At 43.7% G+C, this 71,284-nt stretch overlaps 3 protein-coding genes and 1 long non-coding RNA gene across 5 annotated transcripts in view; 1 reads left to right on the plus strand and 3 right to left on the minus strand.

Moving 5' to 3' along the window:
- Positions 1–12,929, minus strand: part of ARHGAP10 (Rho GTPase activating protein 10) — a 136,152-nt gene extending 123,223 nt beyond the window's left edge. The window contains exon 1 of one of the 2 annotated variants that reach the window (XR_004417981.1): positions 12,705–12,929. Coding sequence is in view for 1 of the 2 variants with exons in the window: in XM_033060516.2 (XP_032916407.1) it covers positions 12,705–12,858 (154 nt within the window). In the remaining variant the exon portion in view is untranslated. The remainder of the gene's footprint in view (positions 1–12,704) is intronic. The other variant, XM_033060516.2, reaches the window with a different exon arrangement.
- A 551-nt stretch (positions 12,930–13,480) lies between these two features.
- On the minus strand, positions 13,481–19,301 carry LOC116996642. Its single transcript, XR_004417982.1, has 3 exons — positions 19,097–19,301; positions 17,242–17,322; positions 13,481–14,904 (listed from the first exon to the last, which is right to left on the minus strand). It is a non-coding gene; the product is annotated as an uncharacterized LOC116996642 (long non-coding RNA).
- A 102-nt stretch (positions 19,302–19,403) lies between these two features.
- On the plus strand, positions 19,404–36,101 carry PRMT9 (protein arginine methyltransferase 9). Its single transcript, XM_033060899.1, has 14 exons — positions 19,404–19,523; positions 19,750–19,843; positions 20,423–20,635; positions 21,042–21,190; positions 22,069–22,305; positions 22,823–22,990; positions 24,058–24,160; positions 25,175–25,281; positions 27,193–27,385; positions 32,211–32,394; positions 33,520–34,231; positions 34,926–35,079; positions 35,454–35,576; positions 35,766–36,101. The coding sequence occupies exons 3-14, from the start codon at positions 20,450–20,452 to the stop codon at positions 35,979–35,981; spliced, it is 2,532 nt and encodes an 843-aa protein (XP_032916790.1). The 5' UTR covers positions 19,404–19,523; positions 19,750–19,843; positions 20,423–20,449; the 3' UTR covers positions 35,982–36,101.
- A 2,297-nt stretch (positions 36,102–38,398) lies between these two features.
- TMEM184C (transmembrane protein 184C) lies at positions 38,399–48,180 on the minus strand. Its single transcript, XM_033060845.1, has 10 exons — positions 47,857–48,180; positions 45,989–46,119; positions 45,855–45,891; positions 44,896–45,101; positions 43,923–43,997; positions 43,071–43,164; positions 42,028–42,140; positions 41,253–41,352; positions 40,623–40,794; positions 38,399–40,195 (listed from the first exon to the last, which is right to left on the minus strand). Exons 1-10 carry the CDS (start codon positions 47,971–47,973, stop codon positions 39,903–39,905), a joined length of 1,338 nt encoding a protein of 445 aa, XP_032916736.1. The 5' UTR covers positions 47,974–48,180; the 3' UTR covers positions 38,399–39,902.
- Between the last annotated feature and the right edge of the window lie 23,104 nt (positions 48,181–71,284).

The following is a 71,284-nucleotide window of genomic DNA, read 5'->3' on the forward strand; positions in this document are numbered from 1 at the left end:
ATCCAGCAATTGTTCTGTCCTACAGTTCTATACTAAAATCTCTTAGGAACCATGAGCATGGTAGCATGTGCTAAAACCCATGCCTATTAGACCTTTGCTGCTCAACCCTAATACTCAAACTCAACATTCACCTGAGTTTGCTCTATAAATGTTCACCAGAAAGGCAGGTAAAGATATCAAATGAGGTGAAGACGGCAGAAATTTCTTCTGACGATGGCAGGAATCATCTGAAAAGTTACATTGTTCAGACCTGTCAGAGAGGACACAGAGAGAGAAGAGACAGAATCACCAACCACTGAGCTCATGTCAACTATTTTCCAATCAAAATTCCTTCCTCACATCCCCCAGTGCCTCTGCTTATCACTGGGAATGCCACCCCAACACACCCATCCCGGCACTCAGAACAAAACTCAGCAGCTGCTCATATCTCTCTCAGCTACCACACTAATAATAGTGTCCAGGAAGCAATGTTCCAATAAGGCTATTCAATAATGTCCTCATGATACGTGAGATCACCTCCAGACCTCTAAAAAATATTCTCTATTTAAAATAGAAACTGAAAGAAAGGGTTTCAGGAAAAGAAGTGAAAATGAAAAGCAGCATCCTTAGTCAAAAGATAAGACTCTTTAAAGATAAATTCTCTTAACAAGGCTTTACTATCAAACCTGACACATCAAAAGCATACAATCCCTTTCATCTGCTCACAAGTCTCCAAGATCCTAAAAGCAAGCAAACCATAGCTATCACTACAGGACAGAGAGCACATACAGAAAGCTTTATTTATAGAAGGACTGAAATTGAAATAAATGTTGATAGAATTATTTGGGGGATATTTGACATTTCTGTGGTATCAGAAGCTTTTGTTTCAGGAGGGGCTTTGATTACTTGTTTTGGTTACATGCTGCTTACAAACACAGTTAAGTTCCACTAAAAGAAACCTTTCTCTGTACTGGAAAAAAGCAGTGGAGGAAGCACTATCAGATAATTGCCCACGTGGTCCAGTTGCTTCCTCCATCCAAAAACACTTGCTGCTTTTCCTGCCTGACATCTTAGTTCCCAATTGCATTTTTAAATGCAGTGATGGTAATTATGCCAAGCTAATTTCCAAGGAGGTATTAAAGCCAGCTTCCTTCTAAACACTTTCATTTCAAGAACAACAAAAGCAGAAAAAAATCCCTCCTCAATGAAGCAAGTCTTGCAATAACTTTACCAACCTGAAGTAGACTTCAGTACATTCATGAAGCCTTATAGCAAAGTTGGCATACCTGTTTTTCTTCACATCTGCATGCTTTTTGTAAAAAACCATGAATGACGAAATGCTATAAACCTTAGAAAAGCGAAACTGCTGACAGAAATTTCCACTGGAATAGTCTGCATGGCAAGGGCAGAACAGCTGCTTTCTGAGCTCATACTGCCATGCCCTCCATCCCAAGATGTCCACCACATGACTGCAGGAGAATATCCTCCTCTCAGATTCTATATTAAGCTAATTTACTTGAAGAAGATAAAATCAGTTTTTAACTATTGCTCAATTCAAATAATGACTACAGAAAAAGAGCAGTGAGTGCAGCCTCCCCTAATGCAGAAAGGATTCATACACAACACTTTTTTGTGACATTTCAATAGTCATGAAATGCTTAACAGATAAATAACCCTACATCTGAAGCAATAGATTAAATAGTGATGGAAAGAAAGATATAAACAGATGAAGGGTTTGCCCAAAGCTGCTCACAAATTCATTTCTCTAGACACAGCTTGGTTTTTCATATACAAAGAAGAAAAATTAAAAGAGAACTAACTTTGCAGACATGAACCATGTCCACTATAGAAAGATCCTCAAGAATGACAGCAACCTATTTGTATACACACAGTAAAATTTTTTGTTAGGCTGTGCGTGACTGACCTTTTTCACAGATCTTCAATCTGCTTGTTTTCTGGTCTCAGTCCTCTAGAAGGGCATTTCTAGTCATAAATACCCTCAACTGTTTGCACTGCTTGGTTCACTAGGTTCCAATCTCCTTCAGTTTTGCTATAGGTCCTCAGCAAAGTCCATCTAAATAGAGTGCCAGGTTCTACACATTCAAGAATGCAACACAAACACTTCCTTAGCTCATTACACTAACCACACAAAAACTTGAGGTGTGTGTTTGGAGCTCAGAACTATTCCTTCACAAAACATTGCAAAAAACTGGAGTGAGAAGAGAAACACAGGTGGCAACAATAAATTTCCATGCTTGACTAGCTAGTTCCCTATCCCTCAGGATGGCAGCCTTCCCCCTCAGGTACAACCCTACCCTCGTGGGACAAGCAGTAATGGTGTTGGAAGACACATAGATGTGTTTTGTGAAACAAAAAAAAAATAAACATGGGAAAGGGGATCTTTTCAGCAAAACATCCTCCTACTTCTTGTGTTGGTTTTGGCTGAGACAGAGTAAATGTTCTTCGTAGTGGCTGATATGGGGCTGAGTTCTGGATTTGTGCTGAACACAGTGACAATAACAGGGATATTTTTGTTATTGCTGAGCAGGGCTTACACAGAGCCAAAGCCTTTTCAAGTTTTTGCACAGCCATGCTGGTGAGGAGACTGGGGGTGCATGGGAGGTTAGGATGAGACCCAGCAGGGACAGGTGACCCCAACTGACTAAAGGGATATTAGAGAGAATATGAGGAGTTGGAATGGACCCACAAAGATCACTGAGTCCAACTCCTGGCCCTGGACAGCACTGTCCCCAGGAGTCACATCGCATGCCCAACAGCATTGTCCAAACACTTCTTGAACTCTGTCAATTGGTGCTGTGACCACTGCCCTGACGAGTCCATTCCAGTGCCCAAACATCCTCTGTGGAAAGAACTTTTTCCTGATATTCAAGCTAAACCTCCCTTGACATAATTTCAGGCCACTCCCTCACATCCTGTCACTCAGCACCACGCAGAAGAGATCAGTGTCTGCCCCTCCTCTTCCCCTCATGAGGAAGTCATAACTGCAATGAGGTCTCTGCTCGGTCTCTTCTTCTCCAGGCTGAACAGACCAAGTGACCTCAGCCACTTCTCATCAGGCTTCCCCTCAAGACCCTTCATCATCTTTTGTGCCCTCCTTTGGATGCTCTCCAATAGTTTCATATGTTGGTCATACTGTGGTACCCAAGACCACCCCCAGCACTGGAGGTGAGGCTGCCCCAGTGCAGAGCAGAGGGGACAATCCCTCGCTGGCCATGCTGTCCCTGATGTCCCCAGGACAGGGCTGTTCCTGGCTGCCAGGACACTGCTGACTCACATTCACCTTTCCATGGAGCAGGACCCCAGGTCCCTTTGCACAGCGCTGCCCTCCAGCCTCTCATTCCCCAGTCTGTCTGTATATTCAGGGCTGCCCCATCCCAGATGCAGAATCCAGCACTTTAGCTGGCTGAACTTCACATGGTTGGTGATTGCCCGGCCTCTGGTCTGTCAAGGTCTCTCTGCAGGGCCTCCCTGCCTTCAAGGAGTCAACAGCTCCTCCCAGTTTTGTGTGATCTGCAGAGTTGTTGAGTATCCCTTGTAGTCCTACATCCAAGTTGTTAATGAAGATGTTGAAGAGCACAGGGCTTAAGATGGAGCCCTAAGGAACCCCCGCTAGTGACAGGTCTCCAGTCCACCCCCTTCACTACAACCCTTTGTGCCTGACCCTGAGCCAGCTGCTCACCCATTGCTCTGGCTGTTTATATAGCCTGTGCAGAAGGATCTTGGGAGAGACAGTATCCAAAGCTTTACTAAAATCCAAAACGTTTGTATCAGCTGGCTTCCCTTCATCAGCTAGGTGTGCTACCTTGTCATAAAAGGAAATCAGGTTTGATAAGCAGAAATTTCTATACCTATGGTGTCACGCTCCATATATAAAGAGGGGCAGTATTTGGAATAAGGGAATATTTGGAGTAACAGTATTTGTCTTTCCAAGTTACCCTAATATATGATTGGGCCCTGCTCTCCTGGAATTGACTGAACACCTGCTTGGCCATGGGAAGCAGTAAATAATTCCTTGGTTTACTTCATTTATGTACTTTATGGCTTTTGCTTTCCCTGTTGAACTGTCTTGATCTCAACCCAGGAGTTTTCTAGCTTTTACCCTTCTAATTTTCTCCCTAATCCCACTAGCTGGGAGAGTGAGCGAATGGCTATGCAATTTTCAGTTGTCAGCTAGGGTTAAGCCATGACACTTCTAAAACTAAAAAAATTAAATAAATATGGGGCAATAATTCCAGGTAGTTTGATTTATTTTAGCAAAGATGCTGAATCTGCTGGAACAAGGGAACAGCTAGGAAGAGGCACTACAGAAATTTGAAACTCTGCATTTAGAAATGACTGAAAGCATAAAATGAAGCACAATAAAAGAACAGTAATATTACCATAGAGCAAGTGTTTGAGAGCAGACTGGATAAAGTCAGCTTTGTTCCTGAAAAGCTTGCAGGCTGAGGAGTAGAACAGACAAAAGCTTTGGAGAAACTGTCCTTTGGCTCGTGACTGAGTTTGTCAGTCAGTCCAGGCTTCTCCAACAGAGAGAGCTTACAACCTGGGATTTTAAGAGGAAAAAGGGATGGACAAGTTACACTTCTTTGCTCTCAGAGCGCTGATGTGTTCCAAAGGCTGACACCATGCAGCACTCACAGTCTCTTAATCCACATAAGCTGCAAGCTCAGCCCCACAACAGATTTCTAAGAACTGGGACCCACTGTCAAATGATATTTTGACAAGTTTTTGTCAGGTCCTCCATGACCTGGCAGCATGCTCACTTCACCTGTTTGCCAGACAGCGGTTATTTCTTTTGAAGAAGCACATTCTAAGCAATTATATTTTTATGCAAAACTGCTACAAGTTTCTGTATTTTCTTCTGTTCCAACAGACCTACATTCAAACATTGTTAATATTTTTCAAAGTAAGCAACTGTAATGACTGCCAAAATCACAGATTAAACCAAACAAACAAAAATACGATGCTCTCTCTCTGCTTGGAAAAGCATCCCAGTTTTTGAGATTTGATACATTACAATCTGATTTTTCTTAAGGCTTAAACACTTGATGCATGACAGACTTCATGCACCTCAACATTTATTCATTCATTATTTCTAAGCCTCCATGCACCAGCCTAATGGAAGAAATGGACACATTTCAAAGCTAAAAACCATTCACCAGCAACAAAGCAGCTGAGAACTTATTCCTGGACACCACACACACTACAATGTCCTTCAAGTCTCAGCTCTGGTACAAAGCCCTGCTCAGTTTCATCCTGGATACTAAATTTTCCCTGCCAAATTAAACAAAGCATTGTTTTTCCTCTTCAAGGACATGCAGTCCCAACCAGCCAGGTGCACATACAAAAGCTGACAAGGACCCAGGGAAGCTGTAACAACCACATCTACTGAGAGACAAAGCCCCTCTCTGACCTACCTACTGAGCTAATAACCTTCACCTGCCCAGTCCTCTCATTTAAAGAGGCAACAACAGGAGGTTTATTCAAAGGTCTAGGCTGTAGTAAAACCACAATCTGTTTAATAACACTGTGATTTTCCATCCCTGTAGATTATTTTTCCCCTCATGCTGTTCTTTTCCCACAAAGGACAAGCCTAGCATGAATGATTTACAGGAACTTCTGATTTGGCCTTGGCCTGTGATGGCCACATAGCTTCTGAGGGCCTGGATATTTTCTCTCTATTTTTATCCTGAAAGATGAGCAAACACACAGGATGGAAAAGAACAACAAAGGGAGGAAACAAAAACAGAGCAGAAGGAATAAAAGACAAAGAAAGTGGTATCTTCAAGAAGCTCCACATAAGCAGGTATGGAAAAGTAACATGACATTGATGTTGTCTGTCAAAATTTGCCAAAAATATCTGTTTAGAAAAAGAATTAGAGGATAGTGTAAACCAGGCCACAGACTTCCCTTTCCATCATCTTATGTCCCAGTGAGATACCAAAATATGTGCTTTGGACAGGAGGCACACATTTATCCCAGATGTATAATATAGGGCTTCATAAATTACTGCCCTCAGTCCATCAAAGTCACACCCAGAGGAAAACAACCTCCACAGGAACTGCTGGGATGAAGCACAAGTGCCTGCTTCAACTCATTGCAAAACTGATGGCCGAGTTTAAATTTGGCAAGGAAGATGGGTTTGACTTAGCAACAAGGCAGATTTTGGGTGCTGATTAAGATTGACAACTACAGTGGGTGGCAGCAACCACCAGTAGAGAGATGTTACATTCCCTGAACAGTAGTTCCTTAAACTATTCTGCCAATATGTGCCCAAGTTTATTTGATCATATATTTTATATTCAATAGATATTCCAGAAAGCAACTGCACCAAGTGTCTTAATTAGACAACTCAGAAACTTGAAGACTTTTAAAAGAGAACCAAAACACTGAGCATATTCTAACATCTTAAGGGCAATACTGTCATAGAACAGTAAATATGGTATTGAAACTCAAAAAAGTGGCATTAGACACAAAAGGAAGCCTATCAGACATGAGAAAATCATAAAAATTATCTCAAGAAGCCACAACCCACACTATCAAAACATTAAGCATATTGCCAAGATTCACAAGCTGTGAACTCTCTCTCTAAAACAGCCAAGCCCCTGGTTTTAGGTTAATGTGCTAAGCTTTGCAGTAGTGACTGAAGCTGGCATTGTAAAACAAAAGAACTACTGTCAATGTAAACTTCATACATTAATTATGTAATGTTACAAAACACCTGGGAAGGAGGAGACAAGTACTGGGATGCAGTTCTTCAGTGTCATTCCAAACATGTTTCCACGTGCTCCCTGTCTAAACCAAGGGCAGAGCACCCAGCCTGTTTGCTACTTCCCAAAACAATAAAATCACCATAGCACTCTCCTTCCTGCCCCCTTGGAAAAAACATCTGTGCCAGGCAGAAAAAGATGTTCTGCCTCAATAAAACTTACCAAGTTATTTCAGACTGGACCTAAGAAGTGTTATCACTGTCATAAGGCCAGCTTGCTAAAATTTGCAACATTTTTGCAATTCAGAGCAGGCAAGCACAGGATAATTTTAGGAACAGCATACACCTACAGCCTTAGCAGTGGGCCGATTTTTCTTTAGCTGCAAGCAGGTGTTGGCACTTTACAGCCTGTAGAGCAAATCCACTCTCTTTTATAACTCATTAAGAAAGACTGAAATTCCATAGAATTCTAAAACTAACTTTCTAAAAGTCATGCTATTTAAAAGAAAAAATCAAGGAAAAAACCTTCTCAACATGATCTACCAAAGAACTTCTCTAAAAATTAGAAACTTATTTCTGTTGATTTTGTCCTGAAGACTGGCAATTACACCGATCAGTGATGATCTGTAATGACCACTCACACGTTTTATCTCAAGCTGAAAACTGATAACTTTTCCCCAAATGATTAAAAGAAAAAAAAAATCATTTAATGGCATTTTTCACATCACTCAACTATATAAATTATATGGTAATTTATCCATATAAATTCATGAAATTTCATATTTTCTGATATCACAGATGTTCAGTAGTACAATGCTCTGCTTTTGATACAGGGAAAAAATGAACAGTGGAACATCTACAGGACAAAGACAGTAATGGAGCTAGCTAGTAATTCAAGCTGAAGAGACGAGATTCAAGCTGACAAACTGGCATCCTCCACAGAATGAGCCTGACACTTTTTATAGCTACTGACACAGTAACGAGTGCTCTACTTGGGGTGGAGCGAAACAAAATGTTCTTTAGAGTACTTTCTTAAATATAAGCATTTCCCTGGTCCTTGTACTGAAGCAAATTTATCTACCAGCAGAAAAGAAAGGAAAAAAAAATAAAGTGTTGTCATAGTTAATTAGGCCCCAGCTGTGGCAATTATCTTGAAGGGAAGGGAAAAGAAACGTTTTATTATGTTATTATCAGCAGCTCTTTCTTAGGGAAATCTCTATTAGATGGGCCCCAAAGTACCTATTTGCCTTAGTTTTCTAATGAGCTCAATAATGGAAATGCCTACAATAGAAAGTTGGGTGTTTTTAAAGGTACACACAGCTCAGTAGCCTTTGCAATACTGACCCTGAAGTAATTTCTATCTAACAAGACCCTAGCACAATATATTTCAAATTTAAATCTCAGAGCATTCACATACAACATTGATTTTCTTATGGTTATCACACCTAAAGCATGCCTTACAATAGAAATAAAGCCTGGGTTTGAGTTACTAATTGAAAAATAAAATAGCTTTCTAAAATGCTAAATGCAAAGATTTATTAATTCAGAAGTCTTACTGAATTCAAGGCAAAATAATCACATATAGAGTCTTAACTAACCATGGCTGACTTAGGAAACTCTGCACACAAGTTCGGCTAAGACCCTCTTGTAATATTCTCCCCTTCCCCATTAAGTAAGAATGGCATTAAGTTTCTACTCAATCTTTGAATTCTATCTAAATCTTTAGTAAACATCAATTTCTTGTCTAGAAGTTATTACAAGCCCTGTCTTAGTGGTTGTATCTAACTTCTTTGACATGCACTGGAATATCAGTAGAACATTTTTGTTGCAAAGAAAAATTCCTAAGACTTTGAAAGCTGGCACACATTACACATGGTTTCATAACTGCAGATTATATTAAGGAAAGCTTTAAAGAATAGACAATTAGTGCTTAGGAAAAAAATGCATCACAGCTCAAGTGGTGTGAGAGGTTTTTATGTGGAGTTATTACGTGGATTACCACAGCTTTTATATTTACATAATAATATATACACCAGGTCAGGGCAAAATCTAACCTAGACCAGTGTCTGGAAGATCAACTACCACCACACACCAAGAGAACTTGCCAAGAAAAAGAATATGGGTTTGGACAACTCAGATATCAAACAGGGGCTTGGGACTGGATAAGGTTCTTCAGTTATATTTATTAAAAAAAAAAAAAGTACTTATTAGTAACTCTGTATATCCCAATAAACTCTTGCTACACATAAAATAAATTTGGTTCCCATTTTGTGTTCTGTCTGGAAGACTACAAGAAATAACTCTTCCATGAAAAACACAAAATGAAAATAGCAACAAGAAGCAGTCATGGAGCATACTGAGCTGCACTGTACAGCCAGAATGGCCACTGCACCAAATACATTCATCTTCAGCAGCCCATCACAAAGTCACTGCAGTTGACTCAAACAGAATTCTGCTCCAATTTGAGCCTAAATTCAAGAATGGGGAGGCTCTGCTTTCAGGCACATGGAACAGCTGTGAGCATGCACTCACAAGCATCCTTTGCAAAGGCCCTGTGAGATGCCCAGGGAGTCATCATGACTCCTCCTGCTCTACCTTGGCATCTCATTAGCAATGGTAGCTCCTGCTGTAGATACACAAAAAAAAAAAAAAAAAAAAAAAAAACACTTCAAAAAATATCTTCAAAAGCCCCCCAAAAAATCTCACACTCCTGTGAAGAAACCAAGAGTTGGACCAACATAGGGATAGAAATTCAGACTGAATATATAGCATTTATCCAGTGTCTCCTTCAGCTTCCCACAAATGGCACTGCAGATTTTTTAGAGCTCAGGAATAAACCTCTTATAGTCCTTTCATGATTCAGAATGGGGATTCTCTTATCAGGCACCTTTAAATTCACTTTCATTGAAGCACAACTACATCCATCCAGAAGTTATTTGTAAACTTGTTGATCCTAACTTGTTCAGCTGAACTGGGATCCCCTAAGAAATATTGCATTTCTATTTTAAAAAGAGTAATTATATACCACTTGTAGTTACTGATCAGTAACAGTAGGGAAAAAACAGGTTTGTACTCCTTTTATGCACATTTAACTGTCATAAAAAAGGAAGAGCCACCTATTGTTTATTCATCCTCCCAATATTTAGCTTGAACTAGACAACTTGGTGATTCAAAACCTTACACAGGAAACAGACAGCTTTGAGTCACTCTCGTTTATCTTTGAAACTACTGAAGCCTTAAAGTGTAAAGATACACTTGAAGTATGCTTTACTCTGGCAAGTCAACAATTTAAAAATGCAAAATTTTTTTTTGTTTTCTTTTTCAAGCAGTATAGTCCTGTACTAACAAAAATCAGTTCTTCTGTGTTTTAATGAAAAATACAATTCCATACAACTGAGGAGACAAATTGAAAGGGATCCACATCACGTTTCTGTTGCGCCCTGCAAGGCACTGATGGCTCCTACAAATTAGAAGGAGTAGTAGCAGTATCTGCTTTCACCTGTCAAAATGTAAGCCAGTGCAGGCAGCATCAAAGTCAAGGCTTACCAGGCTGTCTGTCAGGCAGGAAGAAGGATCTATTCAATTGCATCAGTTATTCACACCTAAAGAATCCCCACAACATCTGCTGACAGCTTTTCAAGCGAAAGAAGGAAATTGCTAAGGGAGGGAAATGCTGGTGGTGTCTATTGCAGTCCCACAAATTACACATTTCCCACAAATTCAAGAAAAATAGTGCACCTACTAAACTTATACTTTACACACCACTCAGAGCAGCTTATCACACTCACATATCAATTATACCAGATGCAAATCTCACATTTTACCTGGGTCTAGAAACAGGGAAATATTTTAGCTATCAGCAAGATTATTTTTTTTTTGTTTTGTTCAAAAGACTAAAATTATTTTCTAAAAATTGCTAGCAACTGTTGTTTAAGAGGCAGTCATGTAAGCTCACCTCACCCTGTTTTATTACCACATTCTCAAAACTGCAGTGAGACTATCTTTGTGCAGAAAATGAAGTTTGGACACAAATGAATAGACCATTGTGTCTAGACCACTTCTCAAGCTGGGCTTTTGGAACAGATACTAATCCCATTTGGTTTCTGAGAGCAAATGAATCAGGTTCCTCAAAGAATTTAGATGATAACGTTTTCTTCTGAAAACACAAGGAGGGCCAATACCCTGACCACTGAGGTTTCAGTGGGTTTTAATCACTGGGCTTCTTGAGCTTCCTCTGCTTCAATTTGCCTTTAAATGTCTGTTGAACAGTGGCACTCCTTCACCAACACTCAGCTTCAAACCTGTCACTCAGGGCACTCCAAAGAGGAGACACAACTGCAGAAACCTGAAATGTGGGAAGAAGGGTCTAACCTGTTTCTACTTTTCAAACAAGTACGCTGAAGATGTTTGTTAGAATAAGGTACAGCAACTAAATTCAAGAATAAACCTTCTGACTGTCATCTCAGAAAGGAAGGCAGTGCTCAGACCTGAACACCAGGTAGGATCTCAGATAGCTTCTCTAAATATTCCTCGTGGGTCAGTCCTCTCAGGCCAGCTGTGGCCAGCACACTTGGTTTCCACCACACACAGCAAAGCACCCTGAGCACTGCACACAAAGCCAAATTACCAGCACAGGATTCTGGTGTGCTGTGTTCAGGACGCTCATTTGAGTTAGGGCTTTCCTCACCACAGCCAGATGCACACTTTCAAATTAAGTTCTGTATACATTACCATACATGAGCAACTGAGGGTTTGGGGCAGTTGCCAAAATACTGTCTAGATGCTGGAGGAGGAGAAGTGGAATTATTTCTCTCTACTGTTCTTATCCAATTTTTGGATACTTTTTTACTTCACACTCCGAGTTAAGATGATTTATACTGATGCTTCAAATCAGATTTTGAATAATCTTCTAAGATCACAGTTTGCAGTAACTGAATGTTAACTGGCCAAGGAACAACAGACAAGTGAAAATTGATATGGCATTTTCCACCAGAGACAAAACCAGAAAACGTTTCTTTATTTACAGAAATGAGTTAATTCTGGTTTAAACAACTTCACCATATCCAGGCAGTTACACAGATCAAACCACTGGCCAAACCCCTATCAGTTTAATGGAAACATCCTGACAGCATGGCTTCCTGGATTCAGAAGTTTACCATACCACAGGTGTTGTACACTTCCAAGAACACAGTGCCATAGCACTGTAAGAGTGGTTTATTTGAATAATTAGTATAGCAAATCATCCTACTAAATATTTCGGTGACTACACAGCTGTGTCTTATATCAAATGGAAAAAATACATTAGCACAATGCTACACTAAGAACATGCATGAACATGGTCATTCAAGGCAAAAGACATGATTCCCACATAAAAGACATTATAGCTAGCTATTTATATACACGCTGTGTATACTCAACAAGTAAACGCAAAATTAACAACACACCGTCACATTTTAAGAGGCCAAAGGCATAGAACTGGTAACCAGCGCTGTCAGCACAAAACTAAGTCTGACAATTCCGGAACACACTCCTTTGACAGAGGTATTTTCCAGCAGCCTCGGCACAGACTGCAATGCACAGGCACGACATGGTTCTGGCCAGGAACGCGATTCACAGCCGCTCACAGCCTGCAGCGCAGCAGCAGCACCTGGGACCGAGTCCTCCCGGCGATTTCGCACGGCAGCGCGGCTGCTCCGGGCTCGGCACCGCCGAACACAGCAGCCGAACACAGGAGCCAGGCCCGGCCCCGGCACCGGGCAGATGCAACAGGAGCCACCCGGCGCTGCCACCACCGCCTCTATCCCTTATTGCCCTCCGCGGAGAAGGGCTGGAGATGACCTGCGTCTCCAAGTGGCTGATGGGGAGCCCAAGGGCGAGGCTGGGGAACGCCAGTGCAAAGCTCTGTGCCACAAAGGCGAGCGCCGCCGGCTCAAAGGCGAAAGCTCCCGGCGCCGGGCAGCCGCCCCCGCAGCTCCCCCCGCTCCCCGCCACTCACTCTTGGTTGCGGCGATCAGGTTCTTCCCATCCTTCAGCAACTCCTTGATAAACTTATTGGTCTTCTCCAGCTCGGCCTCGTGGGCTCTCACCCGCTCCCTGAACCAGGGGCTGTCCAGGTAGCAGTCGCTGAACTCGAGGGGCTGCAGCCCCATGGCTGCCGCCGCCGCGCCGGGGCTCGGCTCCCCGCGAACCGCAGCAGCACCGCCGCCCTCCGCAGCCGCGGCCACAAAGACGGAGCAGCAGCTCCCCCCGCGCAGGGCTGGGCACGGGCACACACAGCCGAGCTCCGCGGAGCCGCCCTCCCGGCAGCCGCGCCGGGACACGCCCGAGCGGGGCGGGCAGAGCCCGGCGCCCGCCCCTTCCGAGCTCCCCGCGGCGGCAGCGGCACCGGGCGGAGCGCTGGGGCCGTGCCGGTGCGCCCGGTGCCCGGGCAGGGCTGCAAGGCTGAGGCACTGCGGGCGTCCCCGAGCGGAGAAGGTGGGCAGGTACCGCTAGCAGAGAGAGCCCTCTGCTCCGCAGTGACACCTCGGCAAGTCAGAGATGGACACTCACCAACCGCGGGGGGCAAGCGCAGGGCTCTGCACCTGGGGCAGGACAGCCCCGGCTGCGTGTATAGCGCTGTGCAAAGCGACCTGGGGTCCTGCTCCATGGAAAGGTGCAGTGCCCTGGCAGCCAGGAGGGCAACCCTATCCTGGGGACATCAGGGACAGCATGGCCAGCTGGGCAAGGGAGGGATTGTCCCCTCTGCTCTGCACTGGGGCGGCCTCACCTGCAGTGCTGGGGCAGTTTTGGGTGCCACTGTATAAAAATAACATTAAGCTACTAGCATACAAAGAAGGACTATAAGAATGGTGAAGAGCCTTGATGGGAAGCCATGTGAGGAGTGGCTGAAGTCACTTGATCTATTCAGCCTGGAGGAGACTGAGGAGAGACCTCATTTCAGTCTTCAACTTGTTCGTGAGAGGAAGAGGGGCAGGTACTGATCTCTGTGGTACCCAGTGACAGGACTTGAGAAAACAGCATGAAGCTGAGTCATAGGTGGTTCAGGTCGTGTATCAGGAAAAGGTTTTTCACCGAGTGTGGTTGGGCACTTGAACAGGCATCCCAGGGAAGTGGTCACAGCCACGAGCCTCACAGAGCTCAAGAAGCATTTGGGCAGTGCTCTCAGGCACATTGTGGGATTTTTGAGATGTCCTGAGTAGGACCAGAGTTGGACTCAATGACTCTGATGGGTCCCTTCCAACTCAGCATATGCTCTGGTTCTATGATTGTACAGCCACTGGGCCCCCTGCACCTCATGGAAACTTCTGTGAGCTTTAGGAAGGGGCTGAGCAGGCTCTCAGAGGGAGGATGCATAGAGCAGCACATGGGCTGCTTGATCCAAAGTCGGCTGTAGTTGTGGTTGTCTGCCAGCTGTGAAGGCTGGTGTGGCTCACCCTGTCCCACTTGTGTCTGCATGTGATAATAAAGTAGACACAGACTCACCTTTATGTCTTCTTTCAATAAACTACTACAGTCTTGTGAACAAGAACTGCAGCAAGACCAAGACCTTGAGAAGACCACTCAATGCTGAATTGTTTCTGTTAAGAATGTTAGGAAATGCATGAAGAAGACAGAAAGGCTTATAGTTATATTTGTATTAATAATTTAGCTGTATTTTATGGTTTCAGTGGCTTGACAGTACTGCAATTCAGAGTGCTTTTGTGGGACTTTCTCAGATGATTGGGGGTATATAAATTTTAGTCATGAGTGTCTACTTTGGGAGTTAATTTCATCTCTTTTTTTTCTGTATTTTGGCAAATTTGCTGTTAGTTCCCTCTCCATTTAAAGCAATTATCTTTGGTATTTATTAAATGCATTATTGTTGGGCCCGCAGTAAAGCCTAAACTGCATGTCTGAGATGAAGATAACTGGTGGTGTAACTACCAAGCTTTTTCTGTATGACCCCATGCACTGACCTGCAGAAGTCAAGTGTGGAAATAGGTGGGCACTTTACAAATCTCGTTTTTAACTACTCCTTTTCATAGAGCTGTGTACTGGGTAGTATTCAATTTTGCAAACATTTGGGGTTTTTAATACCTGTCCACTTCAGAAACCAGACTGAGGATGTGTGTTATTCATCTGGCAACAATCACAGAGCTCACATGAGTAAACACAGAATTTCATGATCAAAGGCCAAGATAATGTCCTCATTGTTCCTGTAGTTAAGGATGATAAGAAAACACAATTATGAAAAGACAGAGGCAGGGAGAAGGGGCTTGACACGAAGGCTCATGAGTAAGTGTAGTTTCTGAAAGTACAGTAATTTCACGAATACAAGCCGCACCAATTTGACTAAGATTTTGCTCCTAAACCGGAAATGCGGCTAATAATCAGGAGCGGCTAATACAACCTCAGAAGTGCCTGCCAGAGTGCTGAGCCGAGCAGCTGCAAAGTCGGCATTTTGCGATTGTTACAAATCGCTACTCTGTTGCACCGCGGGTGGAGCCTGGCTCCCTGCAGGCAGCACGGGGGGCGGGGAGAGAGGCGGGAGAGCTCTCTTTCCTCCTCTGCCACAGCCCAGGGGAGAGACGGGGGGGGGCCCGGCGCCGCCATTGCTGTGGCCCGGGGAGCCGACAGGAGCTGCGCGCAGCCATTGCCGTGGCTCGGGGAGCCGACGGGGTGCTTTGTCCCCGCCCGCCGCCGCCGCGGCAGGAGCGGGGAAACTCCGTCCCTGCCTGCCGCCGGCGCCACGGGCGCGGGAAAGCTCCGTCCCCGCCCGCCGCCGCTGCCGTAGGAGCGGGGGAAGCTCCGTCCCTGCCTGCCACCGCGGGGCAGCGCCGACCCGGGGTGACCGAGCCCAGTGGCAGTGGCGGCCGGCCCCGAGCGGCAGCACTGGGCTGGCCCACCTGGCCCCGTCAGCGGCCCCTAGCGGGCCGAGCCTGCACAGCCTTAGCTCAGCCAGTAAACCCCGCCCTGCCACGGTTCTGTTACTAATTGCACGCGGGTCCTCGCTGCGAACGACAGAGCGGCTTATATTCGGGTGCGGCTTATCTATGGACAAAAACCGAAATATTTGCCAAGACCCAGAGATGCGGCTTATAATCAATGCGGCTTGTATTCGTGAATTTACTGTAGTCTGAAAATGTGTGGTCCCTCCAAAAGAGATGCTACCTAAACATGCAGATGATTTGCCTGAAATCACAGCAGACCAGGAGGGGCTATTGAAAGCTGATCCTGAACATTCAGCTTTTCAACCAAGTGTCCCACCTGCTAGATCACATTATCTGCTGATACTTATTTTCTGATATTACCTAGCTGAGAAGTTTCTGTGCTATTTAAAAACCAGTTTAAAAAGAATTAACAAAAAAAAAAAAAAGAGAAAACCACCTTAAACAAATAACAAACAATCCTTATCTCTGTTTAAATTACTGGAGCAGCATTTCAAGAATAGGTATGCCTTCCATGGATAGCTTACTTTGTTCTGTAGTTATCTTCATCATTAAAGTTAGAATAATATTTTTCATGGCTGTTTATACTTATTTCAATTTCCCTGAAGTTTATAGTTATATGGTTATATAGTTATATATAGTTTATATAGTTATATAGTTATATATAGTTAGTTGGTTATATAGTTACATAGTTATATAGTTATATAGTTATATAGTTATAGTTATTTCAATTTCAACACTGAAGTGTTGTAACACAGTGGGGTCCCATGCTTTGTGTGGAGCTGCTCACACTCAGTTTTTGTTGGTTTTTTTTTAATTGAATGTTTATTTTAGTCCTGGGGTTTTTTTAGCTTGCACAAAAACCCCACCAGGTCTGAAATTTAGATTTGTCCGACCATGACATCAGGACAAATTGGCCCACCTGCCTCAATCATGTGAAGAAAAAATGTATTCTTTTCTAGTTGCAGCTATAAAGAGCAATTAGCCCAACAGAAATACATACATAAAAATAACACAATTTTTCCCAGAATAAAGAGAGTCAACTTCTATTTATGTAACAAAACAAGAAAGCAAATCGATATTCTACACTGTTTATCCAGTTAATTAAGACAACATACTGGATTTCTGCCATCACAGTTATTAAATATATGTTTTCCTAAACCTGACCCACCAGTTCAAAATATTGTTGCACTCTGAAACAACAGAATTGTGATTTAAAACAAAAGATGGAACACTGAGGAGAAATAATAACCTGTTAATTTATGCACAACAATTACCTATCTAATGAGCAATAAAAGGAGCTGCCCTTTTACCTCTAATTAAGGCCTGAAGTGGCTTTATATCAGAAAAATCTCTGCTTTTCCGCCACTCCCTACTCAAGGTCATCAAATTTTACAGCCTTCTTGTAGCCTCTTTAAGAGACCATGACATAGATTGACTATGTGAAGCTGTAGCAATATCCTGTCCACAAGCTGTGTATTTATCTTTGCTTTGGTTACTTTCCTTTGACATTCACTGCAAGCATGGTTTCAGGAAAAACCCTCTTCAAGTCATTTTATACAACAGGCATACACCAGCACATCTTTTGGTTTTTTTCCATCTTACCTTCCTTATGTTCTTTTCAGATCACCATTCTGATTTTTATAAAAGATAATATTCTGATGTGTGGCTGATTGTGTCTCCAGGCTGCACGGTTAAGGAGAGATAGGTTAGAAATTTGTGAATTTAACTTTCAGTTTTACTGATATTTTGTTACAGAGCATTGATATCAGATCCCACCATTTCCAACACACAAAATGATATTTCATATCACTAGCAACAGCAGCCTTCCAAGGAATTATAATTTTTTGTCTTGTCTAAGCACTTTAACCTCTGTTAGTCCTGTCATGGGTTTAATAGAGGGTTTAGAGAGCGTCCTTCTAAATCCCATTTTGCTTATGACTGTGTCATCACTGTTGTTTTGCAAGATCTTAGGGGCCTGATGCATATGTGAGATACCTCGAGGCTGCATGCTCCCTCTCCTCTCATCCATCAGCAGTTCATATATACAAACAGACTGCTCTGCAACCACCCACAATGCAGACCAACATTATTTATTTTGCTGTTAACCAATTGGATTATTATTATTATTATGGCAGTCATGTATATCTCTAATGGGCATTCCTTTCTGGCACTCCTTTACAGCACAAACTTTACCCAACAAAGTATGCTGTATGCTTTGTCAGTGTTACAAAGCATTGTGTTCTGTGGCCATTTTTTCCTGAAGTGTTCCATCAAAAAGTTGTGAGTATGACATTAACAAGTATCCTCCCCAGCATTTGAAATGAATGGACTCTTGTGAATTCCAAGAATTTTACACTGCTATATTTTAGTAATCACCCTTCACAAATAGGTCAAATTATCACACAGCACTATTTCACTCATGCTTAAAAATAGGTACTACAAAAAATGTATGCTATCCACTAGCATTTATTTGCTCTGACAAAAAATACAGCTAAATTAGTATGAAGAACCATGGAGTGCCAGAGATAATTACAGTATTTGGTACAGTCCAGCTCCTCTTACACCTCACTGACCACAGGTGATAATTGGATTTTTTTCTCTTACTCTCTCTCCTTATATCTCACAGCTGCTAACTTTTTTGGCTCATAGTATCAATAGTATCATCTAGCTGGAAAGCATAATTAAGCCAAAGTCAGAGAAGGTTGTTCCCTATCTGTAACTAATTTAAAGTTCACAGGTTTGAGGTTTTTGCTCAAAACTGAATGAAGGCTTGTTGGTACCAGTTGATTCAATAAGGTATTATATCCTCCTTTGGAGCTCACTTCTCATATGAAGCATTTGATACTTATTGATACTGATACTTGCACGTCCTCGTGGACTTCATTCAGCCTAAGTGTTTTCGGTTTTTTTTTTTTAAGTCACATTTTTTACTAGCACAATTTGCAGTTTAGCTGCTACAGTGTTCCATTTAGACTCAAGCTCAATACGTGCTCTTTTCATCTTGTTCAAAATGCTGGCCTGGCATTTTTGCACAACGCTCATTTGTTTCTAAAAAGGGTATGCACACACAATAGCCACAGCTGTAAAAGCATGGAAGGGCTGCATTCACGCTTTAAAAAACGGGAAAATAAAGATGCGCAGCTTCCAAGCACTTCATAATTAGTAAACAATGCCACGGCCTGTTCCTGTCCCAGAAGTAGGACATGACCCAATGAACTCTGCCTTTGCAGGGCTGCACTCCAGGCTCTGAATGGGGCTGCTCCCCGCAGCACGCCCCACAGGGAAGGTAAACGGTGTCACAGGCATGGGAGGGAGCAGGATGGGGAATTTGAGATGTGGAGCAAAGCTCTGAATTTTGCTCCTCGCCACCCCAGAGCTGTCAGTCAAAGGTCCAATAAAAGCTTTTTTTTGTTACTTAAAGCGTGTGCTGTTCTTATCTGAGGCTGTCGAGACTTACCACGAGGGAAATTAAAACTACGAGTCAGGAGCACCGTGAGTGCAGGGCAGCGCAGGGAGCCGTGCCTGCACGGCGCTGGGCAGCATTTAAGGTGGCGGCTCCTCCGTGCCGGCCGAGCAGCCCTGAACAGCACGGACCGCCAAGGGACCGCAGCGGGCATGGCTGCGGATCCCTTACACAGTCCTGCGTCAGCACGAGCTGCACTGCCAGCGTCCAGAGGGCTGGATGCGGGCCGAGAAAGGCCGCGGATAATGGAAGCACCTTTATCCCACAGCACGGGCTCCCGCCCGGCGCCTGCGCGATGGCCGCGGCCTGGGAGCGGCTCTCCGCGCACGGGCCCTGACGGACGGGCCTGGAGCCCGTGATGGACGGCGCTGAAGCAGGCGGTGGATGGTCCTGGAGCCCATGACGGATGTCCCTGGAGCAGGTGATGCCCCGGAGCAGGGCAAGCCCTCACCTCCTCCGCAGCCTGCGGGGGCAGCCCCTCGTGGGGCAGCGCCTGGAGCCCCTCGGCCGCGCTGCCCCGGCCCCGGTGCGAGCGGCGCGGCCTCCCCGGCTCTGCGCGCCCGGGCCGCGCTTGTGTGGCCGAGCTTGTTACCGAGCTGCTTCTTTTGGAAAAAAGTCTGGTCCTGATGGTGCTGTGTTTCTTGCAGTACCTCTCCACGAGACCTTCGTGTTGTTCAGCTTTGGGACCCATCTCTACATACTGTAGCCGTGCTCACCTGAGTACCTTTCAGAGTTACATCGGTAAGGTGTAAAGTTTACAGTGGCAGGTGTAAAAATGTGCATGTTGGTTCTGGTCGCTCTTTTTAATGTTTTCTTAAGGGAAAAAAAGCCGTGGTATCTTGTGTAAAATAAACTGTGAACTTGTTAGCTCTTTCTGTGAGGCTTTGCTTTATGGAGATGCTGTTGTTGAAGGAGAAGAAATTTAACCTGCACGTTTTGTGGTTGATTGTGAAATGTATTGAGTGCGTGAACTTCCGGTGTGCAAAATTGTTTGGTTAGAGGGATGCTAAAATGTCTCTTACCAAAATAGATCTTACAGAGCTAGAAATGTAATCTGTTTCCAGGGCCTGGCTTAGCCTAGATCTGGTGCATACTTGAGTTTTGAATCATGGACACTCAGAGCTGATAGAATTATCAGTAGTATGAAGATTAGATGATTTTAAATCTTTAGGTCTTGGTGGGAGGAGAGATGTCTTTACTGAATGCCAGTGAAAACTGAAATGTTTTTTGATCTGTCAGCTTTGTGTGCAAACGTTTTGGCCTACAGTACATAGTATGTGTGACTGGTTTTCTTTTTCCTTTTTTTTCTTTTTTATTTAGAATAAGTGAATATTTACATCCTTCAGAATGCCCAACTCCAATGCCAAGCTTCATTCTAACCACAGGGGTGGCCGAGAAGCCAGCAGACGGGAATTGGTTTCCAGATCTTTGCAGAGTGCTCAGCATTGCCTGGAGAACCAGGATTTTGGAACTGCATATGCTCACTATCTACTGGTACTAAATCTAGCTCCTGAGTTAAAAACTACTGTCAAAGTAAGTGCTCTTTGAATTACTGGAAAATTTATTTATTGTAATTCTCTTGAGGTCTTTGTGACATGTTTTGTACTTGTGATTTGTTACATGTAACTGATTTTTTTGCTTTTATTGAAGACAGAATTGTAACATCAGTAGTAATTGGGGTGGCCAATGACTTCTTTAATAAGCTCTGTATGGAGGGAGTTAATAGAATCTTTTAGTCTGTGTGCCAATCTCTGTGCTCATTTAATAAAAATTGGAGTATGCATTAATATACATGCAGGCTCTCAGTAAACACTGCCGGGTGCTGATCCTCGTGTGTGGGTGTCCAGGTGTATGTCAGGGCACCTCCAGATGTTTTCAGGGCCCAGTTCTCTCTTTCTGGCAACTCCCAGCACCTCAGTGGTCTATGGTTATTTTCTAGGAAACATTTCAGTTTACTCTCTTTAAATGGGCAGAAGAACTGGATTCTCTGGCACGGATTCAAGATCTGTTTAACTGCTATGAACAAGCACTTGAACTGTATCCCAATGATGAAGTGATCTGTAACAGTATGGGAGAACATCTCTTCAGGTTTGTAGTGATGTATATTCAGTTTTTGTGAGGGTATGTTGTAAATACATTCGAAACACATTTAAATCTGTTTGTCCTAAATAGCTTAAAAAGAGTAGCCAGTACTGAAATAAATGCTATTTATCACAGCAAAAGTGGGGGGAAAAAAGTGCCACCATGTTTTGTTGTTGTTCAGGTCTTCTAAGGCTGGAATTTTAAGACTGAAGTTTTAAGACAGATCATAATCCAGGTGGTTTTAGTTAAGTTAGGTTTCCTTCTTGTAATTATTTTATTTTAAAGGAACACTTCTCTGAGCATTGTATTAAAATATATACAAATATTTGATAGATTTAGGGCTTTTTTCAGTGCTGTCTGATTTGAGATTATGTTGTAAGTATCAGATACACAATTTGGTTTCTTTTTGTTGTTTTAATTTCTTTTTTTCAAAATTGGCACTTGATGCAAAAGCTGGCAACTCAAAATTTGGTGGTTTTGCAGGATGTTCCAGTTAAATAGAGTACTAACATTTTAGCATTCTCTTGAGTTTATAATGTTCTCTTGAGTTGAATGTCTGTGAGACTGGATTGCAGAGCTGCTGCTGTCATGTTGTTGCAGTGAGTTCTTGTAAATAAAACCTATTTTACTTTGTCAAATATGTAGTAGTGGATGAAGGTTGGAGCACACAATGGTGTTTTTGAAGCAGCTTTGCATTTTACAGTGACTTGATGTAAAGATATAAATCATTCTTTTTCATAAAGTAATGCCACTGTTTCTAAAGATAATTTTTCTAAGACCAAATATTTCTGTTGTCTTTAAGTTGACATAAGACCTCTTTAGAGACCCTCAGATGTTCACAGCTGCGTGCATACTTTCCATTTGTTTGTCATTTTTGCTCTTAGGATGGGGTTCAGAGACGAAGCAGCTGGGTATTTTCATAAAGCAGTGAAGCTCAACCCTGACTTTGCCGATGCCAAGGAGAATTTTTACCGCGTTGCAAACTGGCTGGTGGAGCGCTGGCACTTCATCATGCTCAACGATGCCAAGAGGAACCTCACCTACCTCAGGGCCATCGAGAATGCTGTGCTCTCAGGCAGCAAATCCGTCCTGGATATCGGAACGGGAACAGGAATTCTGAGGTGTGTTTGCCACAAATGCATGTTTCGCATGAATTTTATAGAAAACTATTGGTTGCCTGACAAAATTTGGCTGAGAGTGGAAAAAATAACTGCTTTGATCCTTTTATGGAGACAGAACCTAAGAAACAAGCAAAGCTTTCAGAAGCCAGTAAGTCTGGAGATTAGTCTCTAGTAGTATTTTTTGAACCATTTTTTGTTATTTGTTCCAGATGCTTTTTGTGCCAGTAAGTGCTGTTTAAATTGAATTGCTCACATAAGTTTTGAATTTGTAATGTTATTTGTCCTGTCTTTAAATATTGACTGTAAAGAGTGGATTCAGCATAGCTGAGGGAGTGTCCTTGTGCTAATTGTGGTGGGTTTTTTTGCTGATAACATATCAAGAGGATATAACCTTGCACAATATCAGTGTTGAAACAAGAGATACCAATTCATTTAAGGATGGTTTTTAGACTTGGACTGGTAGAAATATGAAGCAGATGTGGAGGAGGGGAAAACCTCCTGGTTCTTTGTTTTTCAGTATGTTTGCAAAGAAGGCAGGAGCATCTTTTGTCTATGCCTGCGAATTATCCAAAACCATGTATGAACTTGCCCGTGATGTGGTGGCAGCAAATAATATGGAAAAAGAGATCAAACTTCTGCATTTGAAGTCACTTGATATAGAAATTCCAAAGCACATACCTGAAAGGTACGTTGGTTGCTTTCTCTTCTGATGGTATTTTGAGTTTGCTCTTAATTTCAAGAAAATAGGAAGTGTCTTGTGACCTAAACAGGAAATAACACTGCTGTGATATTGCTCATAATGTGAGAAGGTTCTTTGTATCTTTTGTGTTTAAAGAGCAGAGATAACAACATGTTCTTCAGATCATCCTAACTTCCGTGGTAGATCAACAATGTTGTTAATTAACAAGTTTAATTCTTTAATGGCAGGAGCTTTGGGGCATATCTAATGATACTGCAGCAACAGGGAAAAATAGATTACTATGTCATAAAAGTAATTTTAACACATTCTGTACTTTTAAGATCTTGTGGCTCACTTCTGCAGCCTTTGAGTAGGATGGAGTTACTAAGATTTAATGAAGTTTTGGTGATAATACAGGTTCATGATCTGAAATGACCAAGCTCCTGTTTAGGCCAATCAAGCCTTGCCTAATTGTGTCAGCTGAGCCACTGTAACATATGTATCCCTTTAGTGTATATAATGAGTTACTAGATGTCAACTATTAATAAATAAATTACTGCTGTTCTGGAAGTGTCTCCTCTTACTGTGCTGTTTGTTTTTTGGTTTAATTCCAGAGGACTTAAGATTTTAGGGTTGTTTGTGTAGGAATTTTATTGTGCTGTGATTACAGTTTTGGGGGTTTTAATTCCTTTTTATACACATGCATAAGTACATACTACTGCACAAAATATATATTTTGCAGTATCATTGGCTGTGTGCCCAGGCTGAAACATCTTCCTGTTTTGGCTAGATTCTTCCCACACAATTTATTTATAAATGCTGAGCAAGAAGCTTTACAGAAATTCTTGCTCAATATTTGCTCTCTTTTATCTGCTTCTTCAATAACTTCTAAAAACAACAATTCAAAACACATAATTTTTTGGAAGTATTAAATTGCCCACATGTACTGAAATTCTGGAATGCTGGTGAAAGTTTTGCTCTGAGCTCATATTGGTGTGGTGGGGTTTTTTCTTTAAAAGAATGTTTGATTGTTGACAGGAGTGTTTGTTATACATCATATTTTTCTTGTCTAGAGTTTCCTTGGTTGTCACAGAAACCGTCGATGCTGGCTTATTTGGCGAGGGAATTGTGGAGAGCTTGATACATGCTTGGGAACATCTGCTTTTACAGCCAAAGGTAGGTGATGTGGGTACTTGTGCATGTGCACACATTCCAGATGTATGGGAATGAGAAACAGTTGTCTTGTAAATATTTCATTCCTTTTGGTATGCTAAAAATGAGTGGTCTGGGCTTGCTCCATGAATTTGACTTTGGTGATTGGCAATGAGGCAGAACATACATTGTACTTCTGTGAGCTCTGTGTTCTGACTAAACAGCTATTTGCAAAGCCTTCCCTCATCACTGAGGGTTCACTCTTAATCACTCTTCATTTATTTTAAATCTTTCTTGTCTTCCATCTTTGTAAGCAACACCAAAAGGGTTTGTGTGGATTTTAAATGTACAGTCAGTCTAAGCAGAAAATGCTGAATTATGTTAGAGTTATTTCTCATTGTAAAATTTGGAAACACTCAATTATAATTTGGTAAATAAATTCATTTATTTTTATTGATTTGAACGTTTTTGGAAGAGCAGTTCTGCTGGGTCTCAGATTTTACTTTATATTCTGTGGTTTTGCTAGTACATTAAGCAAAGTAATATGACAAGGGGTCATACATAGCCTAATCTCTGTTAAGCTAATATTCCTTCTAATATGCTTCTCTGTATTTTGTCCTTGTCTTGATTCCAACTAATTTAAAACAAAGTTTCAGCTGGCTGAAACCTTTTGTGTTGTTCTGAGTTGAAACTGATGACCTCTAGTGTTAAGTACAAGAATGATACATAATGAAAAAGTTTTCAAATGTTTCAGTATACTCTGACAGTGATTTTCAATTTGCATTTTGTTGGAATTACACAGAGAAAGTAGTAGACTGAAAAGTAACACTGATGCCTGGTTATATTGAAACAATATATTTTAAAAAACTTCTTTAATGGTCAACAGAATGCCAAAGATTAGGGACTTTACCAGTCAGTAACAGCTTAGTGATGTTTTGACTGTCACTTGAATGGCTCACTAATATCTAACTTAGACTTTTCAGTAATGGTAGAAATAGGCCACAGTCTCATTGCATGGTGTTGTTCGTATTTTCACAGCCTAAAAACCAAGACATTAGTGCTGGAGACTATGGCAGGGTTATTCCTGCAAGTGCTACAATATTTGGGATGGCAGTGGAATGCAAAGAGATACGCAGACATCACAGGTGTGTTTAAACTCCAGCACAGCTTGAACACACATTTTTTTATTTGGGAAGAGAGACTGGTTGTTTTTATTGACCATTTCTCATTTACTTTGCTTTTTATTTTTTTGAATGGCTAATTATCTGTCTAACTAAAATGATTTTTGCTCTCGCCATGCCCACCCCTTTCCAGGGTTTTTTATTTTTTTTTAGGCCCTCCTCCCCACCCCTTTGAGGTTCAGATTTTCTGGACTCATTAATCATACAGTTATGCTGAAATACCTTCCTCTAACACATGCTAAAGAAAATAAATTCTTTCATAGTAAAATTACTTCTTGATTTCTGATTTGGAGATTCTTGGATTAACACTTGGCCTTTATCCTCATTTTACCCCTTTCATAATCTGCTCCATACCTCACTTCTGGATCTAACCCTTGTAAAGCCTAAGTGTTGATAACCCTGGCTGTCTTTATCTGTCTGAATGTCATGTGCCTAATTCTGAACTGGCATACAGTAGGGTTTCTTTGCTGAAACCAGTTCTGACCAGGTATAAATTACTTTCATATTTATTCTAATATTTTAGAACAGTATCATTGTATGGAGACAGTCTCTGTCTGAGAGGTTTGGACTTGGTGTATTTTGTTTAGGATTAATATTGTTGTAGATTAAAGAAAATACTAACTTCTAGAGGAACTCCACTGCACTGGATGAAAAGCAGCCAGGCTGCATCAGTGATTTCTCTAATGCAGCAGACCTGGACAGTGGCCAGAAAGAGAAGGAAGTTCCCATGGCAGATAGTCACAGAATAATTTCTTTATAAGTTAGATATTCATCAATTAGAAGAGGTTTTGCCTTGAAACTGGATATTGACCGTTCCTTACAAAATTTAAATAGAATGAAAGTTAATTTGCTGTTAACTTTGGATTGTGGAATTGGCATTCCATTTTAATAGCTTGAGTTCAGATGATTAGCGGGACTGAAGTTATTGTCACAAATTAATTAAATGATGTAGGAAAACAAAATGGTCACTTTTAAATTTCTTGCCTCTATAGTTTGAGATCTGGTTTTGCTCCATTAAGAATATTTAAGACTATGTTAATAAGTCGTGTTTTTATGTAAAACACATGCCTGCTCTCAGATCTAAAGTATGCAGATCTCTTTGAATCACTCTGATGGTCACACCTTCACATTTCCTCAAGTGTTTTCACAATCTACAGGAGAGCTTTGGGGTTTGGATTTTTTTTTTCTGAGCAGGAGGCCTAATGAAATAGCAGGGTGGAAGTATCTCTTTTCTCATGATTTTTATATCATCTAGCACAGTTTCTACCTTGAACAATTAATACAACTTTTCTTTGAGCTTTTTCTCATGCTTTAATTCTTTTATTGAGTGGTTAGAAGTAGAGCCCATTCAATCATATATTGAATGAATGCATAATTTTTTTTCCTTGAAGTACATTTAAAAGCATGTTTAATTTATCGTCAAACACTGATTCATCTTGCTGAGAGAGAAAATCCCCTTTCAGTCCAGTTGTTGATAATCTTGTATATCACAGCCATCTCTGTGTTTGATCTGATCTACTTTGTATTCTGTCCTATTCTTTCAGCAATTTTAAATTATGCTTCATTGCTTGTGCTCTGATTGGTATTGGCGTTTTTTTCCTAGGATATATTGATATTCTTAATATGTATTGGGCTTTTTTTTAGTTTCTGGTGACAGCATTCAGTTCTGATTTTTGAAAGTGAGGTGTATTTTCTGCACTTTAGAGCTGCTCTGAACATGATAAAACCCCACAGAATTGTTTCAGGTTTTTTTAGCTTCTCTATTCTAACATGTGTACATTTAAAAATAATTAGTCAGCCTAGGGAGAATTTCCTTTAGGTTTTTGGTCAAATTACTTGGAATTTAATTTCTTCTCTGTTTGCCTTTACTCCCAGAGTGGGAATGCAAGAAGTTGCTGGTGTGTGCTTGTCAAATTCAGTGCAGTTCTTCAGTCCCACATATGCTGCTGCTGGCTCAGAGGAAACTGTGGAGCCCTACACCACTGAGAAGCTCAGTCGTATTCCTGGGGGCTACAGAGCCCTCACAGAACCCTGTCAAGTCATGACAGTAGATTTCAATGATCTGCAGGTAATGATTTTTCTTACACCCTTCTTATATAATCTTTATATGATAGTGAAAGTCTCATATCTTATTTGGTTTTGGGTTCAACTTCAGAACAGTTCACAAGTGCAAAGTGGGCAGAGCTGCACTGAAATCCTCTGCTGGTTTTGGTGCTTGTCTGGTTGAGTGGTGATGTGATTCCTCAGATGACAGTCTGTAATGTTTTTGAAGGTGGAGTTTTTTTGTTTATTTGGCATAGCTTAGGGAACTTTATAAACTACCTCACCATAAGATCAAACAGCTACTGGCCTCAGTACAGGGAGGGGAAGGAAGGATGCAAAAGATCCATCCTAAATGATTTATGCAGTTGTGGAGCTGACTTGGTTTATTTCTCTAAAGTCAGTGTTCACAGAGCTCTTGAAGACAGGAGAAAGGCTGTATTTTCCATCAGGCATAAAAATGTAAATGTTAGTGGGTAATGTAAAAGAGGAGATGAAGAAATTATTCTATTCAACCATTTGATTCCACACTTCAGCTCCTTTGTATCTTAGGGTATTTCTGTAATAGGGCATTCTAAAATCTAGTAGCATAATTTTGTGTATTTAGCACAAAATACATTTGTATGTGCATGCTAAATAGGCCTGAACTGGAAGGGAAGGGGCTCAGCCCCTGCAGCTGAGCTTGCTAAAAAGATGATACATGTGATCTCTGGTGTGCTTCTTGCTCATTGACCTGTGGTGAGGAGCTAGCATTGAGTCAGAGCTTAAAATAGATTCTGTTATATAAATGAAATTATTCTTGGCTGCTGCTTGGCCAGGAGTTGCAGTTTTTGAATCAATAGCTTTTCCTAGTTGGCTTGTCTGACATCCTGAAATGAAAAATGAAATAAGACAAGGCTCTTCAGTATACTGTTGGGAGCAATCTCTGTGACCTAATGTTGCTTCTGCTTCCAGCATCAATAAGAAACTATTGCTCTCATCTGAGAGATGTCTGTTCTTAAGCATCTGCCTGCTGGCAAACATGTAAAGATAATTTTAAAGAGTAAAGAACAGTGTTATTCTTTAAATCGTGTTTCAGAAGTGCTCCTTTGAAGTTTCAGTTAGACTAATGGAGTGCTCCTGTCATGAAATGTTAAGATATGGTAAGTAAAAAGGAAGAAATGCCACTATTATGAATCACTGATGTGGCTGGGAATCCTTGGTTACTGTTTGTTGTTACTTTGTCACTGGGCAAAGGTGACAGTTCAAACACTGCTAGGTTACTTTTAGCATGGATTTTTTTGTTGCTGTTTGTTTTGGGGTTTTTTTTTAATATGTTATGTAATGGCCACACCTGGATGTTCAGTCAGTACAGCTAAAAATAAAAAAAAAATTGTCTTTATTCCTATCATAATAAGGAAAAATCCTCCTGAACTTAAAAACAGAACTAAAAACAGAAATTCAGATAAGAAATCACTTAGCACTAGTGAGGTAACGACTAAGACCTGTTTTCTAAACTCCTGTTTGAAAGAACTAGAGGGATGTTGCATTTATTCTGCTTATGCTAACTATCCAGACCTAAAGTGGCAGAACTGAGGAGTGTTCTCAAACTGAGTTGTAGGAATCTTCAAAGACATCAGTAATAGATCAGAGAAATAAGAAGTCAAAAATCACTACTAATAATAATTTTTAAAAAGCAGCTGCTTTATGATGATTACAGTAATTTCACGACTATAAGGCGCACACTTTTGACTAAAATTTTCCCCAGAACCCAGAAGTGCGCCTTATAGTCCGGTGCGCCTTATCTGATGGACAAAGTTGCAACATTTGCCACCCCAGAAGTGCGAGCCCGCAACAGTCCCCAGCCGAGCAGATCCCGCCTGGCACCGGCATCAGGCCAGTGCTGGGTCGGGGCGAGCCCGCCGGCATCGGGGCAGTGGCCGCGCCGGGGTGGGGAAAGGGCGGCGGCACAGCCCGGGTAGGGGGGCAAAGCTGCCCGCATCGGGGCAGCGGCAGCCCAGCACAGGCCCACCGGCATCAGGGAGGTGGCCCCGCAGGGTGGGCCCGCCGGCATCGGGAAGGCGGCCCCCCGGGGCAGTCCCCCTGGCATCAGGGCAGTGGCCACACGGTGGGGGTAAAGAGCGGCGGCGCAGCCCAGGCGAGGGGGGCAAAGCTGCCAGCATCGGGGAGGCGGCCCCGCGGGGTGGGGAAAGCCGCCAGAATCGGGGCAGTGGCGGCGTGGGGTGAGCCCGCCGACATCGGGGCACTTGGAGCGCCAGGGGACTCCCAGAGCACCCATGCGGCACGGGGCGAGCCCGCTGGCATCGGGGCACACAGAGCGCCAGGGGACTCCCGGAGCGCCCATGCAGGGCGGGATTCCCGGAGCGCCAGGGGACGCCAGGGGACTCCCAGAGCGCATGGGCAGCGCGGGGTTCCCGGAGTACCAGGGGACTCCCAGAGCGCGTGGGCAGTGTGGGGTTCTCAGAGGGCCAGGGAACTCCCGGAGCACCGTGCAGCGAGGGGTTCCCGGAGCGCCAGGGGACTACCGGAGCACCCATGCAGCGCGGGGTTCCTGGAGCGCCAGGGGTTGCGAGACACCCGGATGGACAGGGAACTCCCAGAGCAGCGGGGCCCCAGGGACACTCCACGGAGCGGCAGCGGGCATAGCCCAGCCCCGCTGGGTACAGGCAGGCCCGGGGGCCAATGGCTGCCGGGTTGAGGCTGAGCCTCAGCCAGCAACTGTGCGGGGGGGAGCTGGGGGCGGCGCCTCGCTGCAAAATAAAGTGCACCTTATAGTCCGGTGCGCATTATATGATCTACAAAGTTGCGAAATTTGCCGACTCCCAGGGGGTGTGTGTTATAGTCCGGTGCGCCTTATGGTCGTGAAATTACTGTACTTTTTTACTGCTCTTATTACCAGCAGCAGCAGCTCAGTCCCTCCCAGGCAGGGGAATGAGGTGTGGCTGTAATTACACTTGTACCCAGCCAGGTGCTACCTGTGTGCCTGTTTGCTGGCAGCAGATCAGTGCCACTGGCAGGGGAAGTGTTTACCTCTGCAGCCAGTAATTAAAGCTCAGTCTCACCTTCAGGCCCTAAAGGAACTGTGCTTTTGCCAACAGTTACAGATTTTGGCTCTTCCTAATCCTTCATGAGAAGTCATGGTGTGGAATACGTAAGAAATTGTGGGTCAAGACATAGGAAGCTCTATAAATGCATTCTTTTTGTAGATTTTCCTTCTGTTTGTAGGTCTTTCTCATTCAGAGTATGCGTGTGGCATTGAATCGTTTTGGGGTTTTATTGCCTATTCCTGTGCCATTGCTTTATTTCCTTTGCTCTCTCTTTAACAAGACTACTTGATAAATTGCCATCCTGATGTGCTATGGCTGTTTAAATCTGTAGTTGGCATAAATAATAGAAGAAGGTGTATACAGTGGCAAATGTGAGGAATAAATATGGGTTAAGCAGCATGGCAGAGAGCAGGGAAAGCTGAAATAAGCCTTCAAATGCATTTTTAAGTGATGGCAATGTAAGACTGCAGTTACTAGAACCCACTGGATGAGAACCTTGGGACTGCTGCTTATGAGGAATCACCAGGAAGAATACTCTAATAACAAATACACTTCTATTCCTCTCCAACTTTCCAGAAACCAAGAACCAGATGCATGCTTGTACACTTGCTGTCTTATTTTAAGGAGCTTGATGCCAGCAAAGCTTTAGCTGACTACTCTTTTCTTCACTAGCTGAGGAGGTACCAAAAAGATAACTGTTAGCAAAGCACTTCTATTGAAGAGCAGTGAGATCTTAATATGAACTTTGTTACCATCCAGTAATTTTAGCTTGCCCATTGTTCAGCCATCTGACTTGTGAGAAGAGGGATAGACAAGCTCTTGGAGAACACAGAATGAAGAGGCAAGAATAAGAAACCCAGCATGTGACAGCTACTCCTGTTCTCAGAGCAGGACATGAACTTTTCTTTTGCCATGTGTATTTTAAGAAACTTAAAGAGACCAAGTGTTGACGTAAGCAGATCAGGAAGATGATAAATACTATGGAAGGGTTATTACTAAGCAGAATGAGTGACTGAGACAACCTTTGGTCCCTTGTGCTTGACCTCCTGTTAATTGGTTTATGCCCGAATTAAAACATGGGTGCTGGTCCTTTTGTGCTTATGAATGTTGGTAGCAGAAGGTAATTCCTGAGAAAAACAAATTGTACATGGAAAAAGACTTAATTCCTGTTGCATATTCAAAACCTTTTAGGAATATTGGAGAATTTATAAATGATCTCTAGGGTAGACCTTAAGGTCTTCCCAGTAGTGAGACTGTACATGCCTGAGCTTTTACACAAGGCTACACAGCCCAGACAGCAGATAAAACACCCTCAAAGGTATTTGACTTCCTGTTTTTATAATGACTCTGCAGGCCTGTGTTTGACCAAATTCACAGTGCACAGGATTTCTAGAATGGATTGAACACAGGTTTTAAGTGAAACATGTGCCTGAGCATGGGCTTGAGTCCAGCCAGAAGCCTGGCTCTGTTTTTATTCCTTCTCATAAGGCAAGCCCTGCCAGTCTGAAGTCTTTCTTGCAGTTTTCAGGGGTTTGAATATGTGTGTTCTTAGATGTGGGTGTGTTTGCTTCTCATGGATGCAGGTTGTCCATGTGGGAAATGGCTCTTGCATGTGGGAAGATAGTTCCTATGTTAGTGAGTGCTAATGATGATAATTGGTATTGTAGAGGCTTGGTAACTTCAAGTTTCTGTTGGGTGCCCTCATGGATTGGTGCAGAAATTTTAGATTATTTAGTGTAATGACACCAAATTTTTATTTATGGAAATAAACTCTCCTACTTTTTTTTCCCTTTCTGCTTTGGTCAGGAGCTGAAAAGCCTGGCAGATAGAAAGCCCTGGAAGCTCAGCCTGCCAGTCACTGAAGGAGGAATACTGGATGCTGTTGTGGTGTGGTTTGTACTGCAGCTTGATGATGAGCGCTCTCTATCTACAAGTCCCAGTGAGGAAACTTGCTGGGAACAGGCTGTGTATCCTGTGCAGGGCCTCCTTGGTATGTCCTGTGGGTTTGTTTGTTGTAGTACATTAACTTGGGTCCATTTTGGGTTTTGGTTTTTTTTCATTTTGATAAGTTAGCTTATCTCAGAGACTAGGAAGTCTAAATAGGATTAGAAGTTCAACAGCAGGTAGCTGAGAGGTGATTCCTGATTATGTTTCTGGTCTGTAGAGCACAGTCCCTGCATCAGGGCTTGTTTGTGGGACTTTGCTATTAAGCAGATGAGATCTGGGAGAATACTTTCCATTAAGTTATTCTTTTTATGTACTGAATTTAATGCATTGTGGAGCATCTCCAAAAAGTGGGGCTACTGACTGGCTCATCTGTGAAAATGCAACTTAGGAGAGGAAGGGGGGCAAGATGAGGTAGGAATTGCTAACTGCTACTGCCACAAAACCAAAACTAAACATTCCTACCTACCCCTTGCCCTGTGTGGGATTCAGCTTGAATACTCTCCATATACAGGCATTGCCAGTGTCATTTTTAAGTGACTACTCTCTATTCACCCACCTTTTATTTTCCTGTTTCCTAGAATCTTAGAATATCTCAAGCTGAAAGGGACCCATAAGGATCATAGAGTCCAATTTCCTGCTTCTTGCAGAACTACCTAAAATTAAATCACCTGTCTAAGAGCATCCAGGTGCTCCTTGGACTCTGGCAGGCTTGGTACTGTGACTACTGCCCTGGGGAACTGTTCTAGTGACTGATAATCCTGGGGGTGAAGCACCTTTTCCAATTGTCCCTTCTGAACTTCCCTGATACACCTTCATCCCATTTCCTCATGTCTGAGAGAGATCAGCACCTTCCCCTCCACTGCCACCCTTGGGGGTTCTAGACTGTGATGAGATCTCCCCTCAGCCTGCTCTTCTCCAGGCTGAACAAAACAAAACAAGTGCCCTCAGCTGCTCTTCATAAGTCTTGCCCCTGAGGACTTTCTCTGTCTTGGTCACCCTGCTCTGCACAGACTCTGATGGTTTGATGTCCTCATATTGTGACACAGATGTAAACAAAATGAGATAATGGGGTGGGTGGGTTGGTTTGTTTGTTTCAAGTCCCATAAGGCTCCTCAGTGATGTGTCTGTAAAGTAACTGACACAGCTTCTCTTATGCTCTTTTGCCAAGATTATTCTGTGAAGACTGGAGATACTGTGATGATGGAAGTTTGCTGCCAAGACTGCTACTTGAAGATCCAGAAGATTTCTTCTTCGCCTTCGGAGTGTGGGATGGATTTCAGTGACAGAGACGACACGCTGAGTTTGGGCAATGAGGCTGAATTATGTAATGCTCTGGCTGGACTTCAGACAAGCACCACACAGGATGGCAGCACTCCAGTGTGTGTGCTGGAATCCTCAGAAATTGCCCTGCTGAATGACCTAGCCTACCATGAATGCTTTAAAGCTGCCATGAGCAAAGTGCTTCTGTCATTAAATCCAAGTAAGGACTTGCACTCCATGGATGTTGATGGACATGGCAGCGGGATAAACCTCCAAGAGGATCAAAACAAGAGCTCTCTAGGTGTGGATCCTGATGCTTTGTACATTTTAGATGTATCTGAAGGCTTCTCCATCCTGCCAATTATAGCTGGCAAGCTTGGACCAGTTAGAGCCTACAGTTCAGTTGAGAAAGAACAGCATCAGGCAGCACTTCATGTCATTGCAGAAGCAAACCATTTCCCTAAGGAAACATTAGAGTTTTGGCTCAGCCACTTAGAAGAAGAAAGTGTGGTGCTACAGAGACCCAAATCAGACAAATTGTGGAGTATTATTATCTTGGATGTTATAGAGACATCAGGTTTAATCCAGCAGGAAGTGATGGAAAAGGCTGCAATATCCAGGTACAGTATAAAGGGACAAAAATATTCCTAGGAATCTGTAATTACCTGGAAAATTTTAAGAATATTCCTTGTAACTATGTAATTACTGTTACATTGCTTCTGTAGAAAATGTTTTTTTCTCTTGGATTAGACCTCCCAGTGTTTCTGGCATGACCATTTTAGACATTATACATTTTTTAAAAAGCATCAAGATTTCACCATCTTGGATTCCTTTATCTCTTTTTTTTATGCAAGAATATGAATGGATATTCATATAACTTGGTCTGTCAGAAGTTTGCAGGATAGCAAAGAATAACCAAGGTAGCTTTAAGTGCAAGGTTAGAAAAACCCAGATTCATGTACATGACAAAGGGTTGTGGTAATAAACTGGTCCTAAAGACAAACACGTGGTAGAACAGCCAGGGAGGCAGCAGCAAAGCTGCTGTTCCTCACAGCAGGAGCTGGGGGAAGGAAGGTGGAGGAGAAGCAGTAAAATAATGGAAATGGGTAACTAAGTGTGAAATGGACTTATCCCCTTTTGTAGGCCATGGGAAACTTTACTGTTAACCCTTATCTTTAGTGGTGCCACATTATGCTCAGGAGCACTTGACTTCAAAGGAAGAATTAGTGTGCCTTTCTTAAATTTTCTTTCTTACTGTTCTTTCATTGCTGTTGATTGATCAGCTTTACAGGTGAAATCCCTCTCACTTTACAGGTGTTTACTTCACAGTGGAGGGAAGATTTTCCCACAGTATGTATTGGTATATGGGATGCTTGTAGAATCAGAGTCTCTGTTGTTGGAGAGTGCTGTTCAAGGAACAGAACCAACTCTGGGGTTTAATATAGCCCCTTTCATCAACCAGTTCAAGGTAGGTGGCTTCCAGACATGGTTTCAAAGCTGCATTTGTTCAGATTTGGTGTGAACTGTAAAAACAAACACTGTTGAAATTATTGAGAATTTTTTGTGACCACACAGGGACCTTAAGATAAACTAAAATGGGTGGTGTTTGTTTTAGAACTGGTGTGGAAGTTTTGTCCCAGTTACTGTACATAAGAGTAACTGTGCTGTTACTGTTGCCAGGCAGTTGTATTCCAATGTTTCAAAAGGTATTAGAGGGCTGTATTTTGCATTTTTGTCTCTCTGACAGCCATTCCAGTAATTCCTGGCAACTTTTGTGTTACGATTCTGCCTTTTCCCTCTGTAATAGCTGTTGCTGCCTGAAGTTCTGGTCTATACTTTCAGGTCCCTGTTCGTGTGTATTTGGATCTCTCCACATTACCCTGTGTACCCTTGAGCAAGCCAGCAGAGCTCTTAAGGCTGGATTTCATGAACCCTCTGCTGAACAGCCCCAGCAGAGAAGTGAAGGTGAGTTCTGGGCCCAAAGTGCATTTACTCTTCTGCAGCACTGCTTCTTAATTGCTCTTGTGGGCTAAACATTTCAATACAGGATTTACTTGTCTGCAGCTGTCTCTGAAAAGGATTGAAATGGTTTGAACGACTTCCTTTTCAAACAAAATAGTGTAACTGATTGATTATTATTTTAAATATTTTTAGATACAGATTTGTAAGTCTGGCCGGGTCACTGCCATTCCCTTCTGGTATCACATCCATCTGGATGAAGACCATAGCTTGAACACATCTGATGAGTCCTCACATTGGAAACAAGCTGCAGTTGTTCTGGATGAGCCCATCCCAGTTCAGGTTGGAGATGAACTTGTCCTTGATGTCCAACACCATAAAAGCAATATCAGCATTACAGTTAAAAGGTGAAGAATGTCCTGTGTGAAATGAGTGATGTGTGCTTAATTACCTATGCATAAATTGACTGTTCAGAACAACGCTGCTGTTACTTTGTATTAAAGTCTAAATTTTATTTACTGATCAAAACGGCTGATCTGTTGCTTTAATAATAGATACTTAGGTTCCACTTTAGGTGGACTAAAATTTGCACTGTAAGAATGTCTGCTCAAGCAGAGAGGGGAGGTTATTGTCTCGTGTAGTGACTGCAGCAGTGGGACAGAGTTCTGCTACCAGCTCAGCTGTAGTGAGGGAAAAAAGCATCCAGGCACCTGTACCAGGAGTAAACAGCTGTGGCTGTTTGTCAAACTGTGATTCCACTTCTCAGCTGCCAGAGCCTCCTCCATCAGTGTATGGAGATGTTACCTGTGTGGGAGGACTGAGCAGCATTCCAGCTGCAGTATCACAAATCAGTGCTGCACACAGAGCATTCTGAAAAGCTGTAGAGTGCTGTTGGGTAACTCAAGCTGTATAATGGAAGGTAAAACTCGTAAACTTTTTAGAATCCCCCAGAGAATTTTTCTGGGAATAGAGTGGCCATTAACGTGTCTGTAGAAAGTTGTATAAAATACATCAGTCACTGCAGTGCTCCTGACTGTCTTCTACACATTATATCTTGGTATAATGGAGATAACCAGTTCCTTCTATTAAATTTGTATACAAGTGGAAGACTAATAAAACCTTTGAACTCAGCACTGATTCTACCTCTGCAGAGAGGAGGAAGACTGTTAGCAAGATCTTTCTGTAGCTAAGCTTCTTTTTAGTGTGGAGTCTGTTCAATGGAGAAGAGGCAATTCTGTGATCTTTCCTTAACAGCAGCCTGTATAAAGAGCCATCCAAAAATGATTCTTCTGGAAGCTCTGGGCCTGCTGAAGTCATTATATACTTCATTAGATCAAACATTTCAGATAGTTTAACTTCTTTCTATCTATCAATTTCTATTTATTTCTATCAAGTTCGCTCAGTTTAACTTCAAGGATTGCTAGAGCTGGGGTTGGCCCAGCCTCAGCTGAACTGGCACCTGATAAATTGCTGTAATAAAGTTTCTTTTAGAAGGGTAGAGGAAACATCTCCATTTTATTTTTTTCCAAGGCAGAGGCACAAAGTGATGTTTTCTGAAAGATAAAGTAACTGGATACTGTCCTTTATCCAAGGGGTACAATGTATAATGAAATGCAAGTCAATTAGAGTAGACAGAGGCTGTTGATGCTACTTAAAAACCAGTGTTTCTTAAACCCAAAACCTAAAACCATGATCCGTAAAATTTAAATTTAGTCTGACACAACTAAACCTGGCAGGTACATGGTGATTTCACTGGAGTGCAGTTTTATAGAAAAGGTTTCTTGTTTAGGTTTCTTGTGCAGGAAGACCTCTGATAAAAACAAAAACCTTAGAGATTGAGTTACATGTATTTATTAAGATTTTAGTAATTAAGATGAAAGCAAAATGACTTCGAGACAAATGAAAGACATTCTAGTCTCCTTGAGTAAGGCAAGAGCAATCCTCAAGACTTCTGATTAAAAAACTTGGGAGGAGCTTTGGCATAAAACAGCAGAGGAATAAATACAGTTAAGAGGAAATTAACTATTTGCAAATACACTTTTTAAATAAGCGTGATAGGTTATGCTGTGGAGTACTGTGGTAGTGATCTTCAAAAGGCAGAGTAGGTATCATTGCAAGATTTCTATTTATTTTTTAAAATTCAGTAGCAGTCTCTAGGGAAAGGTATGATCCTATAAGCTACTGCAATTAAAAAATATTCTCCCAGAAAAAACAAGCAGGAATATTATATAGTGTAAATAGAATAACTGAATAATAATAAAATAACTTAGTAGCTTTCAAGAAACACTCTGAAAGAAGTAACCAAGACACTTAAATAGCTGTTTGCCTATCAAGGTTCCCTCTGAACATTAGTTTTACACCAAATAGATATAACTTCAAGTATTAACAAAAAACTCTTCAGAGTGAGGTTTTTGAAGAGCTAGAGCACAATAGCTACTCTGCTTGCAGCAGCCCTGCTCCCTCAGATCTTACTCCTACCCCAGCCCCTTTCTACCTGTATACATGCAGGAAATGAGGTTGCTTCTGGTAGTGGCTGCAGTGGGCACTCAGGTCCCAGTGCAGTGTGAACCTGTAGCAGTTGTTTCCTTTTAGAGCAAAGCTGTGACATGCATAAGGTGATACTTGGGGTCAAGCATGGATTAGAAGATTCTGATGCTTCGTAAGCCCAAACAAGTATTCCCGTTACAAGGGAATGTACAAGCCATGAAATACTGAAAGCACAAACTCTTGCAGTAGTTCTATTTTAAGATCCTTTTTTTCCATGAGGACAATTGTAGTCATTCACACTCTTACATTACTGTAGCAGTAAATCAAATTGATAGAAGGAGAACAGTTTAAATAAAATCTTTAATTGCTTATTTACAACAAAGGCAATGAGTTGGCAAATTGAAAATCATGATTTTCACTTTCTCACTAACTTCAGATACAGCAAGTACATACTGAGCTATAAAATATGCAGCCTAGTGAGTAAGGCGCAATATTTACATCACACTAGTACTGCAAAAAAAGCACTTAAGATGAATTTACTGACAGCCAGAAGTTAAACATTTATCCTGGAAATGCTAACAATGCTGAAAAAGAAACCTAAGATCTTGTCATTTAAAAAGTAGTGCTCTACTGGTTTGGTTGTTTTTGTCAGATTGCAAACATGCAATAATAGTAAAAATCTGGTAACGGGATAAAAACAATACCTCTCTGACATTGTCAGTTTTTGCAAAGTAACATTTTTATACAAGTGTACTGCTTCTTGGGCTGAAATCTAGTCCTAGTAACTCCAGTAGTAAGACTAGCTACATAGCTTTACCTCAGCAAAGGTCTTCTCTGGGGGAAAAAACAGCTATTACATTTGAATCCAGGCTATACTAGAAGCATAATACAATCACACACAGACACAAATTTAAGAACACAAATTACTACAGACACAAGATACCCTGCTTTAACAGCTTAAAAAAAACTTAAGTGTTAAAGAACTTATTGCAGCCCAAAATAAAGAAATCAGTTTTGTTTTCTACTTCCTTTTTGATATCCTTCATTCCCCCTCCATGTATTTTAAGGTAGTAACCATTATTCTTATTTTAGAAGGCTAGGGAAAAGAATAGTCAAGGTAAAGTATTAATCCAAAACTTACCATCCTGGCTATCTCTTCTGGACATAAAAGACTTACAAACTATGAGCCTCCAGGACAACAGATACACCAACCACATGATCTGGGCATGGACTTCGAGAGCAAGGCCTGCAGGGAATGTTTTCTTTGTAGAGGTTCTCTACTAATGCTTGGTAGTAACTATCTTCATGAAGGGACTTTATTTAGCCATGTAGGAATGGGAAGAGGTTGGCATCCGTACAGAAGCTATCATTTCACCCCACACTCATTTCAGCATTGAGTATGGAAGTTAACCATCATTAAGACAAGCCAAGTTAACACAAACAGTTTTTGCTACTGCTCTCCTTAAATTACATTCTTGAAATTAGGCTTTCCCATTGCTAATAGTACTTGCACTTGATTTTTATATAAGCAGAGGATTTCAAACGTCTCTTTTGCACTAACGAAATCCAGTGTAATTTTAATATGATGTGGAAGCATTTAGCAGTTGAAGATGATGCTTAAATTTATGCAGAAACCTTTACAGTGTGCGTGTTTCAGATCCATGGGGTACTCACAGATGCTCACATCCATTGTAGATTCTGGATTCAGATGTCAGTTACAGCCACACCATATCCTCTTCCTGTCCATGCAGCAGCTGTCCCAAGCTTTTCAACTTTCATCCTTAATACAGGACACATGAGGCAAGTACGTAATGACTCCTTGACACATCCAAAGAAAAGGCGAGTTTAACTTTTATCCAAAGCTTTCTCTGCTAAGTTGTTCTCTAGTTCAGGTGATTCCTCAGCATCCTGACTGACAGAAGGGTTAAAAAGCCCATCAACTGCAGGGGCTGTTGTTGGTGTTGTGAGAGGGGTCACAGTGTGTCCAAACCCCTGATAGTGACCCATGGGTGAAGATGGCATTGAAGAAGCATCAGAAATTGGGTCTTGAGTAGATGAAGACAGTAAACTGGTATGCTCATTTTGTTCATGATCCTCAGCAAAAAACATTTTCCTTGGCTGGCCCAAAACTGTCCTCCCTAGAATTATGCAAAATGAAAAGATTTTCTTAATACTTCCAACACAAGTTTTTGAACATATCAACTCTAAAACAGTCATGTTAAATTAGAAGAGGAGTGTTTTGTATTGGTTTTACAAGGGCATTGTTAGTTTTAATAAAGAAAAGTAGGTCTTTCCATTTAAGAGAAAAACAAAGTACGTTCCTCTACTTACCTAACCTTTTCTTTTTAAAAGAAAAATTAAAAACTAGACTCTAAATCAATCAGGAATTCTGGAAAAAAAGAAGTTCCAGATAAACCATGAAATCCTCTAATGATGCAGCCACTGATATGGCAAATGAATGTTCTCAGGCTACTAGAAAGGTAGGCAATAGCGTCACATGAAGCTGGAAGTACAGATGCTGTTGACAGATTGTACAAATCTTACTGCTGTAAATCTGTTACTCACCCACATTTCGAACCTGTTCAGAGATATCTGCCCTTAGATCAGAAATATCCCACATTGCAAGGAAGGAGTCAAAGCATGAGCCTTCTTCAGCTTCTTGAACATAAGGTTTATAGGAAAAACTGTAGTGATGTGCAATAGCAGCCAGAAACATCTCCACACAAATGATAAAATCCTGCAATGACAGAGACACTGACTTAATCATTTGTAACTGGAGAAAAGTAGTCCTGGGTTTCTTCTATAACTGAAAGGCTGCAATGGCCCTGGGATACTGACATCAGCTACTTTTCCACCAGGATATTCCTGGCAGTTTTCAGAGAGCCATACATACAGGACTTGACTTAAACAGATAATTTAACAAGCAGCAGCTCTACAGTGAATACCTGCAAGAAGAAATGCAAGGCTATCCAGACATATTTCACTGGGGCACATTCCTTCTGCCCAATACAAGGATATAGAAGTGTTGAGCATAAAACTCTCATGGGCTCATTGGCTGAAACTTAGCCCAGCTTAGAATAAATCATTACTAATTGTAACGCGTTAATTACAGTGAGTGTGATAATATTCCCTTGAGATCAGATATGTCATCTTACATACAACCATTCCTCCCCTGAAATAACCATCTGCTCCTACCTGCAAACCTGTAGCCACAGCTTCCACACTTTGCCAATCCCAGGTGTGTTTCTCAGAAATAACACCAACTTTCACCAGCAATGCAATGAGCACAGCCTGCCTATAAAGATGAATTATTATAGGAAGTATTTGTATTATAATTGTAACAGCAGTGCCAAAAATCTGCAAGCAAATCCAGTCATATGTATATAGAGGAAGAATCTTAAAAAAACCCTTTTCTGTTTATATACTTAGATTTTAAGAGAAGGAAACAAACTTAACAAGAGATGTCATTCATCCCTGACCCTAAAGACCAACAGAATGAACAGAGAACCAAAGGAGTGTTTGTTGTTCCAGTCAGGCATTAGAACAAGTTGCTTCTCTTTCAGGATGTTGCTGTAGCTCAGAGAGTAATGCTCTGATAGTCAAATACACTCCCTCAATTAGAAGCTAAGTTGAGCAATGCTCAAACAGCAATTTTTATTTAACTTACAGTAAATTATTTTGAAAAAGGAATTTTTACTTTTAAAAGGGAAAAAAGTTTTGAAATAACTGCAAGTGAAGATTCTAGAATAAGTTATGTTCTTGAGAATCACCTTAACAAAAGAGCAAGTCTAAAATCTTAAGTGAACAAGACTGCTCTCTCCAACATATTTGTACCCTCTTCCCCTCACTGCAGCTCACTAAGATTATGGGTAGATATTTTAAGGCCTCTAACCTCAGCCTAATCCAGCCTTTTTAGCTCTTTTATGATCCGCCCTGAGAGCAAGAAGTAACGAGTGAAAAATCCACTTACCAGAAAGAAACAAAAACTACCATCTTCACACAAAGGAACTTGCCAACAGGCTGGATAGGGTTCAGTTCCTCACGCAGTACTTTATAAAACAGCACCAGACAATACATGGCAAACTGACAAGGAAAAAAAAATGAATGAAAGCTTTCAAATCTTGTTTATTTTGTGAGGGAGTTGTGTTACACCATCTCTACATTTAAAATATGTATCATAGTATGATACAACCTTAAAATGCTATCTGTTTTTTTTAGAAAAGAGACTGGTGTTATGGAATCTTTGCCTTTCTGTTTTCAAGCACTTCTTTTTTTTTTTTTTTTTTTTTTTATTCTTGAAATTCCAGTCATTTTAACCAGGACACAGGCTGGGACTGTTGTCACAGCAGGAAGCAATTACAGCTCCTTCTGTGACAGTCACCCATCAAACACAGGGGTAGCAGTAAGAGGAGGACAGAATTTTCAAATGATCCCAGCTGTTATGCAGTTCTGACTCCTGCTGCTGTTGCCAAGAGAAATAAAACCAATCCATGAGCTCCAAAATGAAACTCTCAATTTTAGGGGCTGACATCTTACCAGACATTATCTGACAGCTGACCCAACAAGAAAAGGTATTGGGGAGGCCCAACTCTCTGCATACACCATTTTCATTTTTTCCTGTGAATGTTATCACCATTTTTAACACAGAATTTTTAAGATATTGATTATTTGCATGAGTGCTGGGAGGAAGCTGTGGGGGCAAGTGGAGTCACCTCTTACCAGAGAGGGGCAAGTCTGCAGCTCTAATGCCTGTGCCATACCACCTCACCCATCAAATAATTTGGGGTAAAAAGGTGCTTGTTTTATAGAGCTTCATAGTAAAAATAATAAAAGTTTTGTATTATCTGGTTTTCATACATATTATTTAACAGACAGCAATTTTGACTTACAATGGAAAATATTCAACCTGTTAAGAATTACCAGACATTGTTAATGTCTGCCAACAGTTCACATACAAGTTTCACATAATACTGATGAATTCAAAGAGCAGAAAGATGTACTCCTGATACTCACTAGTTGTGACATGTTGTTAAGTATAACCAGGTAAGTCCATGCATTGTTGAAGCTGAAGTTTCCTTCATCATACACTCCCACTAGTTCACAAATTCTGGAAGAAATTTTAGAATTAATCACTATGGAGTAACAGATCACTTCCCTTAAGTGCTACATCTTCACTATATCAATCAACCCTTGGAATTCAAGACCTCTTCTGGTACACAAATAAGGGCACTGGGGGCCTGCACAAGAGTCATATTCCAACAGCTCAAATATATATGTAAATATAAAAAATACAGAAATATTTACATGGATATTCATTGTGAGTAGCAACTTTTTGCACAGTCCCACAGAATTAACACTAATGACCATCAATGCAAAGCTCTGAAATGAAGCTTTCAGCATCATCATGCATGACTGCCTACTGCTCCTTTACAAACACAGGCTGTATGATATGAAGGTACACAGTCAAGCTTGTCAGATACAAAGTTTAAAACAATTTTAAAAGTTACATAAAACCTGCCTTTAAAAATACTCAATTGTTGAAGTAAATGAAAAAAGGGAGCAGAAAAAAATCTAAAAATTAAGAGATCATAAAAATGCATCTCCCACCCTAATAGTACTTCTATCCCACTGATTACAGAAGCTGGCATTAAGTATTTATGATTTCAATTCTGCAAAAAGTCATTTGCTATAGAGAAGTCATAAAGAAATCATAGGTTGATTCAAATTGTTGGGACCCATTTAGCATGTAACATGAGTCTGCTTTCAAACTGCCTTGATCCAATATAAAGGGCATGAAAATTCTTTCCAGTGTAACTCATAATCATATCCTGAAGATCAATATTAATTATTTATCAGTGTACTTACAAAGCAATAATGGTAGTAAATGGTCTGACAACAGTGTACTGCAAAACACCCAGTTTACATCTAAATAATAAAACTCTGAAAGAGAAACACAAAATTCATTGTAAAATGACTTAAGTACAATTCACTTAAGGAAGATTCCTATTCTCAGTAGATCTACTAAGGTAAATTTTAATTTTATAGTAATTTCAACTTCTGCTTCCAGGACTTCAGATACTACAGTATACAGTGTGTATACACAAAATAGCTGGATTTTTACAGACATATTACAGGAAATATTCAATGATTCGCTGATTTTAGCCATGAAAAGCTTCTGGCTGGGCTATACTAAGAGAATGCAATTTTTGATGTTTTTGAAGATTTAACAAAAACTATGAATCTAAATGTAAGAGACTTAAAAATCATAATAATTGCCCTAAACACTTAAGGGAACCAAAGCCCTTTGCCCACTAGGTCAAACTGTACAAAGAAGCTGTGGCCACTGAAGCCCACCTTCCCCTCCCCTCACCCCAAACAGCTTTATCAAAACCAAAATCTCCCAAGAGAGAGATTTTATCAGTCTAAACATTCAGAAATAAACAGTTTAGGTGCATAAGGCTTTCATCCTTCACCTGAAGTAAAACCAACAGGCTACCCAGTCTACTCCCAATTCCATGTGAGGTTTGTGGCAAATGATAGCAAAAGAAGCAGATTACAGGAGACCTTTTTTCATATTTTTCAAAAATAATAAATGTTCCTTCAGCACCCCTTAAGTCAATCAGTGCATGTTAGCAACCAAGCCCAGTTCACAGGATGTTTTATAGCTCAACTCTCACTTGTCCACAGCTGCTTTCAGCAGAGGTTCACAGCTGGTCAAACACATACAAACCATAAACTGACCGTGTCAAGCAGCAAAAGTTATGCTGCTAAATATGAAAACAAAATGTTTGGATCTGCCTACACAGCCTAAAGCTTGAGGATGCCATCATATACTCACTCTCCCATAGCCCACGATGGACAGCAACAGAGAGGGGGCAGATGCCTCTGCTGATCTTTCGCCTCTATTATTAACACCAGGTTTGGGTACCGGTTGGTTAAGTAATTTGAAAGAAAAACCATAAAGTTATAGATGACATATGCTTCATAGCATTCTCGACATGTATCCACATATATTGCAATCTTGGGGTATTTCAAAGCTATCCACTGCAAGAAGAGAGGTACACAAAAGGTTACGTGCGAGAAAGACAAAAGGGATTCACGCGACAACACTGGTTCAGCAAGCTCTTGAGCCAGCAGGCACTGATCACACAGGGCTGGGGGCACTGGGCTGAGGGGAGGGCAATGCTACAGCTACAAAATAACACACACACAACTTCAGATCCACCTGTAGTAGCCAACACTCTTGAGTTTCAGATCAAAAACGGATTTTTTTATTTTTAGTGAAACTGTGGTTATGGATCAGTTGTCAGAGCTCTCAGTTTCTGAGAATCACAGTGCTGTTGCACTTTGCAAAGGATATTATCCTTTGTCCCCTGAACCAAAAAGGAATCATTTTATCACTAACCATAGCTCAGGAAAGAATTCTAGTAGTAACCCTAACTTGGGTAAGGAAGGTACAGCACTGAATTTTGAGTCAGTACTTGGATCAGTTTGGATCAGTCTGGTTTCCACTTCTGCTATTAAGACAGAAGGGCAAAAAGCAGGCTCCTGTCTCCACATCCATCATAAAGGATACTCAAGGACAGGGTTAAGAAAGGTTATCAAAAGCAGCCCCAAATCTCCAGAAGAAGAATGTGGTATGAACTATGCTCCTGACATACTCCATAAACAGGAATGCCCAGAAGTTTCTAGGACTAGCCCTCCTCATGCAGCACAGTTTCTGCCGTGACATTGTTTTCCCTCACTCCCACAACAAACAGAATTTGATTGAGCTGGTAACAGTAAGAGAACACTTACACTGTCTAAACTGTAAATTGGGACCATCCACAGAATCCTGTTACAACAACAAAAGAACATTTTATATTACTAAAAGTATTTTTAGTCTGAATTACATCCAATATTTGTAGCACAGGTAAAATGTGAAATATTACCTTATTATTGGTTTCTGTAATTCAGGTTGAGTATAATGGACTAGGTGTTGTAGTATCCCCCAGAGAGATATTGGTATAGTCATCAGCAGAAATATCCCAGCGATAAACCATGCCTTGGTATGAATTCCAACCTTACAAGATCAAAGTTTCAGTCTTAATACTTTCAAGTATTTTCAAGTACACAAAACATCCCACAAAAACAGACTAATGCCCAGCACTTAATCTACTGAAGCCCACAACAGATTCCTTGCTTTATGTACAGAACTTGTCTTGATTCAGTGCTGCATTATAAAGTTTCTGAAAACCTGTGGATTTGAACACTTTTTAGCTTTAAAATCAAGTTCCAAATAGTAATCACTTGTTTTCATTTAACAAACTGAAAGACATGCATGTAGATACATAAAACCACAATGTCTGCTAAAACACAGGGCTGAAATTTTAAATCAAAGTTCTCTGAAAAACAACTAATAATCCTAAGTACCAAAACCTGAGAAACACAGGAGACTGTTCTCAGTTTCCTTTGATGAGAATCTTTTCTCTGATCCCCTATCTTACATCAACATCCCATCCCACATCTCTTGTTGTTTTCAAGTTTTACTTCTGATCGGTTTCTCTACAAGTATCAAACTCAATGGTATAAACTTGGATATAAACATCTATTATGCTGGACATGCATTATGCATCAGAACAGGAATTCAAACCTGAAAATTTTAAAACACATTCAAGACAGATCTTACTGTCATTAAGCCCTGAAAATTATGCCCTGAAAAAGCCTACCTCCAGGGGCACAGACCTTTATCACACTGAACAACACATGTATTTTAAGGTTAAAATTTTGCTTCTTGTTAGAGAAACGATGCGATCATGTGTGTGTAACTCACACACCACAGTTATGGTACTACTAGGATGAAGGAGGAGCTTCTCTATCCATAAAGATGCTCTACTAAATTCTCCCAAGACACACAGAAATACCTTTATGAATACCAGCATTAGGACTAAGTTTCAAAATCTAAGTTCTGGGATGAATTTATGGAGAGAGCCAGACTCTTCTTGATGGTGCCTAGCAATAGGATAAGAGGCAATGGCAGAAACTGATGCCCAGCAAGTTCCACCTGAATACGAGGAAGAACTTCTTCACTGTGTAGTGACCACACACTGGAACTGATTGAGCAGAGGGTGTGGAGTCTCAGTGCAGATATTCAAGAACAGTCTGGACACAATCCAGCGCCATGTGCTCTGGGATGACCCTGCTTGAGCAGGGAGGTTGGACCAGGTGACACAGTGTGGTCCCCTCCAGCCTGACCCATTCTGTCACTCTGTGACTCCTGGCTGACTCGAATTTCTTCAGAATTGTACCAGCTGCTCAAACACCAACAATTATGGAAACACAAGGGGAAGAAACTCTGCCCTGTTCCACTGAAGTTCACTGGGGCTTCAGCATCAGGACAGATGTATCCAGCAGCACCGTGGAACTTCTCCAGCCTCTCCTTTCACGGAATGGGCCAGGTTGGAGGGAACCACACTGTGTCACCTGGTCCAATCTCCCTGCTCAAGCACACGGCACAGAATTGTGTCCAGACTGTTCTTGAATATCTGCACTGAGACTCCACACCCTCCGCCCAATCTGTTCCAGTGTGTGGTCACTGCACAGTGAAGTTCTTCCTCGTACTCAGGTGGAACTTCCTGTGTATCAGTTTCTGCCACTGCCTCTTGTCCTATTGCCCAGCACCACTGAGCAGAGCCTGGTTCATCCTCCTGGCAGCCCTGATTTCGATACTTTTACAGACTGATGAGGTAACACATTGCCCTGCCGGGGCCGAGCCCGCTGCCAGCAGCCCCGGCGGAGCGGCCCCGGCCGCGCCCCTCACCTCCAGCTTCTGCAGCTCCCACACGCAGAGCGGCACCACCACCAGCAGCCCCACGATGTAGAGCAGCACCACGAGCGGCCGGATCCATCGCCGCCAGTTCCCGCAGGTGCACGGCATGGCCGCGGCGCCGCCGCCAGCGCTCCTCGCCCCGACCTCAGCGGGCCGGCAGCCCCTGCGGAGTGCGCATCACCGGCGGGGCCGCCGCCTCAGCTCCGGCGCTCGGCTCCGTATCCCGGCCGCGCAAATCCGTATCTCGGCTCAGCTCCGTATCCCGGCCCCGCTCGGTATCCCGGCTCGGCCCCGTCCCGCCCCGGCGCTCCCAGCCCAGCCCAGCCCTGCCCTGCCCCGCTCACGCCCCCGCGGCGCTTCCGCCCAGCGCTGCTTCCGGCTGCCCCGCCCCGACGGCCTATCTGATTGGCTCCTCGCCCTGCCCATCACCTCTGCCCCGCCCACCGGGGACAGCCGGGGGACCTGTATCCCCCCCAACTCCGGGAGGGTTGGTGTGTTCCACCCGCCCCCCCGCCGCTGGCAGTGGGCTGTGCCACGTTCCCAGAGCGGCTGGAGCTGAGGGAATGGGTGTGAGGGAATGTGTGGGAATGGCAGCGATGGCAGCTGAAGCGGAGCCGCGGCTCTGAGTGCTCCGCTCAGCACGGCCTCAGACACCTCAGGGAGCCCCGGGCGGGGAGGGGTGAGCGGTGCCCCGGAGAGCCACGCCTGGCAGTGCCAGCCAGCAGTGATTGCGGCATAGCCGAGACCTGGGAACTCCAGCGGGCGCACCAGTAATGCAAAATAATGCAGAATAGGTGTTCAACTTCAGCAGCTGTTGAACGTTTATTGTCGTGTTTCGGCAGTGCCGTAGAAATTGCCCGCTGAGCCCGCAGCAGTCAGCGGCAAAGGCAGGCCCTGAGGTGAGGAACTCTGCCAAATGTGCTGGGAGCTGCAGCTCCAAATCCTTGCAAGATTTTACTTTGAAGCGGCACTAAAACGTACTTGAAGAGCCCCCATGAATGAAGAGGTAGTAAGGAACAGCATGTATTATTTCTGTGGAAAAGCTGTAATTGAACTGTAAGAGAAGGGATCAGTGTCCCAAGCGTGGGATGGGTTCTCAGCAAGCAGATCTGTGCTGCACTAATTCCATCTCCAGAACACACAGGTTCTTCCTGGTTTTCAGCAAAAAGCTACTTGTGAAATACTGGTAAAAACCAAATCGACAGAGTTCACTTTCACTAGCTATTAGAGCTTCTAATCTTTCTAGAGAAAAGATTAACAAAGCTACTCCCCAGAATTTGCAGGTATCAGCTGTACTGGCAGCATTCCCTGCTGCTGCAAGGACTGATGTGAATTACTGTTGATGTCAATCATTATGTACGTTCTGCTCTCATGAATTTCAAATTTATTTAAAGGAGAGTTACGTTGAAATATGTTAAACTGGGATTATTCCTTACTGCATGTAACCCTATAAAAATTTACTAAATTAAAATGGCAAAGAAAATAGACTATTTTATAATTGTGTTTGGAGAACTATGTGCTGTTTATTATCCACGAATTATATTTTTATTTGAATGCCATTTGTTTCATAGGTTTCATCATTTTTGTTCTTGCTTTGTGTTATGCAAGTGCAGATGCATGGTGATAACAGCTGCACTTGCCTGATCATAATTTCCCTGTGAGGTGGGCAATAAGGATTAAATTCAAATTCTCATACAGTGAAAAATCACAGATTTCCCCTCAATTGTAGTGGTCTTACTGTCAGCTCTTTGATATCACATCCAACAGCAAACACCTGATCAGGCTCTCCTCTCTGGTGCTTACACCATCAACCCTTCCAGAGCGTTTTCATTAAAACTTAATGAGCGGTAAAAACTCAATTTAATTTCATTTTTCCTTTCCATCATTATTTCTCTGTCAGAGGGTTGTCGCCAGTTATAAGAAATGGATCTTTGATACAGAAATGCTGCCACTACATTCTGATTACTTCCTTGTTTTATTTGGGGGTGATCATGGAAGAGAGTGGCTGGGTTTTGGATCCAGAAGCATCTGTAAGCAGTAGTTTGGGTGGTAACTTTAGATGCAGCTTCTTGTTTTTTGGTCACTCTGATTTGTGCATGTTAATTAGCTGGGGACTTTTTAGCTACCTCCATAGATTCCTTCAAACCTCAAACATTCAGATTATGGCATTCATGGAAATAAAATTGCTGCCATAATAGTATGGGAACAAAATATGGTGGAAAAAGTTGCTGCTCAACACCTCTATAATAAATTTTTTCAGCTCTGGCAAAGATTATAGAAACAAATCCCTCCCATACTGCATCACCTGTGAAGAAAGAAAACTGTCATAGGGACCATGACCAGAGGTCCCTTCCAACTAAAAAATCTTTCATTAAGCATAAAAATATATTTATTTCTAGCAAATAGTATTACCTGAAGAGCACCTTTTCTCCTTTACCTATTGCGTGTCCTCATGTTAATAGATTTTTACTGAGAATTCCTTAAGTTAACTATTTAATTTACAGTAAGGATTCCTGAACTCTGGTGTGGAAATTATCCCAGAAAATGGGCAGTATTGCTGCTTAGGCTGTACCTGCTGTAACAGCCACTGTCGATGCTCCTTTAGGAAATCTCTGGGCACTGACAAAAAACCCCTCTGTTATCTCTCACGTTACAACTCCGGCTTTAAAACACAGAGTATGTATCCAGCTGGGGTTGCTAACAAAGTTGAGAGTGCTGGAGCCTCTCCCTTCTTTCACTCCCCTTCTCAGGACAGAACTTTTGAAACCTCTACAGCGTTACAGGGAATAATGGATTCGCCTGTAGATGGGGCACAGGGACTGTTTCTGATCAGCTTTTCCTCTCAGCCAAATTAAGACATTAGCACTGAGTGTAACATATCAAACATGAGTCAGGCAGCAGAAGACCATGAACTGAAAAATGGGGATCATTTTAACTGGCTTCTGATTTTTGAGCCTTTGGAAAAGCCACATATTAGTAGCAGAAAACCTGTTTCTCTGATATTTAAACACTTTAACCATAAACAAAATACCAGAAATTGGAACAACTGAAACTGATTCAAGAAGGGGAAAGAAATATGTGAGTCCATGTACAGAAGGGTCACTGCCTTTCTTCCTTCATGGTATCAGGATCTGCTGCAGATGTGTGCTTCCTGATGATTATTACAGATGTTCAGCAGGCAAGTGACAGAATAGAATAGAATAGAATAGAATAGAATAGAATAGAATAGAATAGAATAGAATAGAATAGAATAGAATAGAATAGAATAGAATAGAATAGAATAGAATATATTTCAGGTGGAAGGGACCTACAACAATCATCTCTTTGACAACTTCACTGCTGTTATTAAAGGCCTTGTCCAGATACCTCTGAAACCCTGACAGGCCTGAAGCATCAACCAACTGACCAGAAATCCTGTTCCAGTGTTTCACTCCTCTCTTGGTAAAGAAATGCTTCCTGATGTGCAGTCTAAACCTGCCCTGAGGCAGCTTTGAACCATTCCCAGCTGTCCTATCACTGGATGCCGGGGAAAATAAATCAGCACCTCCCTTTCTGCTTCCTCTCTGGACAGCTTTAGAGATTAAGGGGGTCATCCTTCAGCCTCTGTTTCTGCAGATTACACAATCATGGAGTTCTTAGGTGCTCCTCATAAGATGTTCTCCCAAACTCCCTTTCACCAAAATGCAGCATATTTTGGTGCCTGTTAAGGATACAACACTCCAGTCACAAGCCTGCTTCTTTAAGAGCCAAGTCACCTCATCTTTCCTATGGAAAATATGTGTTATGAATATGACAATGCCAGAGTGAGAAATACGCTGAAAGGTTTTGCAGCTATGCAGAATTGTGGACGTACCTGGGAGAAAATATCTTGAAGGTTTTCCATGTGTGTATCCCCTACTTCACAACCCTTTCCATATAAAGTAATTTAAAAATCTCTAAATGAGACTAATGCTGTAATAGATGCATTTTTGATGCATAAATAGATAGCTTTATTGATTAGCCTAGTATTTATGCACATATTACTGAGCTCATATTTCCCAGGTAAAGCTGCCCCTGTGAAACTGAGGTTGTTATTTCTTATTGGGAAATGAAAACAAAAGAACAAACTACACTACAGTTCTGCCTAAAATTGGTTAAAATTATGCATATTCAGAAGCACATTTTTGCTTAAAAGACAGATGGAACCAATTGTAAAGTCTTCTGTGTTCCTGAATTATCTCAGTTTTATTAATTGGCACATAATTCCAAATTGCTAACTTCAGTCTTTGTTATTCCATGTAGGAAAGGAAGAAAAGTGCATGCACTGAAGGATGCCACAGGAGTATTTATGCAGCTGTGACTGAGGTATAGTTTAAAAGCCATGGAATAGTGTGAGTACCCACTAGGATGTGCTGTTGGCCTAAAATTGAAGGTATTTAAGAAACTGAAATTTCAAAATTCTTAAGTATGATGTAAACATAATCCCCTTAGTATTCTCATTTGGAGATCTCAGAGAAATAAAAAATACAGGATTTTGTAAGAAAAGGCATGAGATGGTTGAATGATTGGCAAATTTTCCTGTCATGCAACTATCCTTAGCTGGTATACTTGAAGTGAGAGTTTCCCAATGGAGTGTCACAGCTATGACCCTATTAAATTTATTCAATATCTAACATTAGAACTTCTACAGCTGGAAATTTTTATTGGAAGGTATGGTTTCTGTGCTAAGACCTCCTGTATATATCATATGGACAATAAAGGTAACACCTTTACAAAAAAAAAAGAAAAAAGAAAAAAGAAAAAAAAAGGAAATGTGTTGTATAAAGAATTACTTGTAGTTTTGGTGGTTTTGCCTGTTGTAAATGTATCAAACAGTTTAGCTAAGATTTGTGGATTTAAACTGCTCTGTTGTATTACTGTGTGTAAAACAATGTGCATTTATCAAGCTTTAGAGTTCTGGAAACTGGTATGAGGGAAATACTTGATGCATCATTGCTAGAGCTTGTGGTTAGTCATTTCACTAGTTCTGACATTTATTAGTTTTGATACTTTAGCCTAGAAATGGTTTCCTATGTAAGAATTTTCCAGCACTTGCAACTTTACAGTGGCAAACTAACTCTTAAGTTGTGTCTGTAGAAAATAGATTGATAAGATGTGCAAGAGAACTTAGGGAAGGGAAGGGTCTTTTTGAACTGTTCAAACCTAGAATGGGATATGAAGGCCTTGGTCCTTTCATGCCAGCAACAGTTTTTGCAGGCACCCAGAATTTTAGAATTCCTTCCGCCACAAAAGGGGAGAGAATCCTCCTATTAATTTTCTTCTGAGTTTTCCATCTTAAAAACAAAGCAGGAGCATAAAATGTTAAAGATTCCTAAAATACTTCAGTGTCAGTGTAGTACAGACAGTGCTTCCAGTGGTAGTGATTAAGTGTTCCAATAAGCCTTTTCTTTAATTTGTGTGATTAACTGATGCATCAAGCTGGCATAGAATTAAATATGGTCTTTCCAGTCATTCCTTTCTAACTCTAGAAAAAAACTGAGTTTTACTGAAAGTAAGTTTTGGTCATGTTTTCTCAGTTCTTTACCCATCAGTGTTGCTAATTGTCTACTAGAACTGAAAAGTAGTGCTGCAAAGTTTTGTGTATACTCTGAAAGATCCCCAGTCTACATCATAAACCACTTTAAAAGAAAAAGGCCTTGGTCAGTTAAAACTTGTCAACAGCACAACTCTTCTTTTTGAAGAGCAAGATTTTTTTCTCTTTCTGAGAGCCATGAACTAAGCTCTAGTCTGAGAGCCAGGAATTCCTCCATTCTCATTCTGATACTGACTCTGCTGTAGCCTATGGCAATTTATCACAATTTTTTGTGTATGTAAAATAGAAATATTTGCCATGGGGCAATATGAAGATTAATTACTTAATATTTATAAATCGTTCTGAAAATCAGCATTATGCAGATATTATGATTATTTCTGAGCTGTGGATTCTAATCTGGGACGAGGCCCAGAAAAGGACGTAAACAACTGATGCTTAAGTCAGGTGGAATTTAGATGCCCTGGGTCAGAATTGCAATCCTAAAAATATTTACACACCTGCTATGAAACCCTGGAGGTTCATTTGGTTGAGTAGAATCACTGGCAATTTTTATGATGAGGTGCAGTTTGTACTCCAGCAGTTCTCCTTCATGCTCTCAAAGGTACTTAAGTCCTAATAGGAGCAGCTTTGCAATTAACTCAGGCTAATGCCCAGTAGGTGTCCAGAAATGAGGCATTCCTCTGCATGTCTCCCTGGAGAATTCAGTCCAGTAGGTGAGCTCTGAAAATGTTGGAAAAATATTTCTCTTCAGGCTGCAGCTCTGTGTTTAGTAGGGACAGAAACGTGGATGAGGTCCAGGTTCAATTCCCCTACCTGTCTCAAAGGATCCAACCCCTTATTTGGACTATGCTTTAGTCAGCAGGCAAAAGATATTTTGGAATATAGGAAGGATTCCCTTCTCCTCTTCCATTCCCCTTTCCATTTACTATTTACTATCAGTCTTACAGTTATGGCACTATTGGTAAAAAAGAGGAATTCTTGTGAAATTTTACGGAAAATAGAGAAATATTCAGTTCTGGACAAGTACAAAAATAGTTGTAGAAGCTGGGACTAGAACCTGGTGCTCTTCAGTGAGTGCCTGCTTGTACTAGTCTGGTCTCTGTACCACATGATGATTTTGTGGGTGAACCAAATGCAAAAAATGTCCTCCATGCTCTGTATAAATACCCTAGCCTCTGGATTCAATTATGCAGATGGAAATCAGATGGTGTGGCACTTGGCTGTGCAGTGCTTTGTCTTCTTCCAGATCTGTCCCAGGTTCAGCCATAGGGATCTGTCAAATGTAGAAGGACCAGACTGCTCCTCCCTTTCTCTCTTGCCTTGTTTCTCCGTTTCTCTCCAGGCTTGTGGTCAGTCCTTAAAATGAGCAGATAAGAAACACAGTCTGAGCCTGACCTTTTTCTCCAGGAGTCAAAGGGAAAACTCCTTATGATGTTCATTAAATTAGAATGGGCCTCCAAGTATTAATGGAAGAGGATTTTTTGGAGAAGTTTCCTGTATAGTACCCATTACCTAAAACTCCTGTACTTCTGTTCTGATTTTGATGCATGCCTCAATATTTTAAAACAACTTAATTAAAAAGCAATTTTATAGTAATTTAAACTCAAATGCTCTGAGATGTTGTCTGTTAAGTGACTGAAAAGACAGCTAAAAAGGAGGAAAAGAAAAATAAATAGGCTTTTCTTTCCAGAATACATGCATGCTTGTGCTTTTATCCTTGCAAGGATATGTTTAGCAAACTTATTCGTAACAGCTTGTGTCTATGACTAGGCATAGTGTCACATAGTCATTGTGCCACAAAATTGTGAAGACAGAGTTTTCACTTGTTGAGAAATGTTGGTGTAAAGAAAAACAAAGAGTTGGAAATGTAAATGGACTTTAATCCCTGCCAACATGTAAACAGTGATGTATTTGAAAGAAAGTCTTCACACAAAATACTTTTGTAAATATCTACAAATACATAGATAACTATTAGTGGGGGGAAAAACAGTTTTTCAATAATCAGTGAAGTTCATAAGCCAAATTATTTTCATTCTAAATCAGCATTTTTATTTAAACATGATTAATTTTAAAGGGTTTTTTTTCTGTGCTGCAGCCTAGAAAAATCCATGAAACAGACTGAAACCCCCTGAACTGGGCCCCTGCAAAGAAAAAAAAGGAGCTTTTCCATATTTCAAAGTGGCTTTTTAGGCCTCTTGAGTCTTTCTGGCACATCATTCTCAGACCCTTATGGACTGGGATGCTGCCAAACAGCTTTTTTCCCACAAAACTTTAATAAACTTTGAGTGCTGGACAGAAGAGTAGTGCAATTCCCAAAGAGAGATTTCACTACAGGATTCCAAAATGTGTACAGTATAGAAGCTAGCCTCTGAATGAACCCAGCAATACTTTTCCTTGGATTTCTTACAAATACATGAAATGTAGTTCTGTGTCTTACACTGGTTTAGCATTTTGCTCTTCTCCTATCACCAAAATGACTCCTAACACTATTTTATAAATTAGATGTGCTTATTCTAATGCAAGGATACTTTAATTGCCAGACATGAAGCCATACTTATATTTACCTACAACCACATGAAAATACTTCCAGCTACGAAGTGTTTAGACACAGAAGAAGAAATTTACAGGAGGGGACAAAGAAAGAACTACAGCAAAAAATTCCCATTAGTCACTTCAGACTCCTAGTCAGTGCTACAGCTGCTGCTCCAGTTGTGGGCAGGAGCACTGATGCTGATTGTTTCAGTTAATTTATAGAGTGTTTATACATCAATACACATCGATCATTTATGCAGCAGGGGATCATTATCACAAGCTTGGTCCTGTTTTCTGAGCCAGCATTCCCAGGTGCATGTGAGCACTCCTGTGGATTTGGCTGGAAGTTGCTTTCCCATAATTCAGAAACATTTGACACAAATGGTTAACTCAGTTCCGAAAGGCACTCTGACAATATCTGAAAGAGGACTGGACTCACCTTTTCATTTTCTGGTCCTTAGCCTGTTTGTTCAGGCTAAACCTCCACTGACCTCCAAGAAGAGAGTTTAGAATGCAAACCAGCAGTTAATTCCATTTCAGTGTGAGCTTTGCTAGAGTGAAGAGAACACCATTACTTACCCCCAAAAGTTAAATTCATGGAGGAATACCCATAGTTTACCCAAAATGTACCGATTCTCACCTCATTTTGGTGGAGGCCTGGGCACTTTGCCAGGGAAGTGTAGATGTATCCTTATAGTGTCCTTACATCCTTTCCTAGGTGCCTGCTTTGGGTTCTCGTGGGTGACAGGAAGGTCTGACCCAGAAGAGCTGCTTTAGGTTTACAGATCCTTTTTGTCCTTAGCACAGAGACAGCTCATACATGTACAAAACAGAGCTGGTCAGGAATGTGTTAATTTTACATGGAGAGTTTTAAACTAATCTATTTTTATAGCATTTTTTTTTCCTGTATGATTTCTTAAACAATTACTTTTACTGTTGAAGGGCCTCTCAAGAAATGGGCTTGTTCACTCCTTAAGCTGTATGCTACCAAAACTGAATGTTTTAAATCAGTTGTGCAGTCTGAATGCAATTATTTCACATATAATCACACTACAGTCACAAATTAAATTCTTACCTTTTGATGCTTAATATCTGCATGGATTAATCCCAAACTGCACTTCTCTTTCTTGATGCCATATTTCAATTGCAAACTCATCACTTACTTGGTGATCACAGTCACCTGGAGGTCTGTTTCCATGATTCCATCTTCCCATTAGAGAGTAGCTTCTGATTATCTTCTTTAGATGCATTGTTATCCTTTTTTCACAAATTGATGCCGTTTATCTTCTGTCTGTATTTATTTTTTTAGGCTTTAGTCTGTTCCATGATGTTATTATAAAATTAAATTGATTTACTTACTCGTTTATAGCAAATCCTTTATCTTCTAAATCCCTTTGGGTTTCTTTTTAAGTAATACTTCTGAGAAGTGTCAGGCTGATTGTCCCAAAACATAAATTCTCCAGCTATTCTGGATCATGAACAATAGAGGAAGAGCTGTAAACTCCTATACTGTTAAATTTCACACATTGCTCTATTAATACACTTCAAATTTGACTTGAAAGGACTTTTTCTAAGCCGTGTTTATATTAGTGAAATTTCTAATGTCACACTCTTGCCACTTCACAGATAAAAACTAATGGTTTAGGTTTGGGTTTTCTTTCTTTTCCTTGTAAGAATGCACTTCTGGGGCAAGAAGCTAGTTTGTGTAAAATTGCTCTTAAAGGATTCATTTTTTAATTGAAGTCCAGAAGAGGTTTTGTAATCTGGACCTTTGTTCCTTTCTTAAAATTTATAACACGAATCATGAGTGCCAAAGCTACATTTGATCTTTTTCTAAATTAATTCATATGGGTACCTGTAACCATGAATTGCAGTTGCATGTCATAATGTTTGCTGTGCTGCTTAGCAAAGTTTGGGTTCTCTAGGCAAAGTTTTTTATCTGAGTAGTGGGATTAAAAATACTGAATCTAGATTAAAATTACTTTGGCTGTCTGTAGTACAACAGTTCTGAAACAAATCCTTTGCAAATTAGACATCAAAATCTTCTATACTATGTATATCTAAAAGTTTAAAATGCTGTGTATTACTCTTAGTTTAGTGTAAACACTGCATAAAGTCTGTTGCTTCCTTGATGTGAAACAGAAGCATTCATCTTTTTATTGATTCTGATTCTGAAGAAGCTTTGAGACAACAGTTGCAGAAAATGGATAGAAAAACATTCCTAAAGATGGAAAACTCATTTCAATATAATCTTTAACTGGTTTTCCCTTGTTGATTTTTCACTGTTTCCTATCATCACCTGCTCTAAAACTGTCACATTTTGATCACTTTATCATCAGAAACTACCTGAACAATTCAAAGTATGTTCACATAGGAACTTTTGTGATGGGGCAGTAGTACTTAAGGCTAGTTTTAGGCATGGATAACACTAAAATCTGAAGAATTGGAAGCAGTTAAAAGTTGAGCGTAAGTTAATTAATCCTGCTTATTGGCAACAATAAGTCAACAATAAGAAAGGATCTCAAGAGAGAAAGACAACAAAAAATATTTCAAGGGCAAACTGTAAGCACTAAATCATAGAAATTAGAATTTTAAACTCCCAATTTCTTGAACTTGTGCATTACATTTTTTAGAAAAAGTTTCTCTTAGTTTTGAATTTGCAGAGCTCTCAGGGTTCTGTAGAGTTTGGATAAGGAAACAGTTAACAGTGGAAATTTCTTGCAGGTCACTGCTCATTGTCAAACTTGTAGGATTATACATTATAAAGTTGCATTTTTAGTGTTCCATGAAATTCTTATGCAGCCTATGTTGCCATGGGTTTGCATAGCTTAGTTTTGGAAAAAAATTAGTGAAATATTTGTACAACAGGCAGTTAAAGCAGCATTTGGAACAGATTTTCAGCTCCCTGGTGAGCTCAAAATGGTTCTTGAATTGTATTGATTGTTTATTTGGGTCGGTCACTCCTTTCCATTTTCCATCTTGGCACCCACTGTAACAAATTGTTGCTAACATGTCTGGAGCGGTTAGCCAGTTCTGTGGGTAGCATGGCAAGTCAAAGTAGCCTCACTTGAACTAAGACATAAGCAGTATGTTAAACTAGTTATCTGCATTCAGTTTTGAGACTCAACATGGAAAAAATTAATCCTATTACCAAGTGGATCTTTATAAGAACTGTGTCAGGTTGGCTTAGTTAGAGAGGGCTCCTTTTCTTGTGACATCTAATTATTTTTCAGGTAATACATTTTCCATATTATTTTACTTGATTGTTTTATTTGCATATAGAGCAATCATTATGAAATCTCATCCTCATGGCAAAAAAACTGCAAAATGGAAAGGGCTGTACATGAGAGTTCTCATACAGTGTTTAGTTAGAGTAAACTGTGTTTTCCCAAAGCCTAGAAAATACATTCCTAAAACAGCTAAATATATAATCAGCTATAGGACATGAAATTTTCTGAAAGGAGGCAGATCCCAAAGGCCTGCATACTGGGAGAACTGTGAGGGTTTTGGGTTTGACTTAGGAGGGTAAGCTCCTACAGAGAAATTTTTGTTCATATGGAATTCTTCAGGAATACAGCATGCTACATCCCCTGCAGTAATAAATATTGATCCATGATTCCTCTGACATAGGATCTCTACAGTTTTGAGGCATGTGTGCTCATGCTATAATATGTCCACATTGATTTCAGTGTAGGCCAGAATTGGTTCAGTAAAACTGATCTGCATAATTGCAGCAGGCATGTCAGGGATACATGGTGGGAGGATATTCTAGCCAATGATACTTTCCCAATATTTGCCTGAACAGGGAGGAGGACACAGCAATGAGGACATTGACACAGATTATTGCATTGATATCTGTGCAATAACTGGTTTAAGTAAAAGTCACATCTTGGAGGAAGGACAGGATCAGGACAATACTCTGGATTTTCAGAATACCAGCATTCTACAATGAGGATTGCTCCTTGCGAGGAGACAATATTCCTTTTCTTCTGTCTATGTTGGTGGAGTAGTGTGAAGGGAGAGCATTGTTACTTCTGATTTCATTTGTTAAACTGATTTTATGGGAAACAAAGTGTGCCAAGGCTTCTTCCCCGATCCGAGCATATGAGATGATAATTTCATAATCATTCATCCAAGCCCCACAGAATCTAATTACTTCTCTCCTGCTTATCTGTCGTGGTCTCAGTCACATTGCCACAGTTACTATTCCAATGGACTCCATCACACATGCTGACTGAAGTCCCAGTCCTACTGAAGTCAGTAGGTTCAGCACTTTATCCCAAATTACTTCTTGAAACTTGACATTACTTTATTGTCTGGTTTTAATTTTAATTGAGGTCTTATACTGCTAGAGTAAATGGAAGAGAAGATTTGTTTGGAGCAGGGGTATATTAATAATAGACTTTATATGGAAGAAAAACCACTGTTTAAGCTTCTGCTAAGCAAATTCTTAAATGATATGTATATACATATATATACAAATATGTACCAAAAATAGTAAAAAGGAACTAATTCAACACTGGATTCCTTGATTTTGGAGTAATCCTCAGCATTGCCATTATTGCAGTTCATTTGTGGTACAGGAAAGCCAGAACATGCATGATGTTAGGAAAAATGTTAGTCAAAGATTTTTTGCAGTACAAGAAGGCAAACTCAGTAAGCTTCTCCCTTTCTTCACAATTATCTCCGAGTATGAGATGTGACTTGAAACTAGTACTTTAGAGAAGCATTGCAGTGAAATCAAAGAATCTTGCATTGGAGTGTTAGGTCTTCCTAATCCCCAGAATTTACATGTACAGTAATTTCACAACCATAAGGCGCACTGGACTATAAGGCGCACCCGCCGGGCGTTGGCAAAATTCACAACTTTGTAGGTCAGATAAGGCGCACCGGACTATAGGGCGCACTTTTTTTTTGCAGCGAGGCTCCGCCCCCAGCTCCCTCCGCGCGGTTGCTGGCCGAGGCCCCGCCTCAACCCGGCAGTCATTGGCCCCCGGGCCCGCCTGTACCTGGCAGGGGCGATGCCGCGGGGCCCCAGGCCCGCCTGCATCCAGCGGGGCCGGGGCATGGCCGCCACCCCTCCGTGCTGCCTCTCCGGGGCCGGGCTATGGCCGCCGCCCCTCCGTGCTGCCTCTCCGGGGCCGGGCTATGGCCGCCGCCCCTCCGTGCTGCCTGCACGGGGCCAGGGGGTGCCTCTGGAGGGGCCGTCCCGCTTGCACGGGGCTGGGGGGTGCCTCTGGAGGGACGGCTCCGCCTGCACGGGGCTGGGGCGTGCCTGTGGAGGGGCGGCTCCACCTCCACGGGGCTGGAGGGTGCCTGTGGAGGGGCGGCTCCACCTCCACGGGGCCGGGGGGTGCCTTTGGAGGGGCGGCTCCGCTTGCACGGGGCCGGGGCGTGCCTCTGGACGGGCGGCTTCGCCTGCACGGGGCCGGGGGGGTGCTTCTAGAGGGGCCATCCCGCCTGCACGGGGCCGGGGCGTGCCTCTGGAGGGGCGGCTCCGCCTCCACAGGGCCGGGGCGTGCCCACCCCTGCTCCGCCCCACCTCCACCTGGCAGCCATGGCCCTGCCGGCTCCCCCCGTGGCTGGCAGCTCGCACTTCCGGGTAGGCAATTTTTTTGAACTTTGTCCATCAGATAAGGCGCACCGGACTATAAGGCGCACTTCCGGGTTCCAGGGAAAATTTTAGTCAAAAGGGTGCGCCTTATAGTCGTGAAATTACTGTATTTTATATAATGGAGCATGAATATTTATTGCCCTTACAGTATTTTATTCCAGCTCATGAAATGTAGAGTTTCTTATTATTCTTGTAAACACCTGCTCTTTCTTGAATTAGAAGTGGTATGATTTCTTCTTTATTTATTAAAAAACAATTTATTTTCTACTAGTAGTACTGAACTGTAGTCATTTGTCCCAAGAGTACTCTCTTAATTTTCTGCTTAAAACTTGACTGTAAAAATTTGTGACTTTTCTGGTAGTGTGGGTTAATTGTTCTCTATTGTGCATCTGGAGATGAATGCTTTATTAACACTGTCTAGATGTTGGAAAGAAAACTAATCCAAATGTATACTTTATTCAGAGGCAATACCAAAGAGGCCACTGTGCAACAATTGTAGAGGGAAAAAGACAAAAAAACCTTGAGACACAGACGTTTCACTAAATATGAAATGTGGCTACAGGATGGTACAGTGGTGTAACAATGGATTTCTAATCTCCCCCTTCTCCAAGGTATGTTCTCTTGGAGAGCTCGAAAGTGCTTCTCATTAATTGTTCTGCCTGCTTGATTCAGTAACTTCTCAATCTTTTTGCTCCCAAGGACTGAGACTGTGAGATTGAAGTAAAGGCCTTGTTCTGAGGTGCACCAAATAATTGATTTCAGAGCAGTTGGCAGACACTCAGTTACTTTCAGAAATGTGGGCAGAGTGCTGCTCAAGTTCAGATTGTTGGTTTTTTTTCTTACCAGTTTCAACACTTACTCTGTTGAGCTTTATTATTGTAATAATAAGCTACTGTAACTAAGAGGACTGCAAGGCTGTGACTCAAGTGACAACTCAGTTCAGAAGCAGTGGTGTTTGTACAGGGGAAAAACTGATTCTAAATGAGATTGTAGAGGCCAACTAATTTCATCTTCCTTTAGAGAAACTGGAGATGATCTACATTTTTTTATTTAGTTAATACCTTCCTTTCCCACACTTGGATTAATGATGAGCTGTTTATCTTTTTAAACATGCCTGGGTTTGGTGTCTTTTTTTTTTTTTATTATTTTCTTCTATGCAACTTGAGAGCTGTTTCTGGCCTGAAAACTTTTCATGTGTCTTCTTTTACTCTGATTTTGGAGAATTGCCTTTATTTAGTTTTTGAAAGAGTGAGGAGTGTAAACTAGGAATACTTTGCTCAACCAATACTTTGCAGCACTGATTGTGTGGAAGAAACTTTGCAAGGCAATGTTAGCATGCAGTCCTGGTGTTTCTTCTAATGAAAATGCGTGCTTTGCCTCAGGGACATTTGAGCAGGCATCTGTTCATACAAATGCAGGAGAATTTGAATTTGTACCGTGTCTTCTCACACACTGAAACCCATAAGGCTTCACAGAATCAAATTACATAGTAACAAGATTGCAGTAAATATGTAAATGATGAAAGAGAGGCAGGAAAATAAAAAGAAGCAGCAAGTAATTCCACAAGCAAGGGAACTTACAAATACTGGCTTCCAAGAATTTGTGGGTTGTGGTTTGATTATCAGATGTTTTACAAGTTACATGCTTTGATCAAGGTTTTTCCTGCATCTCTAATGTTTATAACATCTTTCTATCAAGAATTAATTATGATGCACAAAGTACATTTCAGAAATTTTCTGCTTAGAGTACGACTAGAATTTTCTTCTTTCTGCCGTCCTGAAGTTCTGGTGAAATTCTCTAGCTTCATAATGATGACAACTCTGTTCTGTAAAATTTACTGAAATTGGACAGGGGTTGATAGTTGGTTTGGGAGGGACAGACAGGTAAACACCTGAAATTGACTGTATTAAAATAAAAAATAAACATATTCAGATGTGAGCATAGCATAAGTATCTTTTCTCAGAACCAAGCTAATGGTTATATCAGGTGATATTTATGGTACTATATAACAGTAATTTCATGAATAAAGCCGCACTGAGTATGAGCCGCATCTCTGGGTGTTGGCAAACATTTCCTTCTTTGTCCATAAATAAGCTGCACCTGAGTATAAGCCGCTCTGTCGCATGCAGCGAGGACCCGCGTGCAAGAAAGGTGCCAATTAGTAACAGAACCGCAGCAGGGTGGGGTTTACTGGCTTGGCCCGCTCGGGGCCGCCGATGCGGCCAGGTGGCCCAGCCCGGCGCTGCCGCTCGGCGGGGCCGGCCGCCGCCTCTGGGCTCGCTCGCCATGGCCCAGCGCTGCCCCATGGTGGCAGACAGGGATGGAGCCCCCCCCCGCTCCTGTGGCCATGGTGGCAGAGGTCCCCCGCCTTCCCCCACCGGCCGCGGCCATGGCGGCACGGGGCCGCCCCGTCTCTCCCCCGGGCTGCGGCAGAGGAGGGAAGGAGGGAGCTCTCCCGCCTCTCTCCCCGCCCCTCGTGCTGCCTGGAGGGAGCCAGGCTCCACCCGCGGCCCAACAGAATAACAATTATTAACAATCGCGAAATGCCGGCTTTTACTAGCAGGTGCTAGGCTCGGCACCCTGGCTGGCACTGCTGAGGTTGTAAATGTCAGAAAATTAGTCACATATTACCCGCTCCTGAGTATAAGCCGCAATTCCGGTGTAGGAGCAATATTTTAGTCAAAATAGTGTGGCTTGTATTCGTGAAATTACTGTATCATAATTATTTATTAGATATAATGCATTATGGAAATGAGCGGGGCCGCAACGCATTATGGGTAGGGGGCCGCCGCAATGCATTATGGGTAGGGGGCCGCCGCAACGCATTATGGGTAGGGGGCCGCCGCAATGCATTATGGGTAGGGGGCCGCCGCAATGCATTATGGGTAGGGGGCCGCCGCAATGCATTATGGGTAGGCGGGGCCGCAATGCATTATGGGTAGGGGGCCGCCGCAATGCATTATGGGTAGGGGCCCGCCGCAATGCATTATGGGTAGGCGGGGCCGCAATGCATTATGGGTAGGCGGGGGCCGCAATGCATTATGGGTAGGCGGGGCCGCAATGCATTGTGGGTAGGCGGGGCCGCAATGCATTATGGGTAGGCGGGGCCGCAATGCATTATGGGTAGGGGGCCGCCGCAATGCATTATGGGTAGGGGGCCGCCGCAATGCATTATGGGTAGGCGGGGCCGCAATGCATTATGGGTAGGGGGCCGCCGCAATGCATTATGGGTAGGGGGCCGCCGCAATGCATTATGGGTAGGCGGGGCCGCAATGCATTATGGGTAGGGGGCCGCCGCAATGCATTATGGGTAGGCGGGGCCGCAATGCATTATGGGTAGGGGGCCGCCGCAATGCATTATGGGTAGGGGCCCGCCGCAATGCATTATGGGTAGGCGGGGCCGCAATGCATTATGGGTAGGCGGGGCCGCAATGCATTATGGGTAGGCGGGGCCGCAATGCATTGTGGGTAGGCGGGGCCGCAATGCATTATGGGTAGGCGGGGCCGCAATGCATTATGGGTAGGGGGCCGCCGCAATGCATTATGGGTAGGGGGCCGCCGCAATGCATTATGGGTAGGCGGGGCCGCAATGCATTATGGGTAGGTGGCCGCCGCAATGCATTATGGGTAGGCGGGGCCGCAATGCATTATGGGTAGGCGGGGCCGCAATGCATTATGGGTAGGCGGGGCCGCAATGCATTATGGGTAGGGGGCCGCCGCAATGCATTATGGGTAGGCGGGGCCGCAATGCATTATGGGTAGGGGCCCGCCGCAATGCATTATGGGTAGGGGCCCGCCGCAATGCATTATGGGTAGGGGGCCGCCGCAATGCATTATGGGTAGGGGGCCGCCGCAATGCATTATGGGTAGGGGGCCGCCGCAATGCATTATGGGTAGGCGGGGCCGCAATGCATTATGGGTAGGGGGCCGCCGCAATGCATTATGGGTAGGGGCCCGCCGCAATGCATTATGGGTAGGCGGGGCCGCAATGCATTATGGGTAGGCGGGGCCGCAATGCATTATGGGTAGGCGGGGCCGCAATGCATTATGGGTAGGGGGCCGCCGCAATGCATTATGGGTAGGCGGGGCCGCAATGCATTATGGGTAGGGGCCCGCCGCAATGCATTATGGGTAGGGGGCCGCCGCAATGCATTATGGGTAGGGGGCCGCCGCAATGCATTATGGGTAGGGGCCCGCCGCAATGCATTATGGGTAGGCGGGGCCGCAATGCATTATGGGTAGGCGGGGCCGCAATGCATTATGGGTAGGCGGGGCCGCAATGCATTATGGGTAGGGGCCCGCCGCAATGCATTATGGGTAGGGGGCCGCCGCAATGCATTATGGGTAGGCGGGGCCGCAATGCATTGTGGGTAGGCGGGGCCGCAATGCATTATGGGTAGGGGGCCGCCGCAATGCATTATGGGTAGGCGGGGCCGCAATGCATTATGGGTAGGGGGCCGCCGCAATGCATTATGGGTAGGCGGGGCCGCAATGCATTATGGGTAGGGGGCCGCCGCAATGCATTATGGGTAGGGGCCCGCCGCAATGCATTATGGGTAGGCGGGGCCGCAATGCATTGTGGGTAGGCGGGGCCGCAATGCATTATGGGTAGGGGGCCGCCGCAATGCATTATGGGTAGGCGGGGCCGCAATGCATTATGGGTAGGGGCCCGCCGCAATGCATTATGGGTAGGCGGGGCCGCAATGCATTATGGGTAGGTGGCCGCCGCAATGCATTATGGGTAGGCGGGGCCGCAATGCATTATGGGTAGGCGGGGCCGCAATGCATTATGGGTAGGGGGCCGCCGCAATGCATTATGGGTAGGGGGCCGCCGCAATGCATTATGGGTAGGCGGGGCCGCAATGCATTATGGGTAGGTGGCCGCCGCAATGCATTATGGGTAGGCGGGGCCGCAATGCATTATGGGTAGGCGGGGCCGCAATGCATTATGGGTAGGCGGGGCCGCAATGCATTATGGGTAGGGGGCCGCCGCAATGCATTATGGGTAGGCGGGGCCGCAATGCATTATGGGTAGGGGCCCGCCGCAATGCATTATGGGTAGGGGCCCGCCGCAATGCATTATGGGTAGGGGGCCGCCGCAATGCATTATGGGTAGGGGGCCGCCGCAATGCATTATGGGTAGGGGGCCGCCGCAATGCATTATGGGTTGGCGGGGCCGCAATGCATTATGGGTAGGGGGCCGCCGCAATGCATTATGGGTAGGGGCCCGCCGCAATGCATTATGGGTAGGCGGGGCCGCAATGCATTATGGGTAGGCGGGGCCGCAATGCATTATGGGTAGGCGGGGCCGCAATGCATTATGGGTAGGGGGCCGCCGCAATGCATTATGGGTAGGCGGGGCCGCAATGCATTATGGGTAGGGGCCCGCCGCAATGCATTATGGGTAGGGGGCCGCCGCAATGCATTATGGGTAGGGGGCCGCCGCAATGCATTATGGGTAGGGGCCCGCCGCAATGCATTATGGGTAGGCGGGGCCGCAATGCATTATGGGTAGGGGGCCGCCGCAATGCATTATGGGTAGGGGCCCGCCGCAATGCATTATGGGTAGGCGGGGCCGCAATGCATTATGGGTAGGCGGGGCCGCAATGCATTATGGGTAGGCGGGGCCGCAATGCATTATGGGTAGGGGGCCGCCGCAATGCATTATGGGTAGGCGGGGCCGCAATGCATTATGGGTAGGGGGCCGCCGCAATGCATTATGGGTAGGGGCCCGCCGCAATGCATTATGGGTAGGCGGGGCCGCAATGCATTATGGGTAGGCGGGGGCCGCAATGCATTATGGGTAGGGGGCCGCCGCAATGCATTATGGGTAGGCGGGGCCGCAATGCATTGTGGGTAGGCGGGGCCGCAATGCATTATGGGTAGGCGGGGCCGCAATGCATTATGGGTAGGGGGCCGCCGCAATGCATTATGGGTAGGGGGCCGCCGCAATGCATTATGGGTAGGCGGGGCCGCAATGCATTATGGGTAGGGACCCGCCGCAATGCATTATGGGTAGGCGGGGCCGCAATGCATTATGGGTAGGTGGCCGCCGCAATGCATTATGGGTAGGCGGGGCCGCAATGCATTATGGGTAGGCGGGGCCGCAATGCATTATGGGTAGGGGGCCGCCGCAATGCATTATGGGTAGGGGGCCGCCGCAATGCATTATGGGTAGGCGGGGCCGCAATGCATTATGGGTAGGGGCCCGCCGCAATGCATTATGGGTAGGCGGGGCCGCAATGCATTATGGGTAGGTGGCCGCCGCAATGCATTATGGGTAGGCGGGGCCGCAATGCATTGTGGGTAGGCGGGGCCGCAATGCATTATGGGTAGGGGGCCGCCGCAATGCATTATGGGTAGGGGGCCGCCGCAATGCATTATGGGTAGGCGGGGCCGCAATGCATTATGGGTAGGGGGCCGCCGCAATGCATTATGGGTAGGGGGCCGCCGCAATGCATTATGGGTAGGCGGGGCCGCAATGCATTATGGGTAGGGGCCCGCCGCAATGCATTATGGGTAGGCGGGGCCGCAATGCATTATGGGTAGGTGGCCGCCGCAATGCATTATGGGTAGGCGGGGCCGCAATGCATTATGGGTAGGCGGGGCCGCAATGCATTATGGGTAGGCGGGGCCGCAATGCATTATGGGTAGGGGGCCGCCGCAATGCATTATGGGTAGGCGGGGCCGCAATGCATTATGGGGAGGGGCCCGCCGCAATGCATTATGGGTAGGGGCCCGCCGCAATGCATTATGGGTAGGGGGCCGCCGCAATGCATTATGGGTAGGGGGCCGCCGCAATGCATTATGGGTAGGGGGCCGCCGCAATGCATTATGGGTAGGCGGGGCCGCAATGCATTATGGGTAGGGGGCCGCCGCAATGCATTATGGGTAGGGGCCCGCCGCAATGCATTATGGGTAGGCGGGGCCGCAATGCATTATGGGTAGGCGGGGCCGCAATGCATTATGGGTAGGCGGGGCCGCAATGCATTATGGGTAGGGGGCCGCCGCAATGCATTATGGGTAGGCGGGGCCGCAATGCATTATGGGTAGGGGCCCGCCGCAATGCATTATGGGTAGGGGGCCGCCGCAATGCATTATGGGTAGGGGGCCGCCGCAATGCATTATGGGTAGGGGGCCGCCGCAATGCATTATGGGTAGGCGGGGCCGCAATGCATTTTGGGTAGGGGGCCGGCGCAATGCATTATGGGTAGGGGCCCGCCGCAATGCATTATGGGTAGGCGGGGCCGCAATGCATTATGGGTAGGCGGGGCCGCAATGCATTATGGGTAGGCGGGGCCGCAATGCATTATGGGTAGGGGGCCGCCGCAATGCATTATGGGTAGGCGGGGCCGCAATGCATTATGGGTAGGGGGCCGCCGCAATGCATTATGGGTAGGGGCCCGCCGCAATGCATTATGGGTAGGCGGGGCCGCAATGCATTATGGGTAGGCGGGGGCCGCAATGCATTATGGGTAGGCGGGGCCGCAATGCATTGTGGGTAGGCGGGGCCGCAATGCATTATGGGTAGGCGGGGCCGCAATGCATTATGGGTAGGGGGCCGCCGCAATGCATTATGGGTAGGGGGCCGCCGCAATGCATTATGGGTAGGCGGGGCCGCAATGCATTATGGGTAGGGGCCCGCCGCAATGCATTATGGGTAGGCGGGGCCGCAATGCATTATGGGTAGGTGGCCGCCGCAATGCATTATGGGTAGGCGGGGCCGCAATGCATTATGGGTAGGCGGGGCCGCAATGCATTATGGGTAGGGGGCCGCCGCAATGCATTATGGGTAGGGGGCCGCCGCAATGCATTATGGGTAGGCGGGGCCGCAATGCATTATGGGTAGGGGCCCGCCGCAATGCATTATGGGTAGGCGGGGCCGCAATGCATTATGGGTAGGGGGCCGCCGCAATGCATTATGGGTAGGCGGGGCCGCAATGCATTATGGGTAGGGGGCCGCCGCAATGCATTATGGGTAGGGGCCCGCCGCAATGCATTATGGGTAGGCGGGGCCGCAATGCATTGTGGGTAGGCGGGGCCGCAATGCATTATGGGTAGGGGGCCGCCGCAATGCATTATGGGTAGGCGGGGCCGCAATGCATTATGGGTAGGCGGGGCCGCAATGCATTATGGGTAGGGGGCCGCCGCAATGCATTATGGGTAGGGGGCCGCCGCAATGCATTATGGGTAGGCGGGGCCGCAATGCATTATGGGTAGGTGGCCGCCGCAATGCATTATGGGTAGGCGGGGCCGCAATGCATTATGGGTAGGCGGGGCCGCAATGCATTATGGGTAGGGGGCCGCCGCAATGCATTATGGGTAGGCGGGGCCGCAATGCATTATGGGTAGGGGGCCGCCGCAATGCATTATGGGTAGGGGCCCGCCGCAATGCATTATGGGTAGGCGGGGCCGCAATGCATTATGGGTAGGGGGCCGCCGCAATGCATTATGGGTAGGGGGCCGCCGCAATGCATTGTGGGTAGGCGGGGCCGCAATGCATTATGGGTAGGGGGCCGCCGCAATGCATTATGGGTAGGCGGGGCCGCAATGCATTATGGGTAGGCGGGGCCGCAATGCATTATGGGTAGGGGGCCGCCGCAATGCATTATGGGTAGGCGGGGCCGCAATGCATTATGGGTAGGTGGCCGCCGCAATGCATTATGGGTAGGCGGGGCCGCAATGCATTATGGGTAGGCGGGGCCGCAATGCATTATGGGTAGGGGGCCGCCGCAATGCATTATGGGTAGGCGGGGCCGCAATGCATTATGGGTAGGGGCCCGCCGCAATGCATTATGGGTAGGGGGCCGCCGCAATGCATTATGGGTAGGGGGCCGCCGCAATGCATTATGGGTAGGGGGCCGCCGCAATGCATTATGGGTAGGGGGCCGCCGCAATGCATTATGGGTAGGCGGGGCCGCAATGCATTATGGGTAGGGGCCCGCCGCAATGCATTATGGGTAGGCGGGGCCGCAATGCATTATGGGTAGGCGGGGCCGCAATGCATTATGGGTAGGCGGGGCCGCAATGCATTATGGGTAGGGGGCCGCCGCAATGCATTATGGGTAGGCGGGGCCGCAATGCATTATGGGTAGGGGCCCGCCGCAATGCATTATGGGTAGGGGGCCGCCGCAATGCATTATGGGTAGGGGGCCGCCGCAATGCATTATGGGTAGGGGCCCGCCGCAATGCATTATGGGTAGGCGGGGCCGCAATGCATTATGGGTAGGGGGCCGCCGCAATGCATTATGGGTAGGGGCCCGCCGCAATGCATTATGGGTAGGCGGGGCCGCAATGCATTATGGGTAGGCGGGGACCGCAATGCATTATGGGTAGGCGGGGCCGCAATGCATTGTGGGTAGGCGGGGCCGCAATGCATTATGGGTAGGGGGCCGCCGCAATGCATTATGGGTAGGGGGCCACCGCAATGCATTATGGGTAGGCGGGGCCGCAATGCATTATGGGTAGGGGCCCGCCGCAATGCATTATGGGTAGGCGGGGCCGCAATGCATTATGGGTAGGTGGCCGCCGCAATGCATTATGGGTAGGCGGGGCCGCAATGCATTATGGGTAGGCGGGGCCGCAATGCATTATGGGTAGGGGGCCGCCGCAATGCATTATGGGTAGGGGGCCGCCGCAATGCATTATGGGTAGGCGGGGCCGCAATGCACTATGGGTAGGGGCCCGCCGCAATGCATTAT

The sequence above is a fragment of the Catharus ustulatus genome, chromosome 5 (assembly GCF_009819885.2).
Source record: "Catharus ustulatus isolate bCatUst1 chromosome 5, bCatUst1.pri.v2, whole genome shotgun sequence".
Taxonomy (NCBI): domain Eukaryota; kingdom Metazoa; phylum Chordata; class Aves; order Passeriformes; family Turdidae; genus Catharus; species Catharus ustulatus.

Coding starts and splice junctions, on each gene's coding strand:
- PRMT9 (XM_033060899.1), top strand. CDS start 20,450: ATGCCCAACTCCAATGCCAAGCTTCATTCTAACCACAGGGGTGGCCGA. Junction 21,191..22,068: donor ATGGGAGAACATCTCTTCAG/GTTTGTAGTGAT, acceptor TTTTGCTCTTAG/GATGGGGTTCAGAGACGAAG. Junction 22,306..22,822: donor ACGGGAACAGGAATTCTGAG/GTGTGTTTGCCA, acceptor TTTGTTTTTCAG/TATGTTTGCAAAGAAGGCAG.
- TMEM184C (XM_033060845.1), bottom strand. CDS start 47,973: ATGCCGTGCACCTGCGGGAACTGGCGGCGATGGATCCGGCCGCTCGTG. Junction 45,892..45,988: donor TTACAGAAACCAATAATAAG/GTAATATTTCAC, acceptor TTGTTGTAACAG/GATTCTGTGGATGGTCCCAA. Junction 40,196..40,622: donor TGAACAGGTTCGAAATGTGG/GTGAGTAACAGA, acceptor GCATAATTCTAG/GGAGGACAGTTTTGGGCCAG.